This window comes from Alligator mississippiensis, chromosome 1 (assembly GCF_030867095.1).
Source record: "Alligator mississippiensis isolate rAllMis1 chromosome 1, rAllMis1, whole genome shotgun sequence".
NCBI lineage: Eukaryota > Metazoa > Chordata > Crocodylia > Alligatoridae > Alligator > Alligator mississippiensis.
In genome coordinates, this window is record NC_081824.1 from 469,822,534 (window position 1) to 469,894,622 (window position 72,089).

The 72,089-nt window shown below is 41.7% G+C and overlaps 2 protein-coding genes across 7 annotated transcripts; one reads left to right on the forward strand and one right to left on the reverse strand.

Moving 5' to 3' along the window:
* Positions 1–6,342: 6,342 nt before the first annotated feature.
* Positions 6,343–10,406, reverse strand: LOC109281111 (keratin-associated protein 10-4-like). 3 transcript variants are annotated; one of them, XM_059722595.1, is made up of 2 exons: positions 7,758–10,406; positions 6,343–7,632 (listed from the first exon to the last, which is right to left on the reverse strand). In XM_059722595.1, the coding sequence occupies exon 1, from the start codon at positions 10,220–10,222 to the stop codon at positions 8,315–8,317; it is 1,908 nt and encodes a 635-aa protein (XP_059578578.1). In that variant the 5' UTR covers positions 10,223–10,406; the 3' UTR covers positions 6,343–7,632; positions 7,758–8,314. The 3 variants fall into 3 exon arrangements, with proteins under 3 accessions (XP_059578578.1, XP_059578580.1, XP_059578573.1); XM_059722597.1 differs by having other exon boundaries at positions 6,343–7,329; positions 7,519–10,406; XM_059722590.1 differs by having other exon boundaries at positions 6,343–7,008; positions 7,166–10,406.
* A 104-nt stretch (positions 10,407–10,510) lies between these two features.
* EMSY (EMSY transcriptional repressor, BRCA2 interacting) lies at positions 10,511–54,937 on the forward strand. 4 transcript variants are annotated; one of them, XM_014601513.2, is made up of 20 exons: positions 10,511–10,620; positions 10,811–10,919; positions 15,344–15,443; positions 16,116–16,190; positions 18,177–18,352; positions 19,549–19,701; positions 23,615–23,874; positions 28,388–28,682; positions 32,234–32,485; positions 34,423–34,572; positions 36,287–36,460; positions 37,881–38,017; positions 40,788–40,961; positions 42,101–42,299; positions 43,333–43,497; positions 43,758–43,913; positions 47,524–47,678; positions 49,696–50,259; positions 51,120–51,632; positions 53,375–54,937. In XM_014601513.2, the coding sequence occupies exons 2-20, from the start codon at positions 10,850–10,852 to the stop codon at positions 53,567–53,569; spliced, it is 3,963 nt and encodes a 1,320-aa protein (XP_014456999.2). In that variant the 5' UTR covers positions 10,511–10,620; positions 10,811–10,849; the 3' UTR covers positions 53,570–54,937. The 4 variants fall into 4 exon arrangements, with proteins under 4 accessions (XP_014456999.2, XP_019334930.2, XP_019334931.1 ...); XM_019479385.2 differs by lacking the exon at positions 34,423–34,572; XM_019479386.2 differs by lacking the exon at positions 53,375–54,937 and having other exon boundaries at positions 50,552–51,209.
* Positions 54,938–72,089: the final 17,152 nt, after the last annotated feature.

Genomic DNA, 72,089 nt, shown 5'->3' on the forward strand with positions numbered 1-72,089 from the left:
TCATGCACCCCTTTCAGCATGCTGTTTGGGGCTTTGAGGGAACAAATCCAAGTCACGGAGCAACTTTTCCACTGCTTAATGGTGGCTGGTTTGGGGCCAGGGAGACTGGGTGTGAAAAGTCCTGAAAAGTCATATATCCTTTGAGGGTGCAGTGACATGGCGAGTACAGGTTGCCATTATAACAAGCCTAGCCAGCCCCCAACCATGGGTCTACAAGTGCTCCACGGCAGAGCAGATGGAAGAAGATATTAGACTCTCAATGGCTGCAAAGGCAAATAAAGGCTGCAGCAGGACGGGATCCCCAGATATCTTGGTCCCTTTGCCAGTGGATCAAGGTCCCGCTCTGTCAGGTCATGTGGAAGCCGATGTGCAGCAGCTTCTTCCCAATAAAAGCAGTCATGCACGGGCCTCTTCCATGAACACAGCTTTTGTAGCACATTCCTCAAGCCCTTTGGTGACTAGCTAATGGTGACGGGAGCAGGATTGTGAGGGCTGGAAGCTCCTAGTCGTGAACTGGCACGAAGGCAGCAGTTACAAGAAGGTTGTCTAGCACTTGGATGAGGCAGGAGTGTGATTCGGCAGCCGTAACTGCGACCGAGCAGCCCTCTTCAAGATCCGCTCTGCTCACCCCGCATGGGCTTGAAAAGATGCCCTAAACATAGCCTGTCTACCTGCCTCCTCATGAAAACCATGTACAGCGGGATCACTTTTACTGTGATAAACACATATCCGAGCTGCAGTAGAGTCTGTCAATCCTGGATAGGCCTCATTGTCAGTCATCTTCTGTCATATAGATAAGACAATCATAATCTATAAGACAGTCATCCTCATCTGGGAGTGATTGCCAAAGGAGATTCTTGCCCTTCCATTTCTCGCTCACTGCAAACTACTTGTTAGTCTAAATATACCTGCTCATTTCAGATGACATGCTGTGTTGATTGAACAGGTCATCCAAGGAGCCCTAAGTGCTGCATAAGCCCCCGTCCTGCCAGAGGAGCTCCCCAGCCATTTTCAGCCCTATGGGCAAAAGCAGCAGCAGCAGATCCAGCAATGCCTTGTCTCCCTGCCCCTGTTAGGAGACATTCAACTGCATCCTTGGCACTGCCCCATACACAGAGCTCACAGTACTACACAACATGGTCCTGATCTAGGACCATTTGACATGCAGACCGAAGAGAAAGGGGATGGACCAGACGTGGTGAAGAAAGAGGTGGTGTCGGAGAAAGTCTGTGGAACTAGGAATCGGGGTTTGAACCAGGTGGCAAGATGAGCCTGTGAGTCCTGGGTCTCTTTTCCAAAGATTTTTTTGAGGATGGGCCTGGGGAGCAGCACAAAAGCTGGGTCCTCAGCCTGCAAGCAGCAGTCATCGATTTAATATTTTCAGAAGGAAAATGATAGCTTAAGTGGAAGGAATTCCTGGGTAATGACTAACTATGGTTCTGGAGGCTATTGGACAAAGTGGGATGAATTCTGCTTCATTTGAGGGAAGAAGTCACAACATTTTTGAGATAGCAAGGAAATCCCTATGGCTCTGTGAAGCAGAAGGTCCTGCATTTGACCCTTTGGACCCATCTGTTTTGGGTTAGGGGAGGAGGGCAGGGAATGCTCTGCTGGCAGCAAGCCTCTGGATCCTAGTTCGGTAACCTGTTAATTATATCCCACAGTTTCCCCCAATCAAGGCAGTGGTGCTAGAGAACTATTCATGCAGCAGAACCTCAGGGCAGCCAGCAAGAGTCCTGGAAGTTTGCCCTACTTAACGATTGCTTATGTAGCTTCCAACCCCTTTTGGTTCCTTGGTAAGCCTGTTCAGTCCGGCAGCATCACAGTTTGTTCCCATTGCAGCAGCCGAGCAGCTGGGATGCTGTGCCTCTTTCTACTGGGTCCTGGACCGGCTGAAGCAGGTGCCATGTGCACTCGATCCAGCATGGGAGGGGTCTCTGGGCCTGATCTGGCCTCACACCCTTCATCTGGCATGTGGACCAGACCCTCACCCACTCATCCAGCCTGCAGGGACAAACAAGTTTGACACTCTTGGCAATTCATACATGATTCACTGAGCTTAAATGGAAAGACAGACCCTGTGCGTTTCGTCCCGTCCCATCTTATACGCTTGTGTAAAATCAAAGCAGCCTGTTCAGAAAGGGAAGCAGAGCAGGAAGTATTACCTTTCAGATATCCAGATCTGCACTCACAGAGACTTGTGGGGCTTGGATCTTGGTTCATGGCATCATCAATCTGTTTCGCTTTTAGTTTTCACATTTGTGAACAGTTATCTGTGGACAAACTGGTGGGATTGTCCACCAACTTGGCTATGAAAGTGTTAATATCTATTCATTAATAAAGTGGTCTGGTTATAAAGGAGGTTGGTGTGAGGTCTGAGAAAAGAGCCAGGAAGCTGCATGGAAAGCTTTTAATGAAGCCAAACTCTTAAAACACACAGCACTGACGTTAAATTCTCAGTCACCCACTATCAAAAACTGATAGCAGTCTTCAAATACCCAAAGTGTAGGCCTGGCAAGCCCCACTTGGCCAGAGTAATGCCATGATGGTGCAAGTGCACATGACCAAGTTAAGCAAGTATCAGGTTGGCAGGCAGGGCTTGTGTTTTGCAACCTAAAGGAAAGAAGAAAACAGGTGTTGATTGGATGCAGAATTAGGTTAGCCAAATATGAAATGGTGTATGTGACTAACCAGGTGTTGCCAGAAGCGTAAAAAAGTTGTGTAGCTGCAAGGAATCGGATCACTCAAGCCTCCTCTGAGCATTTTTGACCCTTATGAATCACCGAGGAAGTGGCGATGCTGGGCCAGCTGACCTGACTTCTCTCAACTCCAAGGCTATGCGAGTATTATAATTATTGTTGTAAATAAGTTAGTGCTTAAGCATATCCCAATAAGGCTTTTGATGTATGACTGGAATGGTCTCACTGATCATTAATCTCGCTCTCCACCCAAGCTAAATTTTAAAGTAACACAAGGGTGATTATAAAGAGGATAGAGATGGGTTTTTCTCTGTGGCTGTATGGGACAGGACTAGGAGCAATGGCCTCAAGCTGCAGCAGAGGAAATTGAGGTAGGAGATTAGGAGAAATTTCTGATTTTGAGGGTGGTCAAGAATTGGAACCGGGGACTTAGAGAAATTAATTGTGTTATCTCCATCTTCGGAAGTTCCCAAGAGTAGGTTGGACAGACACTTTGTCTGGGATGGTTTAATCAGGGATGATCCTGCTTGAACAGGGGGCTGGACTAGATGATCTTATGAGGTTCCTTGCAGTCCTATTTTCCTATGATACTATGGTGCTGCATGCCACAATAACATAGGTTTAAGCTGTCCAGACTAGCATCCAAATGCTTTTGCAGGCAGTTCCATTTTGCTTTCAGCCCACCGCATCTTGAAACCACTGTGTGTATGTAATTAAGTCTTCGCTTGACAGTTGTTATGAGATCAGAGTACAGTATCATAAGATATAAAATAATAATGGGCGTAGACCCCTGCTAATAATCAAATCATTAGGAAGGAATAAGGATCTTACTTGTCCAAATGGATCAATGCCAGATCTATTCAGCACCTTGGTGCCATGACCCTTCCCCGTAGACTTCATGTTGAGCTTTGTGACCATTGTAGCCTTGCAGAGCTGTGGAGCAGTACAACTTTGTAGCTGGCATAGTCACCGTCTTCTGGCAGGCAAACGATGGCCTCATCTATCCTGGCAAAAACCCCACCCATGTGGATTGATTCAATGGCTTGGCACAGAAATGGATGGCCAGAAGCCCTAGACAAGCTCTCCCACAATACACCATGAACCAGTTCCTAGAGCAGCCCATGTTACGGAGGTGAGGTTATGCTCCCAAGAAACCTATAGTGTAACCTGAGCAAATGCAGTGCCAAGGTAAATATGAGAACAGGTGGGGTGGGTTGAGTGTGACTTGCAGGTAGGCTCAGCAGGTGCATGTATGAGTGTGACATGGGACTTAGGTTGCACACTGTAGGATAGGCGTACCTTTAGGGCCAGACCCTAATCCCCTGCTAAGACACATTTGTTGAGCCTTTAGGTATCTACCTCAATAAACACCGTCTTTGATCACAGGAGGTGGACAGTCCCCTGGCTTTTAGCTCAGGAGCTTGCCTAGTGGTTAGACCACGTGGCTAGGAGTGGGAGACCCAGGTTTCAGACCTTCTCAGGTGGGGAGGGATTTGAATATATGTCTCCTACTTCCCAACAAAGCACCCTAACCACCAACTGCGAGCTAACCAGGACCAAGAGCACCCTCCATGCCTTTGCTGAAGCTGGGCAGCCACGGGACAGTCAGGGAGCCAGAAGGAGAACACACAAAGGCAGAGTGATTGTGTCCCAATGAGGAGGGGCCTGGCCTGGAAGACAGATGTGGTTTCTAGCTGTACATGCATTTTAACCAATGACTATTAAATGCAAAATGCAGAAACAGCTTCTGGAGCTGCAAGTAGTACCCTGGTGCCCCCCTCCACTTCTCAGGACAGTGCCCTCCTCACCGGGCCACAGAATCTGCAGTTGTTAGTTTTGTGCTCCCATTGGGTCTACTAAGGGATCCAACTGGTGACTCGAAGACATATCCACAAATAATCCTAACCTTCGGTGTGAACTGATATACAAAAGACAGGATAAAGAAGGCGGGGGGAGGAAAAAAAGAGTTCTCTGCTCTATGCCAAAAATGCTCCTGCTTCCATACAGAGCCTCGTGAAACCACTGAACAAGCGGTTCCAACTCTGGCAGTCGTAGGAAATGGAGGGGAAAAAGCCATACACTTTGTGGATTTGATTCCAGAATCCTTGCATATGCTCTTATTTTATTGATTTTCATCTATATATTTCATTAGCAGGAATCTGGGTTTTCTGTTTCTTGAGGAAATACACAGGTTTCCTCCCTTTAAAGGAGAAAAATGCTGATTTTCATAGATTTCATCTATTTCTAGGGTCAGAAGGGACCTAGTAAATCATTGAGTCCAACCCCCTGCTCTGGGCAGGAAAAAGCGCTGGGGTCAAGTAACCCCAGTCAGATGCTTGTCTAATCTCCTTTTGGAAAATGTGGATTTTCCTTTTTGAAGCAGGGAACTGTGTTTCCCCTTTTGCAAACAGCTTTCTGCAGAGGTCTAGCCTGCAATGAGCTCTTTGCAAAAAGGACATGAAACCCTAAGACCTGTTTGGAGCAGGAGAGGGAGGGGGCAGGATCTGATGAAGAGGGCTGGCTCAGATTCACTTTGCCTCCTGCAGCCTTTGGGATGTGTAGGGGGGCTGGGGGTCTCCTCTGGCAGGGCAGAGGGGGCAAGGGGCTATGGGTTGGGAATGAGGACCAGTGATTTCCTAGTCCCTGCACAGCTCTTGGGCCTGATTTTGTGCGTTTCAGGGTCTGCTGGTTGGCCCTGCAGGGAAGGGAAGCCTGGTGGCAGGCAGGGCAAATGGGATGGTGAAGAGGAGGGAAAGCAGGAGGAAGAGGGGAAGTGGGAAGGGGGTGCAACAGGGGCCACCCACGAGGCCAGGTGGGGTCTGCCTCAGCTGCCTTTAGCCCCCGCCAAGCAGGGACCACTGCTCCCCACTGGATGCCCCCATGCCAGTCCCCAGTTTGCTGTAGTCCCTGCCCCACAACCCCTGTCCTGCTGCTCCTGGGCACTCATCACCCAGATGGTAGCAGCGGGCACATCAAAGTGCTTGGGGCTGGTATTGCACGAGCTGGGCTGGGCTAGTGCAGTGCATCCCAGCAGAGCAGCTCAGGGATCTGCAGTGGGGACAGGTGGCAGCAGCCCTAGCCAGCGTGCGGGGACCAACTGGAGCTTGCAATGAACCTAATACTGCCAGGGACAGGCCCACTCCTCTGGGATGCACCCGCTGCTGCTATCTGAAACTATTTGGGCAGTGTGCTCTTGGGAGCAGTAGGGAAGGGGTAAGGGGGCAGGGACTATGGTGGACTGCAGACCAGAGTGAGGGCAGTGGGTGGGCAGCAGTGATCCCCACTTGGTAGAGCTAAAAGGCAGCAGAGGCAGACCCCACTTAGCCCTGTGGGTTGCCCTTGCGGTGTCCCCATCCTCCTCCCCCTCCCTCTTGGCCTCCTAACCCTTCCCTCCTTCCTCCCACCTGCTACCAGGCTCCCCTTGGCAGGGGGATGGCAAAACATGGGACACACAGGGGCACTGGCAGGGTTGGGGGGCTGTGCTTTGGGAGTGAGGGGCAATGGGATGAGCAGGGGCAGAGCACCGAGTGCCACAAAGCAGCATGGGGGGGAGTCGCAACTGAATCTGCACCCTGGTGAGCAAAGGGGGCAGGAGGAGCTCTGACTTTCCACGATAAAAAAACCAAAATCAAACACCAAAATATATAGGTATTTAGAATTTGTTTTATTATAATGATTGAGGATTCCCGAAAGCTTGCTTAATAATTGTTTTCCAACTATTTGGGTTGGTCTAATCAAAGATATCAGACTCACCCAAAGACCCTTGTTTGCCTATGTCCTTAGACCAACACGGCTACAACCTATACCCCTATTAAGAATAGAAGCATTCTTGAAATTGGTCACATGCTGTATTTTTTCCAGTCCTTTTGTCCACGGTGAATTATATATGAATTGACCTAGAGAATGGTCAGGAATTTCAGCTCCTGTAATCATACAGGACTGTTTCTGTACCAGAGACATTACGTCAAAATAAAGTCAAACACCTATGTAAGCCTAGGCTCTTCCTTTTTTAATGTAATTGGAACACATTGGGTATTGTATCAATGAATGTTAAAACACTGTCCAGCACATAAAGAAATAGCCCGTTTAAATTAGACTGAAGTCAGTGACGTACTCATGTGCGTATAACTAAAAGCGTTTGGATTTGTAGGATTTCTCTTGGAAGCTCCAAATCCTCATGAATGGAAATGATTTTTCTCAGAGATCATATTACAACATCCGCACAAAGACGGATGCCAGCTGCAGCTTCCCGCAGTCCAGCACGTAGCTGACTCAGTGCTTCGGGATCTTCCTTTATTGTAGAGCAAATCTTTCAAGAGAACATGACAAATGCATTTTCATTATACCCTTACTGAGCATTGCAGCTCCCACTTCAAAGCATCACAGCTCCTCCCACTGGCAATCTGAGAGTCTGATTCTGCCAACCATTAAAAAATAATTGCACCGAAAGCATACATGAGGGTTACCTGGGTTGATTTTCTGGTGGAAGGTATCCCTGCCAAAGGAAACTGCTATTCACTCCTCCCTGGATGTGTTTTGTTGTACTTAGCTCAATTTGTAAAGTGTTTAAGGTGAAAGTCTTAATACCGGTAACCTTCACACATGACTCCACTTGCCTTTAAATTTGGTTCTTGATGAAGGGGACATTAAAAAAAGAGTGAGCATGAAAAGGAAAAAAATGCAGTTAGATCGTACTGTATTGTCCAGTATAATTCTCTATAAGGCTCTGACAGGTTCATAAAACCATGGGGGGACAGCAGGAAATAGCAGGTGAGAAAAAGGTAATAAATAATGACTTCTGGAGGTGAGATTCAAGTACCTCTGCTGCCATTAAGTGACAATAATGGCAATACCAGAATGGAAATAGGGGGTAGGAGTCTCAACACACCCTCCATGGTCTGTGCCTTAGACAATTCCAGCTGTTTGTGACATTCTGCAAGAATATGAAATGAGAATTTTTTTTAACTGTTTTGCTACACACCACGCTACAGCCCCCTCTCCTAGAGGCCTCTCCCTGCCCTGCCCTTTTCCTAACAAAACGTAGTTATTTTTTCTTACAGACAATGTCTGTCTTTTGGCCCTTCCTGCTGAGTTCCTGCAGCACTGCGAAGCAGCTCTGTTCACCCTCGATAGCTTCTCGATCGATTTGCACCACGTTGCACTCTTTCTTAATTACAAACGGGAAAGGAAAGCCTTTTCAAGAAGTGTTTCAGGGAGTTGAAGCACAGGCAACAATGGTCTGTTGTCTTTTTCCTGGATGAGGCAAGTGTCCTCTGCCCAGCCCCATTTTCCTTAGATGGCTCCTTCTGGGACCACTTGTGTGGTTTGCTGTCCCCACCTCACGCCCCCAGCCGGACAAGCGGAGACGCCAGCAGAGATCAGCTCATTTTGCTTCTGAAAGGTGAGCCCCCTCTTACCATGCATTTCTAAAAGTCTGCAAAGCAGATCCAAGGAGGGTGGGGGGGAACAGCTTACTCACTCCCTGCCACCTGGGGTTGGTCGGGTCATCCAGGAGCATCTCACACAGAGAGACTATCCCACTATGCAAAGCAAATGAAGGCGCTGTGGGGCAGGGAGGCTGCACGCAGAGACGACCCGGTGGCAGTGTGACAAGACTAGCCCTGGGCTGGGCTTGGAGGTGTGTAGCAGGAGGAGAGTGGGGTTAGCCCCTCCACCAGGGCAGCCTGCAGAAAGCCACACACACAGGGAAGTGTGCAGTGCGTGTAGACACACATGTATATGTATACATACACATGCACACACACGTGCCTGCAAACACAGACATATGCACATGCACACACACGTGCCCGCAGACATATGCACATGCACACACACGTGCCCGCACACAGACATGCACACACACGTGCCCGCACACAGACATATGCACATGCACACACATGTGCCCGCACACAGACATATGCACATGCACACACACGTGCCTGCACAGACAGATGCACATACACACACGTGCCTGCAAACAGACAGATGCACACGCATGTGCCTGCAAAGACATATGCACATGCACACACGTGCCTGCACAGACATGCACACACATGTGCCTGCAAACAGACATATGCACATACACACACGTGCCTGCAAACAGACATATGCACATGCACACACATGTGCCCGCACAGACATGCACATGCACACACGTGCCTGCACACAGACATGCCCACAGACATATGCACATACAAACACATGTGCCCGCACAGACATGCACATGCACACACACGTGCCTGCAGACATATGCACATGCGCACACACGTGCCTGCAAACATACATATGCACATGCGCACACACATGCCCACAGACATATGCACATGCTCACACATGTGCCTGCAAACAGACATATGCACATGCACACGTGCCCACAGACATATGCACATACACACACGCCTGCAAACAGACACATGCACATACACAGACAGACATGCGCACATGCACACACATGTGCCTGCAGACATGCACACACACGTGCCCACACACAGCCATATGCACATGCACACACACGCCTGCAAACACAGACATATGCACATGCACACACACGTGCCCGCAGACATATGCACATGCACACACACGTGCCCGCACAGACATGCACATGCACACACACATGCCCGCACAGACATGCACATGCACACACACGTGCCCGCACACAGACATATGCACATGCACACACACACGTGCCTGCACAGACAGATGCACATACACACACGTGCCTGCAAACAGACAGATGCACACGCATGTGCCTGCAAAGACATATGCACATGCACACACGTGCCTGCACAGACATGCACACATGTGCCTGCAAACAGACATATGCACATGCACACACACGTGCCTGCAAACAGACATATGCACATGCACACACACGTGCCCGCACAGACATGCACATGCACACACGTGCCTGCACACAGACATGCCCACAGACATATGCACATACAAACACGTGCCCGCACAGACATGCACATGCACACACACGTGCCTGCAGACATATGCACATGCTCACACGTGCCCGCAAACATACATATGCACATGCGCACACACGTGCCCGCAGACATATGCACATGCACACACATGTGCCTGCAAACAGACATATGCACATGCACACATGTGCCTGCAGACATATGCACATACACACACGCCTGCAAACAGACACATGCACATACACAGACAGACATGCGCACATGCACACACACGTGCCTGCAGACATGCACACACACGTGCCCACACACAGCCATATGCACATGCACACACACGCCTGCAAACAAACATGCGCATACACGCACACGTGCCCACACACAGACATGCGCACATGCACACACACGTGCCCGAACAGACACACACACACACACACACACACACACACACACACACACACGTGCCTGCAAACACAGACACATGCACATACACACACACGTGCCTGCACACAGACACATATATACACGCACATTCATGCACACACGCAGGCATATACATATACATACACATGCAGCCGCACATACACATACATAGATACACATGCGCGCGCGCACACGTGTTCAGACCCACCACCAGGGTCAGGACGGGAGGTAGCCGGCGCGCCCCCTCAAAGCGCCCTTTGAGGGTTTTGTCCCCTTGCTCTCCCCGTAGTGTCTACCTCCCGCCCCGCACCCGTGCGCCTGCGCGTTACCCGCTCGTGCCGCCATCTTGAAGAGGAGGGCCGTTCGATGTCCGGGGGCGGGTTGACGTCGGGATGAGCGAGAGAAGCCGCGGAAGGGGGTGGGGGGCGTGACAGAACTACACTTCCCGTCGCACCCCGCGCGCGCCTGCGCCTGCGCTCCGCCGCTCTCGCCATCTTGGCTCTGTGGAGCTGCTGCCGCCGCCGCCGCCAAACAAACCCGCCGGTCCCTCCGCCGATGTACCGGGCGCGGCCGGGCAGGTGGGTCCGCCCCCGCAGTCTTCTCCCTTCCTTTCCTCCCGCCAGCGGCCTCCAGTCCTTCCCAGGCAGGAGCGGGAAGCTCCCCGCCCCTCCCCCATCCCCCCTCCCCCATCCCCCCACATCAGCTAGCTTCTTGCAGGGGTGCCGCAGAGGCGGTGATTGCCCTGACCGTGTTTGCATTGTTTTCCAGGGAGGCCGAGCCCTGTGGGAGCACGAGGACGGAGGAAGGATGCCTGTGGTGTGGCCAACCCTTCTGGATCTCAGCAGGGATGAATGCAAGAGGATCCTTCGCAAATTGGGTACAGTAAGATGCGATGTATAAGGCCCCCCCCCGCCTTCTTCCTTCTCACTTGGGGCTGCTGTTTTGAGTCAATCTCTGTTGAAAGGATTATCCCCCCCCTTAAACTTAATCATATTAATCAAGGCAATCAGTTGAAACATACAGGAAGCCATCATTATCTTCCTGTTGGATGTACTCGATCTTTCAAGGTGCCTTAAATTTCTACGATACGATTACGGCTACAACCCACGCCCCTACGATATGATTAGGTGCCCTTGTCTGTATGTAGTGTCAAATAATTTGAATGAAATGAATGGACCTCATCAGGGAAGTGTTTTGGTGGGATGGGACGTCTGGTGGGTATTCGAGTCTTATCTTTTTGCTCCTATCTGTCCATAACGCGTTGTTTTTCAATATGCAGTAATGTTAATAGGACACGGCTTGAAGTAAGAATAGAGTCGTACTTTTCGGTATCTCCGTGTAAAAGGTCCGATTGATTTCATCGATTTGTTGGTTCATAGACTGGTTTCTTCTCTTTTTTTTTTTTCATTTTGTCTGTTGAAAATATACATTTTTCTCTTGACTTTTGTACCCCATAATGCAACCCCTGTTGAGTTGTTGCTGTGATTCGAGTGCCGTCAGTTGAGCAGGGGTGTAGGTTGTAGCTGTGTCGGTCTAAGGACATAGGTAGACAAGGTTCCTTGGGTGAATTGGATATCTTTTATTAGACCAACCCAGATAGTTGGAGAATAGTTATTAAGCAAGCTTTGCGGTTCAAAAACCCTTCGTCAGGCTAAGGAGGTTTCAGCACTTGGTTTGCGCTCTTCCTGGATGGAGCGAAGTTGAGCAAACACTAAGTCCAGATTATAGTGTCATTTGTAGTCTTCGTTACAGGGCCTGGCAGCATATTGCGAATACTGTTTCACTTGACTTTCCTTCCACAGCAGTGGGAGTTCACTGTATTGCTTTAAACATATTTCAATTTTGCACAGTCTGCTCAAAGAAAGGGGATTTGTATTGGGAGATTTATGGGTGCTATGACCATATTAACCTGCCTGTGCAGGGGGTCGGACTCGATGATCTGTTGAGGTCCCTTCCGACCCGAACATCTATGAATCTATGAACCTTTTATGTGAAGAAAGACCCATACACCTGCTAGTTGTATGCATATCTTTTTTTTCTAATTCAACGATGACCAACCTACCTACCTACAAAAATTGTACGAGTGAATTTTAATATGGGGAGGGAAAAAAACATAGTTTGTCTATTCAGACTTTCATTCAGGCAACATTATCTTGTGGTTGAGCACAGTACAGAGAGTCAAGAGACTAGACACCTAAGACTTTGTGACTGACTTCCTGTACAACCGTTGGCAAGGCACTTAACTTTTCCGTGCCTTCTGCTTGACTTCAGATTAACCCAGTTAACTACCTCTTTCATGCCTCGTATTATCCACCTCTGAAAAAAAAAAATGCACACTGTGCCACTTTGCAGAGAGTGGAAGGTAGTGTTTAAAGCATGCTTTTTGGTCCTCATGTGATGATAAACTATTACTAATATTTTTTTTCATGATCTTGTGCTTTGTGCCCAGGGCAGTTTTTGTTTTTTCTTTTTTAAAGGGACAGCACATTGCATCTAGACACTGAATGAGCATTTGTATCATTTTAAAAAGTACATCACACTAGTTACATTTTAGTTGTTATGTATGGTACACTAACAGAGACACATTTGTATAATCCCGAAGAATTTGGGCTATGTCTTTACAGTAGCGTTTTGCTGGCATAGTTCTTTTGGCTAGGAGCAAAGAAAAAAATCACACCTTCAGGCAACAGAGCCATGGTAATAAAACCGCTGCTGTAGACCCAGTTATGCTATCAAGAGTGCATTGTTTGAGTTAATTTGTTATTCTACCAGGTAATAATACCCAGAGCAGCAGATTTTCTTTTTCCATGGCATATAAGATTTCCCCACTAGGGGGCTCTGCCAGTTTAGCAGTGCCTCATTCCTATAGTGGCGCAGACTCTTCTAGCCCTTAGACAAGACAGACAGAAGCCAAGAGAGGAAATGAAGGTATGTCGAGGTGAAGCGATCTGCTCTTTTCACAAGGGCATAAAAGAAGTCAGTGACAAAAGTCAGGCATAGAGCCCAGGCCTTTTGACAATGAGGCCAGTGCCCCAATCACAGAACCACTCTTCAATATCCGGATCCTCTATTAAATTAAATGCAACAGATTTCAGAGCAATGTTGATACAGAAATCACATCTGACACCAAAGCGTGTCCGAAGGCCTGTAATATCTAGCACTGCTCCAAGACCTATGCAGTTCATAGCTGCAGAAACATGAAATACTGGGTGAAGCAGAAGTCTCATATCTGGAAATACTTAATTTGTGAAACCTTATTTTCTGTTTTATTTTTGACCATTTGACAGGGCTTCCCTTGATACTGTACAGAGAGTACACCAGATAGGTTGTGATGGCTTCCCGAGCATGGGGTCGATTAAACTGGTTACACCCGTTCCACCAAGTCCAAACAAAACCTTGGAAGGTGCCTCCGTAAAGAAGAAAAAAAATCAACCTTTACCTTGTAATCATACAGTATTGTCTGAGAGAGAGTGAGTTCAAGTTCTAGACCAGAAAAAATAATGTGGTGCCTGCCCAAATGTTGACTCCAATGGCAACCATTGTGGCTTTTATATGAAACACTTTATGATCACAACCTTAACCCAGAATCCCTGCATAGGAGTCGCAGCTAACCAATCTGTGTTTACTTTGTTTTCCCCTAGCTTTAGTTAGGGTAGGGCAGGACTTGTTTTGGGTATGATTCCTTGGCTGTGTAAGCTGAGGCCCTTTTTGGAGGCATTAGAGAACAACGCAGATGCTGTTTGGCAGATAACTTCTGATGGCAGCTTGTGCTTTTGTCAGGTTTTTTTGCTTGTTCCTTTCAACTCTTACTGTTGCTTTAAATCAAATCCTACTTAGCTCTTTTGTGTAGCTGATGTATGATGGTGAAAGACAGGGACCTTTGGGGTTTACATTTAGATTGTTAATTTTACAGTAAGGTTCTTAGCCTGGTTCATTAAAAATGAGTTGCTCATATTAGAGCAATAAGTCATCCTTTGATGCACTATTTAAATCGTCAGCACAAGTTCCAAACTGCTTCATATTAAAATAACAGATTTATCAACTCGTGGAGCAAAAAACAGAGTTGTATATAGAAATGTCATTTGACTCCTAGGTAAGGCATTTTCTGTATAAAGATAGAATGTTAAGTACATGAAAGAGAAATTGTTGGTATTAAGATTGTATCATTTTGACCAAGTGGTATTTCCATGCATCATTCCTCTTGACTGCTGCTCAGACTTGAATGTCGTCAATAGCGTTTTCCAAGGTTTAACTAGCTTATTTTCTCTGATATATTGGTTGCATGCTAGCAAGCATCACATTGCTTGGGTTATCCTTTCCCATCTGATCAGCTGTATGTCATAAACATTATGCAAGAAATGTTGATTACAAATTTTGACAAACAATAATCTAGAGAGAGAGCTACGTTTTTAAGATGGAAGCAACCTTTCTTGAACCAAGCTTTTCCATGGAACTTGTTAAGTGCTCTTTATCATAGTTCTTAATATCGCTCTCATTCTGGAAAATTCAAGAGTACTTGAAAAATCAGCATCTAAATTTATAAAGAACCCTGCATATGGAACTCTTGCTACAAGTATATATTCTACAATTACTGTTTTGTGTGTGTGTGTGGTTATTTGTGTGTGATGCTGTATTTGCCTGAATCCAAGATGACTATGAATTGAAGATGACCCCACCCCCATGGAGCACATAGTAGCTCCAGCCCCAACCCAGCCTAGCAGCAGTGGTTGCAGTGGCAGGAGCTCTGTCCCTGGATGGGCCAGAGCCAGAGTTACCATGTGATCTATCTCCCGTGCTCAAAAGGGATGGAGCTATGACTAATAGTAAGTGATGGTGGATATGCCAGGGGTAGTGGGGAGGTGTCTGGGGAGGGCAGAAGTGGGGGGAACAGTGGCTGCGGCTCCAACTCTGACCTCAACCCCAGGTCAGGGCCAGGTGGAGCCACAGAAGCCACCTGACCTCCATGCTGCTTTGTACTCAAATCCAAGATGACTGGTCCCTCCCATGTTAAACCGGGGAAAAACCCTTGCCTTCAGTTCGAGTAAATGTAGTGCGTATGTGTACTGGCAGCAAGTATATACTGCGCATAACACTTGAACATGGGTGCATTGAAGAGGACTTGATCGAAATAATTCTAATCCATGAATTTTATAAAATGTACTGAATTATAAGAGTCGATTCCTTTTTATGACTGTGGAAATAGTAATAGAGTCACTATATTGAAAAAGCTCTGTGATATTTTTAATTTTTTGCTTCTGTAGTTGATACGTAAGAGTAAATGATAATTCTGTTTTTCCTTAGAACTGGAGGCATATGCAGGAGTTATTAGTGCCTTGCGTGCTCAGGGTGACCTTACTAAGGAAAAGAAAGAGCTCCTTGGAGAACTTTCCAAAGTACTTAGGTAAACCTCCTCATTCTTGCGGCAAATGTGTTGGGTGCGTAATGAATTATGGCCTGTTTTATTTCAAAAGAATTATACTTTCTGTCATTGGCAACTTTTCTGACCCTAAATTCACGTTAGGAGCAAAAGGGATTCTGGACATGGTGGGAAATTTAATTTTTACATTGCTTGCTTGTCACACTTATTCATCTTGCAAGTAAAAAGATATTTTTTCTAATCTCCACCCTTTAGGTATTTAATCTGGAATCAGTAATCCATATGCTCAGTCAGTAACACTGCCCCTCATAATGATGATTCTCTACCTGGGATGCAGCTGACAATTTTTTCTGATATTCTGAGAGGCAGAAACATCCCAGTTAACCACGGAAGCTATATAAGGTCTTGAGATTTCTCAAGTGATGTGTATAAATAGAATTTCAAGACCTTCTGCCACAATTACATTGATTGAAAGGTCCTACTTTCTTTACATGCTATTTTTTTGGCCCCTGCCTATTTGTTAATTTGTTAGCTCTTATTAAGAGGGAACTGACAATCTCTTAAATAAAAATACTTATTCCTTTCCTCCTTCAGAGTGTAGCTATTTGTTTAAAAAAATGCTGTAGCTAAATATATCAGATACATGCATTTGTCTCTTTCATCTGAAATATACCAGGTGCTTTCTTTTTTTGACAGCATTTCAACAGAACGCCATCGTGCTGAAGTTCGGAGAGCAGTAAATGATGAACGGCTAACAACGATTGCGCATAAGTAAGCTATAATTCATATGGTACATAGGCCCCATAAGGTATCATTAAAATAGTCTCTGCCTTGGGCATCCCATTATCCCTTAACCTTGAAGATCCCTAGCAGTTACTTTACTGTTGGTTTAGGGAGCAGACTTTTGGGGACAGTAACTGTAACTATAATCTCTACTAATCGTCTACTATAGAAAAAAATAAGGGAATGTAAAATTTTGGATTTAATTATTAATTTATTGTAGTAGCGCTTAGGAGCTAACTGAGAACAAGTACTCTGTTCTCAGAGACCTTGTTCAAATATAAAATAGGAGAATCTCTGCCCTGAAGACGTTACAGTCAAATAGGCTTAAAAGACAAAGCATAGAGGAAAGGTATGTAAAATACAAGAAGAGTGAATGGTGTCATGGCTGCAGATTTCACGTAACTTGGGTTTAATTTTGTTTAAATCCTTTCGGTGACATTGTGTTAAGAGAGAATTAACCGGACAAAGACAAAGGTGGGTGAGAAAAGTTGAAGCATAACAGAATATCAGCGCAGAGAGATGACTGTTCAGAGTGAAACCTGCAGGCATCAGTGCCTGGTGCTCTGTGTAGCTGCTAGTCTGGTCTCACTCTCCTCTGATTGTCTTTCTCAAACCCCACGTGATTCGAGGGAGAAAAACTAGCGCTCGCTTGCCTTAGTTAAATGTTTTGTATTCTTAATCGTACCTGAAAAGAGTTTTTCACAATTGGACCTTTTTTTAAGGGGAAACACTTTTCGGTTCAGTTAGATTATAGAAATGCTTCATGTTTCTCTTAATTTTTACATGTTAATACCAGAAATAATGCATTTAGGTAGGAATCCTGACTCAGGTACAGCCTCAAGCAAAATATGGTATTTCCTAGCAAAATAAATGGCATAGTGTTTCTGATTTCTTTTCAAAAAGAATATATGTAGTGAAAAGTAGTAGTTTATGTATTAAAAGTATTCAGGATTATTTCCATAAATTGAGTTTAGCACTGATTGTTTGTAACATTTTGTAGAATATGTGCACTGTTTCTGTCTGAAGGGCCTATTAAAAATAAAGCGATAAGGCAGACTAGAAAATCCAAAAGAGATGCAACTACCTTATGACAGGTCACTTCTTCTTTTTTTCCAGTCCTTTACTTTTTCTAAACAATAATATGACAAAGAGATCTTTTAACTGCTCAGGATGAATTCTTCAAATAATTAGGACAGTTCCATATGGCCATTAGATATGGTGGATGTAGCATCAGTACATTATCATCTCAGCTAATACAAATCTGCATGTGTTGGAAGAAATTTCGTGGAAGCTGCTGAAATACATATGGATTCAACTGGAAAACTAGTTCTTTACATTATATGGACTGATTGATGGCAACTTTTTATGTGAGTTCCTCCATACCATTAGCCAGAGTTAGAAGGAGTTCTTCAGCCTGTAGTAATATTCTTTAAAATAATAATAATAATAAAAAAAACCCTTTGAAAATTGTAAGTTGAACTCGAGTCAATCAGCAATGTAAAACCATCGAATAAAGACAAAAATCTCTGCTCAACAGAGGAGAGGATGATGTTGCCGAAGCCTTCTGTTATGCCTTTAAACAATGAAGTCAATTAGTACTACAGCCAGGTGGCTGGCTTCTGCAAAGAGATGAGGTCTGATTTGTTTAACATGTTGCTATCGTATTTAGGACCATTGCGATTAGGCTAAGATTATTTTTAATTAAGTAGATCACGATGTACTTTGGAAACAATTATTTTTACAACACAGTTAGCTTGAAGGATGCTTTGGTGATTTTATTTTGCTCAGTATAACACACACACATTTATATGACTACTTATAAAGTTATAATTTACTGAGTATATTCTAGACTGTCATTAAAATTAATCCCATTATTTAGGAACCTCTCTCTGGAAAGGTATGTTTCATCATCAGTAAATATGCTGGATTTTTTTGTGGCAACAGAACATTTACAAAATATCTATTTCTGTTTAGTATGTCTGGACCAAATAGCTCTTCAGAATGGTCAATAGAAGGTCGTCGCCTGGTGCCATTGATGCCACGGCTTGTTCCACAGACAGCCTTTACTGTAACAGCTAATGCTGTTGCCAATGCAGCTGTTCAGCACAATGCATCGCTTCCAGTTCCTGCAGAAACTGGGAACAAAGAAGGTGAGGGGATGCCAGTATTTTACTGCTACCTGTGGGGTTATGAGAATAACAGCTTCACATGTTAAAGGGACACTGTCTGGTAGCTTAGATACAAGACGGAGGTAATCTTAAAATGCATTAATAATATAGCTGACCCTCTGTCTTTGCACAGTGTTAACAAAAATATTTATATGAAATTTCTTTGGATTTAAAGTCGCCTCTGACCTTCCTGAAATCTAACGTTATGCTAGAATATTAGGAATTGGAATATGAACTTGACTGCGAAAGTCAAGGAAATCAAATAGTTAAATAGAATAAAGTGGAAAAAAGTTTTAACCAGTGGTCTGTTTTATGTTTTTAAAATACTGTACATGTTAAATGGTGAAATTAAAAGAAAAATCTAAGTTCTTACAGGGTCCCTTTAAGTTAGAACGATAGTAAAAAAAAAAAAAAAAAAAGTGACTTAACAAAAATGATGCTGTGAGGTTTTCATTCTCATTTTATCACTCCAGATCAACGGTGTTGAGTTAACAGGTCAAAAGATGACTCCTGCTTTCTCCTTACTTCCTAATTGCCATCACTTTTAAACTACATCTTGGCTGCAAAGTTTTATAAACTTCAGCAACAGAATAAAGTTGCAACACATTCATGCAATTAGAGAGAACATAACACTTGTCAAATTAAGTGTTTTTTTCCTTGGCAGATGTGGGAAAGTTGACACTAGCTCTTTACCATTCTTTGTAAATCTTACTGCTGCAAGGGTTTACCAAGAAAACTGTTTGGCAAAGACGCTGTTCTGTTTTAAGTTTAAAGGATGTTTCAGATTCATTCTGGGGCTAATATGCAATTAAACCTGTGCAATAACTCATTTATATCACTGATCCACATAAATATCTTAGGTCCTTTTACAGTAAGATAAAAACTAATTAAGATACCAGGTTATAATTTAAAATATACGGCTGGTAGAGAAGAGGAGCTAAACTCAGGGTTACAAAGGTTTTATGAAATGAAAAGTCTTTCAGATCTGGTTTGAAAATAGCTAACTCCACGATCATGCTCAGGTCGAGTGCAGAGGGCTCCACAGTTATAGGAGGCAAAGATGTGACTAGTGACCTGATAATCCCATGGCCTTTACTTTGACAATTTAGGTTAAGTAGTGTTAGGATAATGGAATTCTGCACATCAGTTATGTGGAAGGTGTCTTTTCTCCTCTTTAGTGGTGGTTTGCTATTCCTACACAAGTACCACTTCAACCCCAACATCTACCCCTGTTCCAAGTGGCAGTGTAGCAACAGTGAAGTCCCCCAGACCTGCCAGTCCAGCCTCCAATGTAGTCGTCTTGCCAAGTGGAAGTACTGTTTACGTCAAAAGTAAGTGATATTAGTAACTTTGATTAACAAAAAAAGAAAGGAAGGGATGGTCTTGTGGCTAAAGCGCAAGACTGTAAATTTGGCAGTCTGGGTTCCATACCCAGCTCTGCCTGAAATTTACTGTGTGACCTTGGGCAAATCGCTTAACTTCTTTGTTAGTTTATTCATCTGTGAAAAGGGAGTACTGCTTTCCTTTTTCAGAGATTTGTGTTAAAGATAACATTTTTCCTGTAAAATGCTCCATAGTGTTTTGAGGCAGGGATAAAAGAAAAGCAGGATATTTTGAAGAATAAAGCCAAAAACTGTTGTGCCTGGTCCATCTCTCTCTCTTTTTTTTTTTTTTTTTTTTTTAACCTATGATATGGGCACTCTTGATGCTTCTGAGGAACAATTCTGTTCCTCCCCTTTTTTGCCCATATAATGAACATGGATAACAGGCAGTCATTTATCACTTGGTGGAGTGGAAAGGAAGAAACCCTTTTTTTCCTGAAACGAGCAGAAGTTTTGCAAAATATTATGTTCTGAGAAGAGTTTGGTTGCTATAGATAAATGAGTTGGTCATAGCTTTAGCCTATTTCAATTGGTTTCAAACCAACTAAGGATCTGGGCCACTGGAAATGTAGATTTAAAAGAATATAGGAATTTTCCTGCTGCCTATAAGTGGCAGAGCTTTTAAACAGACTATACCACTAACCACACCTGGGGGTTCTGTAATTAATCTGGTTTCACTGGGAGTTAAGTGCTTACCCTTCTGAGGTACGTATGAAAATTGTATGTACCCCTTTTTCATCTTTAAACACTTAGACTGTTTTTTCTGTTTTAGACCAGATTTTTCAATTGGTCAGTTCCATTGGCTACAGTTAATTTTACTTTTTAAGTCAAGTTTTAATGCAACTTTGTTTTGTTAAATGTAGTTATCCGGTACATTTAAAGTACTTCTTGTTAACTGATAACAACTAAAAGGCTTTTTTGTCATTTTTAATTGAATCTCAACTTCCATTCAAATGCATCTAGACACAAAACATATGTAGGCAAACAATAGACAATTAGTGCCTCATTTTCTAAAAGGAATTTTAACTTGTGTAAGATTGCTTATAAAATACACAGATAAACTATATGCCAGTGGTTGGCAACTCCTCAGGGCTGTGGGCCAGATCAAGCAAGCTGTGAGTCTCAAGCAAGTATGCGTTTTGATGTAGTAGCAACTGTTCCTTGCCACCACTTCATTCTTCCCCCTAGCTGCTGAATCAGTGCAGCTTCTCCCTGCCCAGCCCCAATGTGGATGAGGCCCTTTGGCTCTGTGAGCCAGGTCCAGTGGCTCTGCAAAGTGGATTCAGTTCATGAGCCATATGTTGCCAATCCCTGCACTATGCCCTTTATTAGGAAAAAGTATCACATTTTGTGTGAAGTGGAATATTTGGTTTGTAGATTATCCCTTTTTTATTGATTATTCCAACCAAAAGAATGAACATCTGTTTAGGAAAATCACTAAAGTGCAAATGCAAGGTGCAAATGAAATACAGTTTTTAAATTAAGGTTTCCAAGGTGCTCTTTTAAATTTTGATGGATAACTCATGTGATTTAAATCCCATTTTCCCTATATAGAAGAATTTACAGTGATTTGGAAGTGAGATCCCAAAAACCAATGTTCTCAACCTCTTCTTCTTTTTTTTTTTTTTTTTTTTTACTTGGCTTTATTTTTAGAATAGAGTTGATTGCATGATTATGACCACAAAATTGGTCTGGATTCAAATGAGTAAGCAAGGGATTTAAAGCTCTTATTTTCATGCCCTGAGCCATTCAGTTCCCCTCCTCTTTCTTTTTTTGCTTCAGTTCAATATATTTCATTTTTACTTGGGTAGGAATTGTATAAACATTTAGTCTTGAAATGTAACAGTGGTTCACTTTCAAATAATACTAATATTAACAATGGCAATGTTTGTATTTGAGTCAGAGCAAGGGATGAAGATTCAAAGCAACAGAGTTATAATCCTGACTCTGCCTTTGACTTATTGAGTGATCTTCTCAAGTCATGGTCTCTTTGGACCATTCACCTCTCCATGTCTCTGCTTCCTGCCTCGTAAAGCTTGATAACATCCACATTTTCATTTGTGATACCCAGCTACAACTCTTATTTTATATGAAAAACTCCATATATGTGCAAATAACTATAAAAATGAAAACCACAATAATAGGGTTCTCACAGAACCCACACATGAAATGATAAAACTGTTTCATGTAAAGTACCCATATTAATAATGTGTCCCTTCCAAATAAACTTGTTTTTCTCTTATGGAAAGAGACAATATATGGTTGACCATAGGACTGTGACCAGTTCTTTACTTTGCACTTTTCTTTACCACCAAAATATCAGGATGTACTGTATCACCCAGACTACATATAAATTGTGTGCTGTGGGGAATCCTGTATCCTCAAAGTGCTCAGAAATATCTCCTTACTTTAATTTGTTGATTAATGATCCCACAACTGAGTTTGTTTAGCATGCATACACGATACACTCTAATAAAGCTTATAAGACAGAGCTTATTTACTGTACATCTCTAAAGACCCGTACAAAGCCATATAAGCCTTATCTCAATTTATGGATAGGAAAACGCAGAGAGAGAGACTTGCTCAAGGTCATGAAGTAAATTGGTCAGAACTAGGATTAAAATGCAGATTTTCTAACTTCTAAACCCTTACTTAATCCTTGATACTACTGCATCCAAAACTAATAGACCACTACGACAAATATGCAGTTTCAAAGAGATAATGTATTTAAGTTTGTTTCTCAATCAAGAACTTTAAAAAGAGACTTTAGTTCCCTAGCAGTCTTTGCTTCCATTCATAGCTCAGTTTCTTGAGTTCACTTATCAGATTCTTTCATTGCCCAGAAACTTAAATGCAAATGGGCTAGATACATAATAAGAGCAAATCCCATCTCCTGGAATTTATTTAACAAGCCATATAGCTCCTCCAACAGTCTGCAATTATTGTCTTTTTTCATTAGAGTCTCACAAACAATGAAGTTTGTCTTGGGTTCCCTGAAAGATTGCATTTTGCTGCATGAGATTTTTTTTCTGAGAGCACATTTAACTTTTCTTTGCAAGGTGAGGGCCTGAGAATAAGTATCTTCTGCCACCCTGTATAAAGATGGATTTCATCCACTCTGTTTTCCAGTTCCTCAACTTTATGGCTAATTTGTTTGTCCATTTGGCTGCATGAGGTATATTTATACATACAACCAAGTGTATAATTCGTGTTACCCTTTGAACCTTTTGGCTGTTTATATTAAGGGAATTCTGGACATAGTCTTGTGTTTTATAAAAGTAATTCTGATTTTCAGGTCCACAGTCCTTGTTACAGAAAACATTGTTGGTGGTTTAGCTGAGTTAGTTATAGCAGATTGACTTCCTGTGTCGAGTGGGTGGTTGTGGGTGCGAAGGAAATTCTTTGAAATCCAAGGAAGAGTAGACATTTTAGCCAGGTGTTGTAATTTCCAGAGAGTGGTATACAGACCAAAAGCTAAATATGAACTGGAATATTCTTGAAGATGTCTTCCCACGTCTCTCACCCATGACCAGTCTCATTTGTGTAACTTCTGACTTCTTTACATAGCAGGGCAAAACCCCCACATTTTATCTACTTATTTTTAAATTTGGCCAGAATTAACATACTAGCGACCAGTGGTTTTTGGTTTTGAAAAAAAACCATGGTATTATAGAAGAAATGCGGTCTATAGCAAAGAGTCAGGACCTCAGGTTTTCCATGGACTTGTGCCTTAAGAAATATTTAGTGGTTTTTCCCATTTTGAAAAGGGATGTGTAGGACATAAGTCTTGCTGTTTTTAGAAAGCAGAGAGAAGACCCACAGATGAAGAGCACTATATAAATAGAAAATGTTGTTATTGCAGGTGTCAGCTGCTCGGATGATGATGAAAAGCCACGTAAAAGACGGCGAACTAATTCTTCTAGTTCCTCCCCCGTTCTTCTGAAAGAAGTCCCAAAGGCTGTCACTCCTGTCACTAAAACTATCACAGTGCCTGTAAGTGGCAGCCCCAAAATGAGTAATATCATGCAGAGCATTGCCAACTCCTTGCCGCCGCACATGTCTCCTGTGAAAATAACCTTCACTAAGCCCTCAACACAGACGACAAACACGACAACACAGAAGGTATGTGGGGGAAGCTGTCAAATGTTACTTGATTCTGTTTCTGTTAGCGAATAAGATGTGCTATTTAACTTTTTTCTCTCTACAAAAATGTCTAGCTGTGTTTTAAGGAATGTACTTTGGATAAGGTTATCCCTCTTAAAACAGAAATCGTATGTGAATTTAGTGCACCTTTGTGTGACAGGACCTGGATTGACAGCCCTGGAGACTGAAGCCCTCTTTTTATCCACAGAACAGGTACAGCACAGGCAGCGGGAGTGCAGGCTTCCTCCACACTGCCCCACCAATGTGCATCAACCCTGACCTGAAGGGACCACTTCTAGGGATGAGAGGGGATTCAGTCTCCATGCTCATTCAATTCTTGGCCTCTCTGGTGAGACTGCCAACAAGGTTGCCAATTAGTACCATATGTGGTGTTGGGTTTTGTGATGTGGACACTAGTTCACTGAGAACTGGATCACATAGGCCACTGAACAGCCATCAGATGGTAACAACTTTTGGTCAAAGGTAATCTTTCTTATTTCTCTTTTCCTTGTTTATAACTATTCTAATTCTGCCGTAATAGGCATCAAGAAATTAGGTGTGGGCTCTCGGTTGTCACCAGGCATGGCCATTTTTAAGGGGCCTAGGCCAAGCTACAGAAGTGTGGCTAAGTAGAAGGCCCCATAGCCTGTTTTTGAGTGACCACACAGCAGACCTTTGCAGACCTGACAGCCGGCTTGGTGAGCAAAGGTGAAGGAAGCAATCAACATGTCCAGCTGAACCAAGAATGAGATCCAGTGAAACAGAGCGCAGGGCCTGAAAGGAGACATTTAAGGGAAGACCATACATTACATGATAATAGTAGTGATTGGTGCAACTGCAAATATATTAGATGCTGTTTTGCTATAATACATTTTTTTGGTTAAGGTTCTTAGATTGGTTGTAAAAAGAAGGTACTGTCGTTTATAGAAAACTGTAAAGTTTGGGAAACAAAAATAGGATGGTGGTAGGCAATATTCCACAATGGCGAAGGAAGGAGATAAGGATTCCTTCCTTCCGGAGGTGTAACTTTCACAAGAGACATAAATCTCGAACAAACTGACATCTTCCACATCTACAAAAGAAACTGGTTCAGTCCAGTTCCAGAAGTTTCAGTGAAATGAAAAAATGTAAATAAAACCAATCAGTGATCATTTATTAGAACAAGCCATCTATTGGAGATCGGATCCGAGTGTTGTGCAGCTGTTTGCCACCCAGTGATTGGGAGGAACTCCGAGACACAGTTAAACAGGCGCAACACCGCCCATCCTATCCTGTGTAAAGATTTTGGTTAGAGGACAATGACCTCACTCCAGAGCTAGCAGAACTTGCTGTTAGATGTGACCAGGAATTATGGGAGTTGTATTCTCCTTTTTCTCGTGTGCTATTTCTCGCCCTTGCCTAGTATTGTAGCGCTAAAGATCAACTCGGGTATTCAGGTAATGTGATAGTGCCCAAATTTTAGTTCTGGGCATTGGATAGGAGTGTTTTTATAAACAATGACCAAATTTATTGTTGGCGTGTAAGCCCATTGAAATCACTGAATACGCAGAGATGAATTTGCGGGTTGCTCTGACTGCCTACTCGAAAGCATTTTTTCTCAGCGAGAGCTTCTTGAGGTCAAGCCCCCATGGCAGCTCTCCACTTCCCACCCCCAGTTTAGACCAGTGAATTGACTTTTCTTTTTGCTTTTTTTATGCGCAGATTGTGAGTTTACTTTGGGCCTTTCATACTATCTGTTCAGTTATTAAAAATGGGTGACGCATACTTACATTTAATTCCCTGATCTCAGATAGTGTCATTGCTCAGAAATATGAGCTCCAAAAGGATTCTGGGTGGTATGCTAATGAATGCTAACCCATCTGATACGAGGTTTTGCTTACACTGCAGCAGATACTTGGCTTGTAGTAGAGTTTAACTTGGGGCAGCACATTTGTTTGGATAAAAATGCTTTTTTGCACCAGAATATTTGTGTCTGCATTTATGTAATACATTTTAAGGTTGGTGTGACCCTCTGCATTTGTGATTAAGCTCAAATGGGCATGCAGTTCAATGAACATTAAGAGTGCCATTCACAAATTCTGTGTACATGGTTTTTAGGATTGTGACATTTTTGTAGGTTGAAGGAAAATTCATAGTTCCTGATGGTAGAGATTATTGTTCCGGTATTCAGCTGTATTATTACATAAAGCTGTTTGCACAAAAGTGATAACTGCTACTGGTAGTCAAGGGACTTGGCAGTTGTTTCGCTTGGATCTTTATTTGATACCTCTTTACACAGCGAATCTGTGACCAAGCTTTTGGCACTTCTCAAAACAGACTGTCACAACAACATTCTCAGTGTTTAGCAATTGTTATAGTTGAACAAAATAGCCTGTTTGCTAGCAGACATGTTTCACTTTGTGTAAGTCACTAGTTAAATGACTGTTCAGCAGTGGAAGGTGGCTATATACTTTCAGCATTCACCACTGAATCCACAAAAAACTAGTATTCAAATACAGTAGTCTTGATACTTCCACTTAAGACTTGTACTCTCTTCAGAGTGCTTTCTGTATGTATTACACAATTAGAAATTAGACAGGCAAACATTCTGTGTGCTAATTTTGATGAAATAAGTGGACCCACAGAGCTAATGGTATAAACAGGAACCTGTCTGTGCATACTACTAAACAATACATTAAACAAGTTCTGGCTTTTAGTATAGATATCTTGGCCTGCTTATTTCCCTGACAGCAATCACTATTTGAAAAAAAGTTGGGGGGAGGGCTAGGGGAAGAAGGAAAACACTGAAAGTATTTGGAGTGTAAAGTATCATGGAAGGCTTTCATTGTAATGGTACCCTTCTTTCCTTTCTGTATAATTATATACAGTTCTTGCAAGGAAAAGTGCTTTGAGGGCCTATGAGATGGTACTAGCTTCTTTCTTATAACAAAAGAAAAAGCTTGTTGAGATGGCTGCAAGCTCCTTGCTGTTCCTGATGATCCTGTTTCACAAAAGAAGAAATACACAAACAGGGACAGAAAAAAATGGGAAAAATAGAAAACACTCTTCCTGTCTCTGATACTGACTGACTTATAGCCTTGCTGTTGGAGAAACAGAGGCGCAACATGTCATCTTACTAGCCACCCTGAGACTTGACAAACTTGTACTGGCATCAGGCTGCCTGTGCTTTTGATTTGAGTCACTTTTCTTATCACAGGCTCACAGCAGCATTGTAGAAGAGACTTTTGCCAACTATTAGGCAGAAGGCAAAAGGAGATAAATAAGAAAGAAGAAATAAGTTGGGAAAGACACAAGGGAGAGAGGTAGGAACAGGCATAAAAGTCTCACCTTTCAACTAGTGATCAGGATTTAGCGCACGCTGGTGGAGGTAGCGATGTCCTTGGTTCTTGCACTTTTTAGCCAGGATGTATTTGAGGGTCACAGCAATGAAGACTCAGTTATATCATACCAACTGAATTTATGGCTGGAGTAGACCTACTAGACCACAATTGTTATACTTTTCTTTGTGACTTTTTATGATATGTATATATTATATCAGTACATAATTGATTTTTGTATGTTTCTGTTTTAAGGGAATGTACATATGTAATAGATTATATATTGTCAAGACACACCACAAGGTCAAAACAAAACAGAATGATTAGACCATTAAACAACTAACTTTCCAAGTTAAGTGATTGCTAAATGGTAAAACTGACCTTTTGCAAGGTCAGAATGAATTTTAAGTCTTTCAATGTCGAAGTAGATCACTGAGACTGGAAATCACTCTCATTAGATGTAGCATTTATTATCTGCAGACAAATGGTGCCAAGAGAAGAAAGAACTTCCCATCTTTTTGAAAACTTTATCAAAAGCTGCTTCTGAACCTAACACTTGGTTCTTCACTGATATTTATTGGAAATAAAGTTCCCTTGTGGTGATGGGGAAATGTGACAATAATCTTTTTGATCCATAAAGTGAAATGATCAGTTGTTCCCTAATTGTTTTTTTTTTCTCTGTGATGCTGTATTTCTCCTTTCCATTGTCAACCCTTGAAGTGTATGCAGGATTTAGGATAGTGATACTCAAAGCCTTTCTAAAATACAAGACATACAACAGTTCTTTTTGAGAAAAACGGGCTCCAGGCTTTTGGGTGCTGTCAAATGAACTGAGGTGGTTTACACCTGTCTCTCTTGTTTCAGTTTGTCTGCAGACATAACAATCTTTATGCAACAGGAGTAGTTTTTTGTCCAGAATCAAAAAAGCTACCCACTTACCCTTTTTGATGAAGGTGCATTCCCTTTAGAAATTGTGGGGCTAGTTATTCCTTCCCCGGCGAAGGGAAATGTCTCATTTTCTGCTAGCAAGTGCATGTGTTAAGGTCTGCAAGTGATCTTCCTAACCCAAGACCATTTAAATGAAATAGAACTGTGTGAGTCTGTGTAGTTTAATGTAAGAAGTCCACAGCACTTGTAAATCAATATGAAGAATGAATGGATTTTTGTTTTTCCAGGTGATCATTGTAACCACTTCTCCAAGTTCAACGTTTGTGCCCAACATTCTCTCCAAGTCCCACAACTACGCAGCAGTCACCAAACTTGTCCCAACGTCTGTCATTGCCTCAACTACTCAGAAGCAGCCAGTGGTTATAACTGCTTCTCAGTCTTCTTTGGTCAGCAGCAGCAGTAGTAGTAACAGCACTACCACCACCACCACTTGTTCCACTCCCTCCTCCACTGCAAATACTATTGCTGTGACTGCCGTAGTATCATCAACGCCATCGGTGGTCATGTCAACAGTAGCACAAGGTACAGCAGTACTGTTATTTGTATAAAAGCTTTCTGACTGGTAGAGTATATTTAGTTTTGAGAAGATGGTATACGTAGGCTTCACCCTTTCTATGTACTTTGTAAACACCTTGGAACTCAAAACATAGTTTAAAAGCATCTGGTTCTTGATGCTACTAAACCAGTGTATTCTAAAAACCCTCAGTTAACCTGGGTTTCTTATTCCCCTTCCCTTAAATTGTTATATGCAAGTCTTTTTTTTCAAGAGAATCTTGCCAAAAGGTGTTCCAAGCAGAGTTTGCCTGAAGTATTTAAAAAAAAAAAAATCCAACTCCTCAAAATGTTGTACACTAACTCGAGAACACACTTTCACCTCCCATTCTGTGGCAATCATTTGGGATGGTTCCTTGTTAAAACATGATCCACAAAAACTAAGAAAATGAACTCCAAAATAGATTAGTCATAGTGGTTGATGTATGTAATCCTTAGAGTATTTTGATTATGAACTAATCTTAAGTTTTCATTGTATCATAGTACTTGGAGTCGGAAGGGACCTAAACAGATCATCAGGTCCGACCCCTTGCCCCAGGCAGGAATGGGTGCCGGGATCATATCACCCCAGCCAAATACATGTCCAAATATCTGTTTTGTGAGGTAGAGAAGTATTTATAAGTTTTATCCCTGTTTTAGAGATCAGAGATACTGTGGTAGTAGTAAAGTGAAGCACCTAAAAGATGCATTTCACAGCCTAGATTAAAATTTATGAGTTGTTGAGTCTTAATTCCAATTTAGCATGCTAGGTCACAGTAATGTCATAAAATGATTCTTCTAGGCCCATGTTGTTCATAATCTTCCCCTTCCCATTCTCTTCTTGGCACAAAAGGATGTTTTGCAGAAGAACTGGGTGGCCTTTAGGATTTGAGTACCAGAATGGTGTGAAATGTAATAGTACAAAATGAAAGGAGCCAGTAACAAAAATCTGTGAGATAAGGTAGGGGCTCTCCATTTGGAAATGACAGGAGGAGACACCTGGATGTGATCCTGCCTCAAGTAGGGGGTTAGACTGGAGGCTCCACTGAGGTCCCTTCCAGCCCTACAATTCTGTGATTCTGTCCTGTGTGAGTGTGAATGTGATGTTGGCAAATGTAACTGTGAAGTGCAACTATAGTTGTTGCCTGCGTTCAAGACAGAAAGTTGACTTGGAACAGATAAAGGGGTTGACCAGGAGAATGGAGAGCCATTTTACAAGAGGAAACTGAAAGAGCCTGGCTGCTTTAGACCAACAAAATGATGGCTGAGAAAGGGGATCCAATTATATTACACTCTTTAAATACATTCCAGGGTACAAACCAGGAAGAAAAAAAAAGTTCTTTACCCTAAAGGACTATGGCACAAGAATAAATGGTTATAAATTGGCTTTGACTAAACTGAGCCTCAAAGTTAAGAGTCTTTCAAGACCTGGAGGTGTAAGCTGTTGAATAGCCTTGGAGCTGGAATAGCCTTCCAAATGGAAAAACAGCTGGAAGCAAACACCCTAATTAGTTTTAAGGTGAAGCTTGTTCCATTTACCTAAGGGGATTATTTCATGAGATTTCCTATTGCAACAAAGGACAGGACTAGATGATACAAGAGTTCCCGTCTAGGTCTGTGTTACTATAGTCTCCTAAGAGTTCATGGACCCTTTTAGAACTGTATATTATTTCTTACATTGTTTCCAAGCCTGTTTTTTCTGGTAGCTCTGTGTCTTTTTCCTTTTGGTATGGGATGACTGATATGGTGTCTCGTAGTTGTCTGGGTTTTAATTTTTGTCAGAGGGATTCAGTAGAGAGCAATGAGAGACATTCTTCTTTAAATAATATGAGGAAACCTTCCTATTGTTTATTTTCCTGCTTCAGGTTGTTTAAATTTGAATTCTGTGGCTGCAGAGCACATTAAAACTCCTTGGATGACCTCCCAAAGGCCTGTTACCTAGCTGATGGGCTCCTTAGAATAACAGATTGAACCAGATTCTGTTAAAAGGCGGATGGTATTACACGGTTGCTTAAGATGGGAAGCTGGGGTTCTTATTGTAGGTTTTATGCCAATTGCTTCTGTCACTGAACAGAATTTTAAAAATTTAACTACAAGACTTTGGTTTGATTACCTTGTTCCAAAGTGTTCCTAATTCCAAGAGTTACATATTTCATAAGTACTACAAAATATAGTCATATTTTCTGGTATACACCATACCCCATGCATATAAGACACCATGGTTTTTGAAAAGCAGAATGAAGAGAAAAAGATATACCCAGAGTTATGACTGCATAGAGCCTAGTCTTGAGCTGACTCGCTCTCCCTTTCCTGCTTAAATAAAACTGAAACCCTTGCTGTTTGCTTAAGGCTGGTCTCCATGGGTGACTATGCTTTTAAAAAGAGCTAAGAAGCCTCCAAAACTGTGCAGTAGGAAAGGAGGGATCAGGAGCAGCTAGCAGATAGCAAAATTGCCCTAGGAAAGATTAGCTTGATTAGTGGAACATCAGAACTATTAAAAAGGAGAGACTATCATTAACAACCATGGACTGAAGAACAGCGGTCCATTAAGTCAATTGACTCCGTCAGATGCCTGAAATAGTCATGCAACAGCTGCTGCATTTTGAAGCAGGAATCAAAGTACAGTACTTCTATGCCTCTCAGAAACTCTGCCTCCCCACTTCATATACGCACCCCAGTTTTGGGTGGAAAGGTTCTTGTTGTATGCAAGATAATACAGCATTTTATTCACCTCTCTTGGAATATCACATATGTTGGCAAGCATTCTTATTCAGTGGTGATAGTCTTAATGTTTACCTCTACACCTCTATATTGCCTTTCAGCCTTCTGCTGTCTTGATTTCAATGTAAATTATCTTTGTTTCTCTACTGCTTACAAAACTGTCACGCTTGGACAGATCTTTTATACTTATACTACAAAAAGTGCAAAGCATAGATCATAAGCTTTTTGCCACGATCTTTATATTGGCTGTTTTCTTGTGTTTCCTGTCATTGGTAGTCTGGCTCTGGGCACACAACATGTTTACACAGTATGAAAAAAGTACTTCTACAACATACCATCCTCCACCAGTGTAACTCACGTCTGGTATAGAATTAGCCTGAAAAAATAAGGGTAAAAGGACTGGTGTATGTGTCATTTAACCACAGCTTATCCCAGGGCATCCATTTACCCAGGGGAAAAAAGCTCTTATTTGCTCCTCTGCCACCTAGTGACCAGGCACAGCTGTCACACCTGTTACATATGGCAACCCCATGATAACTGGTCATCTGTCCACCCCAGATCTTGGTGTAACTTATTTGTCTACAAAACTTGTGTAAATTAACCAGTGCAAGCTTGTGCATGCAGATTCTGTGTAAACTTTCCTTTATCTTCGAATAGAGTGCTTTGGAATTAAGGTCTGTCATTGCATCTTGCCAATTCATATGTGACTTGGGTTTGTTTTGATCAATAGTAAAGACAATAGAAAAGTATTTATTTAAAAACACAAAAATGTGTCCTCTTGTTTTGCAGAGTTAAATCCTCATTTGTTTGCTTTTTCACAGGTGTGTCCACATCAGCAATTAAAGTTGCATCTACCAGACTACCTTCCCCCAAAAGCTTGGTGGGAAACCCAACTCAGATTTTAGCACAGTTTCCCAAACAGCATCAACAGTCCCCAAAACAGCCCGTGCATCAAATACAACAGGCCCAGCAGCAGCAGCTGACACAATCTTCTCCCATACCTCAACAGCAACCACAGCAATCTCAGTTGCCACCTGGCATCAAGCCCACCATTCAGATCAAACAGGAATCAGGTAGTTGGAATTTCTCTTGGATGATTTTACTAATTAGGGAAGTCTTATGTCTGCTTTGAATAAAGGGCTTTAATTCTGTCCTCACATGTGCATAGGCAGCTCTACTGACTTCAGAAAGAGCTGTCTGAAGGCAAGATTTGGCCTGGAAACTCGAAAAGACTGTTATAGAGGATGTCTAGGCAGCATTTTTCATTGGACTTAATGGAAAGTCTTCTGTTTTTTGTCTTTGCCTTGGGTAGAAAAAGTTTTCCTGCCTCTTGATGTTGCAAAGGTACGCACATTTTGGTAAACAAGCGCGGTTGACTACTTGAAAGATGCTGGTTCCTTGAACATCAAATAGCTTTTCAGTAATACCGCTCACACAAAAATTAACCCTTCCTCCTATCTCTTATAGCTTGCTCTGGGTCCACCCCCACCCCCATGTAATTTGGTCTTTTGTCGTATTGAATGCTGTTAGAACTGAGGCTAGATTCTCTTTTAGAACCAATTCATTCAGTTGACTTTGGGCTGGTCACTTTCTCTGCCTCAGTTGTTCCCATCTATAATATAGGCATAATACCCATCTTATTGGGGTGCTGTGAGAATTCATGTTTATATAGTTTCCAATTCTGAGTAAAAAGTGCTATAGAAGTGCAAACTATTCTGTCCATGTGTTATAATAATGCATGTAAAATCAGTAGTAAGGCTCTGGTACTTAGGTCAGGGTAACTCAGATGAGTTTAGAGGGGAAAATAAAGATAGTTCTAGTCCTATAATCCTTGTCTTTATTTAATCATTGCTTAAATAAATACTGCCTATCCCAAATAAAATGCCCTCTGCCAGTCATTGAACACCGTACAATTAACAGCTATTGTTCTTGCATGTCTGTTGCACATACAAAAAATAATACTAAAGTCCTCTAAATTTTAAACTAGCAGCACTGTCTTTTGGTCTTGTACTGTGCTTGTTGATTTTCCACAGTAGATTGAACAATTTGCAGATTTTCCATGGTTTAAAAAAAAAAATCTACTTGTAGCATACCATATACTACTTACTTTGAAAGGCTTAGGTGAGAGAGTTTACACTGAGATTCTACTTTGTATCAAGTTTTTCACTTGGATTTTTGAGAGGAAGTCTATGCAACTTTCCCACCGTAATACATAATGACTCAGCATGGAATAGAACTACACTGCCAGTATATCCTACACAGATCTGGATATAGTTTTGTGCTAGTTGGATCATGACTTCTCACATCCTTTGCAACTGAAAAGTGAATGCTAAGGACAATTCATGGGTTGGTTGTAGGAAGGAGAAAGTAAAATCCCACAAACATTGGAGGGGAATGGAGATGTGTGCTCCCTACCTCTAATTTGATGCCTCTTTCCAGTCCCTGTGCTAGCTCAGTTCCTCTCCAGCACAAGGCTGTAGGCTGGACAGAAAGAGCATCTCATGCCCAGTTCCCCTATTCAGTGCCATATTTGTTCCTTCTACCAGCAATCCAATTTTTTTGCTTTATGTAACTTGATAAAATGAAATTTGTCCTTTGTAATTAAATTTAAATTGAAGTAACTTAATTGAAAAAAAATATGGATTACATCTTTAGATATTTCATTGCTTTTGGACTAGTTTGTTACTGATTGAAATGGTGGGTCTTGGAGACATTACTTCATTTTTTAGTCATGGGCCAAAAAGGTTAAAACCTACTGCAGTGGATCACATGACTTACTGGCATCCCATGTTTTAGTTAAGAGTAGCTAGGAAGTGGCAAAAGGCACGTGAAAGACGGTGCTGATTTTTCTTGATTATTGGCAAAAAGTCCAAATATTCTTTTATGATGAAGAATACACGGGCTCAGAAGTAAAGACCTCAGAAGACCCATTAGGGCTTGGTCTGGGGAAGCATTTCAGAAAGTAACTTTTTGTGCCTGTATGTTAACAGTGACCTTTCTCCTTTCCTAGGTGTTAAAATAATCACTCAACAGGTGCAGCCCAGTAAAATCCTACCCAAACCAGTTACAGCGACTTTGCCCAGCAGTAGCAATTCACCTATTATGGTGGTTAGCAGTAATGGGACTATCATGACAACTAAACTGGTTACTACTCCCACTGGTAAGTTACTACTTCTAGAAGGGAAGGGAGGGTAAACCCAGAAATACAGGTGATGAACTCCATATAACAGGGTTAAATAACATCTTGTTCATTGCTTATGAAAAGGTATAATAGTAGATTCATAAGCCTGTTGGGTAGTCATGGTAGGTTAGGGCTCTTACCCTTGCCGTACTCTAAAATTGCTATACTGTGACCTCAGGTTAACATGAAGTGGTCTTTTAATCCTCTTTTGGTCTATCTAACTTGACACCCACTAGCATAATCATAGCTTCTGAAACCCGTCACGATACTTTGCACTTCTGTAGCACTTTGTATTAGGGAATATCAGACAAATGAGTTAAGCCTTCAGCATTCCTTGAAGGTAGGTAAACATCGTCATTCCTGTTTTACAGATGGAGAAATCGAGAGATGACTTGCCCAGTTCTCACAGTAGGTGTATAGAGGAGAGAGGAAATAGAAATTAGATCTCCCTACTTTTTCCTGTGTTGTTTGCTGATAGATGTGTGTGCCTTCTGTATCGTATCATCAATGATCCAGACTGATGCGGTACAGGGTATTGTTTGCAAACTTGGAAGCATGAGGAGAATTTGGGGGAGGTTACTTTTTTTTAAAACTTGGTTAATTTTTTTTTTTTTTTTGCTAAGTGTTCAATATTGGCTGGAAGTGATGGTTTAAATTTGTGCCTTCTATGCCTCACTTAATTTTTAGTTTAGCTTTTCAGGTTACTTTTAAACATTATAAACACATCAAATAGTCTCCTAATCCATTATAAACAAGTACAAATGACTTGTTCTTGCATTTTTTTTAATTTGTATTAATTGGTAGACGTCATAGAGGTAATTTATTTTCTCTTTGATCTGGTTTTGAATGTTTGGCTTCCTAGGTATCTGGCTAGCAGTTTTTTAATTAAAATCTTCAGCAAATGACTAGTCTGCAGCTCAGCGCTTGCAGAAGTGCAAGCAAAGTAGAAATCTCCTTTCCTAAGCTATTTTCCGCAAGCTAATACTGGTAATCAGGAATGTATTTCTAATTTTTGCTGTACAGTTGTGTCCAACATGTGATTTTGGGGAAGTCTTAACTTCTGCAGGCCCAGCACTGCTCCAGTTGTGGTCACTGGGAGACAAATTCAGTACCTCATTACTACCTGTTTGGTTTGAGAAGATTAGTTTTGTGTGTGTGAGCACTTCAGAAATTTAACTTTACATCTTTAATTGTAATTCATAAGCAGTATCTTTTTTGTAAAGGGAACTTTAAACCTTAATGAAAGCTTTGTTGTGTTAGATGAAGGGAAAAGCAAATATATTACCCTTTTTCTTAAGGAAAGAAGGGAACAGTTCTGGCAGTGCCATCCAGTAAACTTTGGCTTCTGATAAGATAAAGGGAAATACTGAGGCATGTTTTAAAGACCATATGAGCAAAAGAACCAGGAGCCTAATGGACATGGGCTTTGAAAAATTATGGATACATCACAGTGGGGTAAACAGAAAGCAGTTGACAGCATGTCTTATGAAAGCATATTTAAGTTTAAATTAAATTGCATAAATATTGATATGCAGCCTGAGAACTAGCTGTGGGTTTGTAAAACAGTATCATGGCCCATCTTGGCATGGAGCCTTAATGCTTCCTTTGAAGTAAAACGCCTTTCACATTTTGCAGTACTGGTAGTGTTTCATGTTTTAACAATAAGTTTGTTTCTTGTTTTCCTTTGAAATAGGGACTCAAGCAACATACACACGTCCAACTGTAAGTCCCTCTATAGGGGCTCGGATGGCTGGAACTCCAGGCGCCGCCACTTACGTGAAAACCACCAGCGGAAGCATCATAACAGTAGTACCAAAATCGCTGGCTACGTTGGGAGGCAAGATTATCAGCAGTAATATTGTTTCTGGTAGGCCTATGGGTGTCTTTGTATAAACCTTTATTTGAGAAACAAAATTGAGACATGCTCTGATTGTTCAGAACTCAGTATTTGACTTTTCACTGAGTACACAGCCCAATAATTATTTGGGCCAGTTGAAGAAGACATTTCATTGTACGTGTCAAAAATAGCTGAATGGGAAGGGGAAGGATAAGGTAAGGAGGGAGTATGTGGGGGATGAAAGAAACCAAAAGGTTATATTATAATAACAGAATTCTGTATTCCCATGCAACAAAAAATTGGTGTCCTTCTATGGAAAAGAATTGGAACAGATATATACTAAGGATACCCTTGGTATCCGAATTGTTTTCTATGAAATAGGAAACCTTTCTTCAAGGTGTAAACTACTAGATAATTTTTTCTTTCAAAGTGTTACAGATTAAATTGTAGAGCAAGCAAATACATATTCACTCTCATCTGAAGGTAACTCTTTATAAAGACAACTTCCTTTTGGCACAGGGATGCCCAGAATTTACCAGAGGCTTGTAATATAATATGAGAAAGATGAATGTATTTAACTATAGTACCTTTTAACTATAATCACTAACTTTGAATTTAAGACAACACTCCCTTCTCCCCTCCTTCTCTCTCCCAAGAATTAGATTCTATACATGGAAAATTTATACATTTGTTATCATTTTCCACGTATAGAATATTATTTTTGGGGGGGTCATCTGAAGTTCATGTCCCCCATTGCTGCAGAGGGAAAGCAGCAGAAGGTGGCAGGGGCAAGTGGCTGGGGGCCAGGTAATATGAGGATCAAATGGTGGGGGGTCAGGCACCGAGGAGGGACACAGGACAGGGATCACTGCCTTTCCACCTCCCCCTCCCCCACCCCCTTCCTGGTGCCTGTCTCCCCTGCCACTTTTGTCCCTCTGCCCAGTATAGTGGCTTGGTCCAGGCCACAGAGCATGCAGTAGCTCCAGGCCTGGCCCTGGCCAAGCAGCAGTGGTGGCACGTCCAGCCCCAGCTATAGGTCAAGGCTGGACTTTGACTAAAAGCAGCTGTCTGCCCCAGCATAGTATTCAAATCCAAGATAAGGCTCCCTTCCCTCCGCTTGGATTTGAGTAAATATGTTATTAACTTGTACCTGCATCTTCTATGATGACCACTGAGAGTTTTCCTTTGATTTACACCAACCAAAGAACGTGGAGCTGCCCGACTTTGCTGATGCCATGCACGGTCTGTAAGAATGGTTATTGTACATCCTGCACACCTGACCTTGAACCCACCTTAGTTTAAAGTTTGGTCATGTTTTAAGACTACTAGGACGGTAGAATTATCATCCTTATTGTGCTCTGAGGGAGTGTCTAGAGTTATATGACATGTAACAAAAACTGAATGTCATCGCTTTTGACTCAGGCCTGTCTTTCTTTCTATATTCTTTAAGGAACGACAACCAAAATCACTACAATTCCAATGACATCTAAGCCCAACGTGATTGTTGTGCAAAAGACTACTGGAAAAGGAACAACTATTCAAGGTCTTCCAGGGAAGAATGTAGTCACAACATTGTTAAATGCTGGGGTAAGGAGCGGTTTGAAATCTAGAATCTCAAATCCAGCAGGTGCAGTGCTATATGTCTTTTGGGGTGGCCATTATTAGTAGAATTTCCAAGAGCTCTCAAACAGAGCATGAGTCTAGCTGAAAAGTAAGCGTGAAAAACTCTTAGTCAAAACAGGGGCTTGAAGATTTCTCCTGCTCAAGTTGGGTTAAAGTCCCATATTTCCTATTAGTTGTCCATTTGTCCCTGGCTTATGGAGATCTTGGAATCCAAAAAGTGGAGCCAGGAAAAGTGACACGGTTTTTATATTATAGTTTCCTCTTAAAGTGAGGAGGATGTGTCCTCTTTTTCAGACACTGCAGATGTCTGGTTGTGTGCCTGTCAGAAGGAAAGGGTAATCATCTTTTCAGGAGACTGACTGTTTCCATGTTCTGTTTGGTGCCTAATATGATGAAGCCCTGCTACTGAGTGATGCTTCTGGGTGCTACTGCAACATTACTTAGTGAGGGGAAATTTTGATTGGGAGGGTTAAAAGATGTTTCTGATACAACCTTAGTTGCTACTCTGCTTTGCAACTGTAAGGAATCGAATGTTTCTTTAAGCTAAGCAAGGTCACAGGTAAGCAAAGTTAAAATAAAGCATAACATCATGCTTTGGGGATGGAGAAGGAAGTGTTCTTCCCCAGGGAGTACTTATTCCAACCACTGGGTGTTAAATATTTGTTTTCTGGCCCCTTTTATCTATACTTCTAGCATAACTCCTGAATCTTGGTTCCCTGGTTGAACTACAGTGAGTTCTTTTGGCAGATAGACTAGCTGACGTGTATTTATTATTGTCTACTCTCACGATTTTGCTAGATCACTGTAAATGATGTGAGTTCCTCGATATGCTGTAGTTACTCAAATCCAAGAAGTTTTTTTCCCCCTATTTAACATGAGGGAGGGAGGTAGATGCCCCTTTTCTTGGATTCAAGTATGAGGTGGGGTGGAGGGGGCAGGCAGCGGTCAGAATACCTTTAAAACCAATACTCGGACACTGGAACCAGGTGGGAAAGGGTTTATGTATTATAAGATTTTTTTTTGAGCTTGTAAAAGCTTTTTTCCATTTTGTTAGGACAGAAATGCAAACCCAGATTTTCACAGTTCTGAAATCCCACAGTATTTTGTTGTTTTGAAATTGGCACTGTGGTATTTCTGAAACCAGATACGCTGTCCAAGGCCCCCAGCTGCCATCTAGTCAGGATTAGGGCCCTGAGAATGTGAAAGGTGCTGACAAATGAGATTCTTATCAGTTTCACTGCTGCTCATTACTGAATAAGTGCTAGATTTTAATGGTTGGGGTCTAGCAGAAGCTGGTTGAAATTGGACTATTCCTACAGAACAGCTATAACTCAGCATTTTCCAAAGACAATCCATTTTATTGAAAAAAAATGTGCACCAGGCACATCAAATACCTAGAGACAGGTATAATATTAAAGCCTATGACAGATGAAAGGAACATACTTTCAAGAATTTTTAAACCGTAATTTAGAGTTTGTAAAGTCACTTAATAAAAAATGGTATGTGGTTTTTAATTTCCACTGATAAGAACGTTTACAAAAGACTTGGGGGAATTCTGTCTTTAGTAAATGATCTGAAACAGACAGTCTTACTTGAGCAAGAGGCACCTGCCAGCTTTAGTACTTAACATAAAAGCAAACATTCATTCCCTTGTACTGCTGGAAACCCCCTTCACCTCTCCAACAAGCCCTCCAGAAATTACTTGAGAACCAGAAATAAAATTGGCCAAGCTGATTAAATGTAGAAGCTGAAATGCATTAAAAAAGCAAGCTAACAGTGAACACAGAGAGGAGAATTTTTTTTTTCTTGAGTGTTTTCATCTTTGATAATCGAAGCTGTTGCTGTTATCAAATGACAGTTTTTCAAAGTTTTACATTTCCCTTTAAATTGTCCTCGAACATTTCTACCCACTCAGAGAGCAGCAGTTTTGCTTAAGGCCAGTTAAATGTTCTAGTTCAGCGGTGCTCAATCTTGCCTTGCAGGGCTGGGTCAGTGGTGTGGGACCAGTTCGCAGGACAGATCCTGCATGTGGGGTTGGGCCTGCAGGTACAAGCCCGGTGTGCAGGACCTGGTCATGGGCCAGTGCCATCTAGCCTGCTATGCCACATCATCTGGTCTGTGGGGCTCCCAATGGTTAAGGAAATTTGGCAGCAGGAGAATGACTGTTAACGCTTCCCCTGGTCCTCTGCCACCAAATTTCCAGCTGTGGCGATGCACAGACAGATTGACCACCTCAGCTCTAGTCCTTTTGATCTCCAACCTCATTCTTCCAGCAGAATTTAAAGTGTAAATCTCTATTCCTGATTTTTTTTTTTTTTTTTTTTTTTTTTTTAAATTCACTTTCACTTCAATGCATCTGTTCCTTGAAATCAGCCTGGTGATGAAAGAAATTAGTTGACATGTTACATGCAGCCACTACATTGCTTCATACATGACTATATGTATCTTAGACAAGAGGCTATTCCAGTGGTTCCCAACCTTATTAGACTCGAGGCATCCCTTGGAAAATGCCAGTTCTAAGCTTTCACTCTTTTTGACTACAGAAAAATAATAGACCAATTCTTCTGTTGGAAAAATTCAAAGACCACAACAGATCAGAATGATTTTGACACTCTGGAATCCTATTTGAAATGTCTGGGTTTATTTTGGCACCCTGGTTGAGAATCACTGGGCTATTCTCTCTCACTGAAGAATAATTTTTTGAGGTAACATGTATACTTTGCCTTCATTACAGGGGGAGAAAACTATTCAGGCAGTGCCAGCAGGAGCAAAACCTGCCATCATCACTGCAACGAGACCCATCACAAAAATGATTGTCACACAGCCAAAAGGAATAGGGTCCACTGTTCAGCCAGCCACCAAAATCATCCCAACCAAAATTGTTTATGGGCAGCAAGGCAAAACACAGGTACAGTGAGACCTTCTTCCTGTTTCATGAAAAACACCCCCGGATTTGTGTTAGAGAAGCACACCTTCATGGTATTTACAGTACTTTACGTTTCAAAGTCTTTAATGACTCCCAACATATTTGAAATGCTGCAGAGGGGTATAGTATGTTTCCTGTCTCCCAGTTAATCAGTACAACATCTGGAGCAGGGATATATAATCCTCTGCTGTGAGACTTAAGCTTTCAGACATCTGTTGAGCCTGATCCTATAAATGCTAAAGTGCTAAGTACATACCATATCTTATTTGCATACCACGTGCACCTTTCCCTCTGAACTTGGGTTGCCTGTCTTAAACAGGGAAGCTGATTTTTCTTCTCTGGAATAGAAATGGGGAGGAATATTAGAACACAACATCTTTTTGCTTCTGGCTGTCTAGATGTCTGCCACTTCTTTTTGGCTCAGCAAGCAGCAGGAGCAGAGTCCAGTGGTAATCCTCTCAGCTGTGGCTATTGCCTGAGCACTGTGGCTTATGCCTGAAGGAGCAATTGAGTTGGCTTAGGGCAGGTGAGCTGCTGCATGCAGTCTGCAATAGCTTGATGAGGCTTGTGTGGAACGCTTTACTATTTTCAGGAACTTATGTAAAGAACTATTTACAGTAAGGAAGTAAGTCTTGCTACAGCCCTTTGCAAGGGTCTGGGGCCTAAATTTGCCGCTGTCCTACTATGCCAGGAAGTTTCTGCTGCCTTACCCAGACCATCTAGGATGTCACACTTCCTGGACACCCTGTGTTTCTAGGAGGACTTACTTTGTCAAACTCTTATGCCAAACAGTCAGTCATGACTCTTGGTACTTGTCTTATTTTGGGTGTGTGGTATGTGAGAATATATATAGTGTTTTTTTTTTTAACATGAAGCATAAATACAACCCAGTAACTTGTGCACTTAATTTTAAATGGACTATAACTAGAATCCTACACAACACAGCCAGCATCTGTAGATACCGTCATGGATGGTAATGGAAAAAGTGGATTACGTAGATCTTCCCATACACTGTCCTAATGTCCTGTTAGAGAAGAGTATGCAAAGGAGCTCAACAAAGTGAAAATGTCTGTTACTCTTGAGTGTTCTTGCTGTAAGTAAAGAAATTGTTTTTTTATTAGGTGCTTATAAAACCAAAGCCAGTGACGTTTCAAGCTACGGTTGTGAGTGAACAGACTAGGCAGTTGGTAACTGAAACATTGCAGCAGGCATCCCGGGTGGCAGAGGCAGGAAATTCTTCTCTCCCGGAGGTGAAGGAAGAACCACAGAGCTACACTGATAGCAGTTCTTCCTCTACAGAGTCGTCCCAGAGCTCCCAAGGTAAAGATCATTCATGACTTTGTTGCTAATTAAAATGGTTTTCCTCCCTCTCTTGAGGATGGCAACTAGTTTTGTACAACTTGATGCATCTCCTTTATTACCTTTTAAAAACAAGATCACCTGGCCTGTTAGGACGCGGAACATCAGAAGTTTGCTACTGACTTGTGAGTCACTTTACTATGTGCCTCATTTCCCCAGATAAAGTAGTGGGGCTAATATCTTCTTGTACAGCTGTTGAGGTTAAGTTCTGAAAAGCATTTTGAGATTATTTTTTTTAGATTCTAGAGAAGTATGAAATTGTAGCTCTAAATATCAAGTGAAGTATATAATAGTAGTTCTAAAATAGACTTCACTTCACCTGAACATCATTAGTTCCCTTAATATTAAATTTCCATGTATATAAAAAAAGAAAGTCTGGCTCAGTTATTCCTTTGATCCTAGCTCGCCTGGGCAATGGCATGCATTTTAATACTGGGAGTTCTAAATGCATATGGAGAATATGGGAACCTCTTCATTGGAGGGTTTCAAAAAGAGTCTGAGTAGGCATCTATATGCATGGTTTTGGAATATATCTCTGCAGAAGGTGGAACTAGAGAAAAAAAGGAAAAGTGATTCATTCAGTTATCAGTAAAATCTTAAAAAGAAATTTTTTATATACATATCCCTCCTTCCACTCCTCATCTATTGTATATTTTTTTTTGTAAAATTTTACATGGCTTTATTTTTGTAGCAGACAGTGTCAGCAGACTTAAAGGAATTAAGATTTATTTTCTGTTAAATAGATGTAGAGGTCAGATTTTGAATAAGCAGCTGAAACTTTTCAGCCCAAGGTGGATACCCAGCACTAGCTGTTCAAACTGAAGATTTTTAAGTTCAGCAAAGTTTTTTATAAGCCATTGAAAACAGGGTTTTTCAAATAGAAAGCATTAGGAAACCCTGTCTGCAAGCATTGCTGCTGGGTCCAACTATAAGAAAGCCTAAACTGAAAGGTTGCAACAAGTTGATTTGATATCCTTGTTCTTTTGTATAACAGATTCCCAGCCTGTTGTTCATGTAATCGCTTCCAGAAGTCAGGATTGGTCAGAACATGAAATTGCTGTGGATACCAGCCCTACAATAATTTACCAGGATGTATCCAGTGAATCTCAATCAGCTACTTCTACAATAAAAGCCTTGTTGGAACTCCAGCAAACAACAGGTGTGCATTTGGAATCACTTTAAAGCATATAGCCGTCAACTGCGTTGTTAAAATAACAATCTGACACTTTCTTAGTTGAATATGCACGTTTTTTGGATCCCTTTCCATTTCTTTATTCTTGCCTTTATGAGAGATCAGTTTGAAAGTACTGTAGTATTTTCCTGCGGCTTTGACATTTTATAACAAATTGACTTCCTGTATATTTAACCTCAGTTGGAGTTTATTTTACTAAAAGATGCATTTCCAATATTTTTAATCAGTGAAAGAGAAGTTAGAATCAAAACCACGACAACCTACCATTGACCTGAGCCAAATGGCAGTTCCAATTCAGATGACCCAGGAAAAGAGGCATTCTCCTGAAAGCCCTTCAATTGCTGTGGTAGAGTCTGAATTAGTTGCTGAATATATCACAACTGGTAAGTGACTTTAAAAAAGAAAAGAAAAAAGGCTATGCTGTAAAAAGTGTGTGTGTAAAGGTGGGGGATGAGGATGACTGGTTTTCAGTTTAAAAAAAAAAATAAAGCTTTTATTTTTGAGGTGTGGACAAGGGGTGGTGCTCATTTTCCTTTGTAATAATATTTTTGGAGAGAAAATTCATGCTTGTCCTCATCTAGAGGGTGGACGCTGCTGCCTCTGTTCTGCGGTATATTGGAGATTGCATGTCCAGTTCCAGTATAACTGAAGCAAAAGATCATTGGTTCAGCACAAACCACTTAAACATATATGCTTTATTCCAATCTGGTGGGAAAATGTCAAGATGACCCTATTGCCACCCCCTGTGGAGGATTCATAGGAAAAAAAATGCAAAATGTAACTCGAGCATTATGTGGACTTGGTACGTAAGAGAGGCAAGACCTCCTGGGGAATTTAGTTTGCAAAATTTTACTTGCCCATCAGTGTTGAGTAGGCGTTTTGGGCAGTATAATTACCACCCCCACCTGCCTCATGAGAATGGACAAATAGTTTTTGTGTTTGGTTTGATAAATTTTCATATCATCTTTTCAGTGCCAAGTTAACTCTGAACTAATGCTTCAAACTTGTGATTGAGATTTGACTTTCACTAATGAACCTCCTGTATGCCTAAGACATTAGGCATGCTTGGATGCTAATGCACTCTGAACCCTCTTTTCTATTCCTCTGGACATGCCTACCTATACTGTGTCTCCCAAAAAATGGAATAATCACTTTCTGTCCTCAGGCCTTTTCTCTGAGCCACCTTTTAGTATATTCTGGTGTGAAGGGATCAAGGTAGTTCATATATGAAGCATTTTTAAATTTCTTAATTAATGTGAGTGAACACTCTCTATGCTTGTTTTCTTTTTTCTATGTGCCGATTAAGATTTGTGCAGCTGAAAATGGGATTGAAGTGTGCCTATATTTAAATATATTCAAATACTATTTCAGTGTCTTTCATTAAATGTTTAACCTGGTATTTCCATTATTTTCATTTTCCCCTTCTGTTCCTCTCCCTTCCACATCCATCGCCTGTACCTCTGATTTAAGGTGTGCAGAATTTTTATTCTTACATCACTTACTGTATCTGGCTTCAATTTTGACTGAGTTGCTCTTTTGTGGATCCCTGCTAAGAAAGCCTTGGCTAAATGTTTTATTAGTGAGCATAAAAAATACTTGATAACAGGTATGTCCTCTGCCACAGTGCTGCTCCACCTTCTGGTCCCGCAGGCTGGATGAGAGGCGCATGGCTGCTCTGTGGACCTGATCCAGTACAGGGTTATATCTAGCACATGGGTCCATGTCATCGAGCCTGCAGGGCTCCGTCGTGGGTCCTTAAATTTGGCAGGAGGGGAGCTGTGGCAGAATAAATTGTTGTGACACTGGGTGCTGTGGGATTTAACACTGCCACTGCTCCCCCATCACCATGGCTGAAATCGTGCCACTGCTCCCCCGTTGTAAAATTGCAGGACCTGCTGGCCAGATGACATGTCTCCACAGGCTGGAGGTTGAACGCCACTGTTCTGTAGCCCTGTCAAAATGATCTCCAATTAACTGAAAACCAGTCATTCCCTGACATGACCAAACACAATACACTGTGCATGTATTTAAGTTTCTGCTTTCAGATTTCTCTGAGTCGTACTGGAAAAATCCATTTAAAATAATGTTTTTCTGAAAAAACAAAAATCCACTCAGCATGTGAAAGATGACAGAAATGAAAGCTTCTGTAACATTTCTGTCATCAGTAACTGAAAATAGTATTTTTCACAAACCACATAGTGGTTTACAGAATTACAGGCAATGTGCATGATAGGGGTCCATCTACTTTTCCCACTAATGAAATGCAGTAAGCTATGGATTGAAGAAGGCGGCCTTCATTATAGCATGCAGCTGTGGTTACTTCTCTAACTTACCTCTCATCCAAGTTTAAGTGATCACCTATCTAGAAGTAGGGGCCATTGAGGCTTGCTGCTTTTTTTTCCCTCTTTAATGTACAATCCTCAAACTTCAACAGTAATCCTGACTGGGTTTTCTGCTAAAATGATTGGCGGTGAAATAATGAACAATATTGACCTATGTTAACTTCGTTACACTTTGCCTAGACCAAAGGATTAGGCACATTTTAATTGCATCTAAATAGGTATCAGGCTTCAGTGTTAACACCCCACTGGGATAAGTGGGGCAGTTCACACCCCTTAGTGTTATCATTTTTTTTCTGTCTGCAGACTCAGGATTACAACACTGTATAGGTTCACATTCAGAAGAATATCTACACAACCATGTAGGTTAGAAACTTTATTTTTAAATTAAGTTTTAAATTCTGCAGAAACTGTTGAGGTCCCCCAGGAAGATCTGGTACAGCATGCAGGCCAGTACTTATTTGATTCAAGTCCCTGCCTAGAGCTGACAAGTCAAGTCCTTGTGCTCATTTGAACTTTGGCCTTTCTTTTGAATCCAGCAAAACCACCGGTGACTTCTTGTCACTGTCAGGTCCTAACGTAAACTGGTTTTCATCATATTCTCCTGAGCTTTCCAGTGCTTTGCCATGTTTTCCAGGATTTGAAAATTTTAATTACATATTAGTTTAAAGCAGATATTTTATATTTTGTTACTAGCAGGTCTAAGTTAATTGGAGTTCTCCATCAATGCAGTAACTTTTATTTTAATGGGATTAATTATACTTTGAACTAAGGATCACTCTGCCTGCCCTACTCTGTCATTATGGAGCCATTACTCTAATTCCAGTGGCTAGCGTTGCCTCTATTCTGAAAAGTTATTGGAAAAATAGTATTGTGGGTTCTGTGCTTGTCTCAGTGATTTCTGAACTCCTTTACAAAATTGACATTTTGACTGCCAGCCTTGCAAACTTAACTTTGGCTCTTGGGCGTTAATTAAGGTTCTCTTTGTGCATTTTTGCCAGTAATTATTCTGTAGCCAAGTCTTACTGTTCTCAGTTATATCTTTACAACCCCATTGCTTCTAGTAGTGTTGTAAAGATAGGAGGGGCAACGGATTTTTGTTTTTGCAGTATTATTTACTGTATGATTGGGAGAGATGATGGGCAATCTTCTTCCAGTGGTCTGTGCCCAGAAGCTTGTTGTCATCTCTTCCAGCTATACAGGTGATCCAGTAAAAGGTATCCCAAAAAACCTTTGCTTTTCTTACATTTCCTTGACCATCATGTCTATAATAGCATGGCAACACTTTTTCAAAGATAAAAGTGTAAGGCAGACGCCAGAATTTCTTATTGAATATGTATGCAGCTTCACATTGGATTCTTTCATGCAAGTTCAGTTTGCAGGACTACAATTTAGGAAGCATCTTTTCCTTTAAAACTGAGCTTTTGTGCATTGAAGTTGTTAGGAAAAAACAGGGCCCTGTGATGTCATTTTTAAAGTGCTTCTCAGAATAGAGCTGCATTTTAAAGTTGAAGCTAGCATACAGTAAAGGACTTCATACTCAGATTTTTATTTCATCTGTATTTACTTCCACTTGAAGGTAAAACAGCAAAACGGGTAGCTTCAGCTACTGCAGTTAGTTCTGGAGAAGTCACATTAACCTCTTTACTTTCAGTCAGTCATCGCTCACAGCCCCACCAGCAGTCATCCCAGCCCCAGAGGACTCTGCTGCAGCACGTGGCTCAATCACAGACAGCAACGCAGACTTCTGTTGTGGTGAAATCTATCCCCGCATCTTCCACTGGCGCAATTACCCATCTCATGCAGCAGGTTGTACCCTTTCTTTTCCAAACAGTCTGTAAATATTACTAGGCTCTATGAATAATGTAGGGTCCATTTTTATTTGAGTTAAAGCACATCTCTTAGTGATCGGTGTCTGTGGAAACCCTAAATGTGAGGGGCAGAATTTAGCCTGTTTGCTCATGTCCATTCTGAAAAAAAATGTTGCTTCCTAGGTGAGCTCTTCATGTTTGCCTGGGATCTTCCTGGTAGCAGTAGGAGTTGCCTGTCTGGTATTCAGTAATACAAATATGAAGGGGCCCAGATGATACTGTGTAAGACTTAAGTAGGGGGAAAGGAATGGAGCAGAACTAGGGACAGCACATCATAGAGCAGAGGCAATTTCATCATTATTGGGCATTATTGTATGGTGGCAAACTCCATGCCTGATCACTAATATGCAACACTCTGTAATGGAAGATGAATGCCCCCAAAAGTGGAAAGCTTAGTAATAAGCAGAAGTAACATGGGGTAACATGTCCTACAAGTAAGATGAGGAATTAACATGTTTAAATCACACTTCTTTTGTTTGTCAGCATTAGTGAGTGTGAGGTTATCCTAGGATGGCGACAGGCTTAGGTACAGGTTTCCCTCGCTTCATGCTGTAAAATAGCGCATAACTCAAATTCACATAAAAGGAACCTACTTTACAGTGTAACAAATAGGGATACGTTCCAAGACCTCGACTGTACTGATGTGGCGTTGTGCCGCTCCCGGAACAGCTGCAGCTCAAGAAGCACGTGCATCAGCTGCCCGGAGCGGCAGCCACGGGTGCTGCTGCCCTGCAGCTTCATGGCTCTCAGCTCCCAGGGCACTGCGCTGATGGGGCCGCACTGGGCTGGGCTGCAGGGGTCGCTGCTGTAGCCCAGCCTGGGCACCATCACCCAGCTCAGCTCCACCCCCCACACCCTCCCCAAAATCATTTTTTCTTTCTCCACCTATGGCATGATTTCCACCACACTGATCCCATTAGAGTGAATTTCTCTCGCATATAACGAATTTTTGGTATGAAAAGGGTCATCACATAAGAGCAAATTTGCACATACGCAACCTGCATAAAGGGAGGGACACCTGTAAACATATTCTGCAATCTCTTGTATAACCATCATAGCCATGATCCCCAGCTAGGAATACAGACCTACCAGTGTGATAGGCCTATGAAGTTTCTACAGGGAGTATCCATAGAATTAGAATTTCCTCTGAATGAGGCCAGTTAATCTAATTATTAAAGAGATAAGTGTTGTATGAAGCATATTATTAGTCAAAGCTTTTGCCCCAAGGAAGTCTTAATTCAAACATAGGATTGTAGGAAGCTAGACATGGAAGGGAACGATGAGGTCCTCTAGTCTGGCCCCTCCTCAAGGCAGGATCATCCCTAGCTAAACCGTCCCAGCCAGCCAATGTGATACATGCGGTTAACAGTTTTGGTAGGAAGGTAGAGACTCAGTCTTGGTAGGGAGTTGCAGGAAAAATTGACTTAGAGAGGTGGGAGAAGCAGTGGTTTGATGCATGGGAAATGAGGTGGGTCCCAAATATAAGGAGAATTGTGGAGGATGTCACAAAGTCAACTCAGCACAGATAAAGCTACCTGTTAGTGAATTGTTAGCTGCCTGTTTAAGCTAGAAGCTGCCACCTTGAGAGATTCCCCGAAGTTAAGCTATCTGTTAAATTTGCCAGCACCTGTCACTTCCCATTCACCTATCATGGAACTGGAAGTGATCCAAATCGTAGTCTTCCAAGTCTGGTTTTCTTGGTTTTTCATTTGGAGGTGGTACATCGGGGTGGTACATCACGGTCTACCTCAAGAACCATTGAGTGATAAAGGCTTTGAGAGTGCACCATATTAAGACATTTTTGCTTTTATGTACAAGTTGATTGCCTGAAACCTTTAAGTTGTTTTGTGTTAAGCAGTTCAGTTTAAGTATTCTGTAATGTCATTAGATTGTGTATTTAGTAGTAATTCAGATCGTTTCTCATTACTTAAGTCATGTGTAACTTTTCTGTTAAGGCTTTAAGCAGCCACACTGCGTTTACCAAGCACAGTGAGCAGCTTGGAACTGAGGAAGGCGAAGTGGAAGAGATGGACACCTTAGATCCTCAGACTGGCCTGTTTTACCGATCTGCCCTGACACAGTCACAGGCACTGAAACAGCAGAAACTGAGTCAGCCGCAGCTGGAACAGACTCAACTGCAAGTGAAAACTCTGCAGTGCTTCCAGACTAAACAGAAGCAAACCATCCATCTGCAAGCAGATCAGATCCAGCACAAACTCCCACAAATGCCCCAGCTTTCTATAAGGCATCAAAAGCTAAACCCGCTGCAGCAGGAGCAGGTGCAGAGCAAACCAGATGCACAGCCCACCCCTCACCACATGATGGCCAAAGAAAGGCAACTCCCTACCTTAGTGGCACAGCCACAGCAAACTGTAGTACAGGTGCTTGCAGTAAAAACCACGCAACAGCTACCCAAACTGCAACAGGCACCAACGGCACAAAAAATCTACGTACAGCCCCAACCCCCCCAGAGTCAAATGCAGCTACCTGCCTCTTCAGAGAAACAGCCAGCGAGTCAGGTAACGGAATATTGATAGCATGCAAAAAATAAAACCGTCACTATTCAAGGAAAAATCAAAACACCAAGTCTGTCACTGTAGCAGTGTGTTTCTCCTGGCAAGAGATAACTCCTCCTTATGCTGGTATTAATTTCCCCATCCAAAGGTTGACACTAGGGAAGAGAAGCACATGTTTATAATATAGGGGAAAATTACATAGAGCTCACAAGTCTATTTTCTTGGACAGTTTCTATAAATTTCTGCCACCAGTGGTGCATGGAATTTGTCCCTAATTATTTCTTTTATTTTTTAGGTATGACGTATTATTGATTTCCGTTCCCGTAGCACTCTCTTTAATCTTTATGGAAATAAAGATGAATACACTGCAGTCTCCTAAGGATCTCCATTGTTCGTCTTCCTTTGTATTTACATCTCCCTTAAGTTAACTATTATTAGAGGAGCAATCTTATTTTCCTTGGGAGGTGAACATGTAAAGACTGAGAAAAATGAAATTCTCTGAGTATTTAACCAACTGCAAAAAAAAATCCCTACAACTCCCAAGCCCCTTGAGGCTTTAAAAAAAAAAGGTGACTAAATGCACCAGATGGGGATGTAAATCCCAAAGGAAAACGAGGCTGCTGTGACATACTGCTAGGAACGTGTCTAGCAGTCCAAAGAGCCTTTCCCCTTGCTTCAATTAAATGTTACCATATCACTGCTGAATCCTTTGTTAAAACACTGAGCTTCAACTGTCTTCCTAGTAGCAAGTATGTTGTTTGTGCCATATTGTCCAGGTAAATATTGATTAGGATTAAATAAATAATAATTAAACAAACAAACAAACCCAGCTGTAACATGCACAACAAAAATTTGATTTTCAGGTGCAGCAGCCAATTATAACGCAAGGATCCACTGTTACAAAGATAACTTTTGAGGGGCATCAGCCTCCTTCTGTTTCAAAGGTAGCAGGTGGCAATTCTCTGCCCAAACTGGCATTGCCAGTTACAAGCCTATTTCCCATGCAGGCATCCGTGAAGACAGCAGTAGCAGACATTTTGAAAATGTCTATGATGGAAGCTCAGATTGACACAAACATAGAACATATGGTAGTGGATCCCCCAAACAAGGCTTTGTCCACTAGTAAACTCGCTAGCGAAGCAGAACCGTCACCTTGTACCCAGGTGCCGAGGGTGATTGCAGTAGGGATGACGGCAACTTCCATCCCCCAGCAACAGAAATATAAAGAATCCTGTTCAAGTCCTCCTGCTGTTGGTCCTACTTTAACAGAGAGGAAACCGGATGCACAAGGAGTGCCTACAACAAACCAGTTTATTCACATTCAGAATATATCACAAAAGAAAGCTGAAGAGATTTCATCTGAAATTATTATCCAGGTAAGAGGAGACCAGAGCAAGTAAAAGTTAAAGTTTGAGCTGCGACCTCTGCACTAACTTGGTCTAAAGCATTAAAAGCAATTGAACAATGTTCAAGGATTCCCCCCCCCCCCCCCCCCCCCCCCCCCGCTTATTTATTTTTTTTGGTGTTCTCCCTTTAACGTTAAGCTCTTTACCACGAGAAAAACATCTGGCCCTTTTTGATGCTGGTTACTGCATTCTGCTTTACTTTCCTGTTAAGGAAACAAGACCGCTCACTAGGTTTGCAAACCACCTTCTAGCCAAAATGTTTGAACATATACATTTTGCTGTAGCCATTAGAGAAATGATTTGCCTTTTTCACGGTGTTTTAAGTTTTATCTCTGTAAGACAACCTTTTGCAAATTGGAAAATAAGATCCAATTTCAGTAAAGGATATTAAAAACATATTCTTAATGAGATGTGTGTTAAACAGGTTTGTTTTGTTACTTAACAGAACTGTGTCCCATGTAAAAAATTAAGCAGATGCTTACATCCTTTGCTGAGTTAGTCTATGGAAATGAGTGAGAACATTATTTTTTTTCCCATTTTTAAATTGCTTTTTATTTTGATACTGCATTATGCAATAGTATATGTTCCAGTGTAGAGACGACAAAAATGTTGAAATCTTAGTCATCTGAGATCTCACTCGGAGCTTCATGTTGTTGGATCTTTGCAGAGAAGTGGACAGGGTGTCTGTGTTTGTATACAAGTAAACTGTGTGTGGATTAGAGAGGTTTTGCTATACAGGTGTCTCAGGAAGAAATCTTACATTTATCATTTTTATACACGGATTACAACTAAACTAACTTTTGTAGACACAGTCAAAGCTTTGATCCTTGTATTAAAATGTCTTGAAGAGATTGAGGACCAAAAGGTAGATTATATTTACTCTGGTGCATCTGTATTTTTAGATACTTTATATTATGCTAATCCCTGTGCTCAGCGTGGTACAGTGTGGGCTGCCTGAAAATCAGAATACCGTTCTGGCTATCAGTTTTTATTAATAAAAAGTCAGGGCAGGGTAGCACCTTAAAGTAACTTGTTCAGAAAGGTATGAGCTACAACATTTTTTTTGTCGCATGTAAATATAGTTTTACAGCATCTAATAAAAATTAGGACTCGGTGATGACTGTCACCTATTCTGTTTTCCTTTTAGTGCAGCATTTTCCCTTGGCAAAGATTTTTCCAGTCCTTTGGGCAGTCTAGCTTTATTCTTTTCAACTAAAATCGGACTCCTAGTTGACTATGAATTGTAGATACAGCATCATATTGGAAGCCTTTTCCACAGCGTACTTAGTCTAAATAAATGAGACACAAAAGGGTGGATTTTTTTCACCCCATCTTTTAACATACAGTAAAAGCAAGGCAGAGATATTGTGACTTGCTTGTGGTTACATAGGAAGTTAGCGGCAGTTGGCAAATTAATCCACGTCTTTTGTGTCTCAGCCAGTGCCTTAACCACAAGGCTGTTTTGTTGTTGTTGTTAATTCCATTTATTTCAATTTATCTTCCTAAAATCCTGGAGAATGACCATTTGATGTTGTAATCAACTTAATTTGTTTTGACCTTATTGTTGCAAAGTTGATTACTGAGCAAAATAAAACTTTCTAGGACTTGTAGAGTTGACCAGGAATCTCTCTCTTCAGCTTGCATACAAAACTGCCTCTTACTTTACCTGTGAAAATAATTCATAATAAAACTAATTTTTTTCTTTCTTTCAGACTATCCCTCAGTATTCCATCCCTTGTCACTCCAGCTCCAACGTGGTAGTGGAACCCAGCGGGCTTTTGGAGCTTAACAACTTCACAAGTCAGCGTCTTGCTGATGAAGAGACAGCAATGGAACAAGATGTGGACAGTAGTACTGAGGACGGCACTGGGCCCAGTCCCTCTCAAAGTTCTGCTGAACAATCCTAGTGATGCGGGAGACTGGAGTGCACTTTAAAATATCTTGGGAATTGAGTGTCCAAGATGCCCTTGTATTGTGATGTATTAGAGCACTTTGCCTGTTAGAGTTGTTCAATGGACCCTTGAAGCATCAGTGTGTTTTAACGAGGTAGTATTGCAGAAACCACATCTTAACTGTTTCCAAAAACATGTAATTACCAAGGTGCGTCTGTGACAGTAGAATGTACTCCTTTAAAAGCAAATCTCCAGTGAATTGAAAAGATGAATACACTATGAAGCCCTTGATTAGGTATTGAAACCTCTCTCAGTCTAAAGGGCCCTTTGTTTTGTTGCGTTGTTTTTCGTAGCTATTGAGCAAAATGCCATCACAAAAAGAATATTTAGATATTTGTATTTTTAAAGAGCATGTGAGAGGAAAGGTCTTCCTGACAGTGCTGGAAGAGCCCTGGAAATTTCAGACTTGTTTAGCTTTCTTGCACTTGAGCTCAGTTGGAGTTCAGATTTTTAATAAGCCTAAAAATGTAGTTTATTTTTTTAAATACTTGTTGGTGAATGTTCGGAAATAAGCAGAATTGCTAACAGGTAGCAGCGAAGTTTGCTGGTGAAGTTTTGTTTTTGTATTTTACAATAAATACGCTAATTTAATGTAAAAGCATTTCCTCTTGTGCCATGAGCACAAGAAATGCTCATTTTAGTTTAATTAGTTAACTTTGATTATTTATTTAAATGTAAAAATTTAAAACAAGGCCAAGTTAATTAACAAGTTCCTGTTAAACAGGCAAATGGTTTCATTCTAATGCTGTAGGATGGGAGAAATATTCTCGTTCAAAGCAAATTTTCAAAACCAGAGGGAGGGAGTAGGAAGTGGGGAACAAGATGTTGGTTCAATGTCTAAAGGTTGAAACTGGGTATTCAGATGTGTGTTGAGGCTTTTAAAAATCTGTATTTTACTCTTACATGCTGTTTCTAAAATTGCCTTTTTGAGAATTTAAAAGTTTAAATCATTTACCGTTGTAGGTTTCTGAGGTTATCATGAGCCCCATGATTTGAATTGTTCATGCAATATGTTGGTGTTTTGTGATTGTTACAAGCCAGAGAGAGAGAGAGAGTTGGGTGCAGATTGGATGTTAAGAACCAGTTTTAATATATTCTGGTAATGAAGACAATATCTTTTCTTTTTTTTTTTTAATGTACATAGAAACAAGTTTTTAACTGTTTTGTATAGATTTCATTATAAATAACAAAGCATTTTAAGACTTAGACGTATCATTCAATTGTATATACATCTATCATTCTAACTGCCCATTTTTTTGGTGCTGAAGTACTACTGTAAGTAGAATTCATCCAAAGTCTAATACAGTTTTTGCGTCAATCTTTTTTTTTTTTTTATTGTGTTTTTACTGTTGATATTGTAGTTAAGGTCCCAACTAGAGTTAAGAGTCTAAAATACAGAACCTAAAATGATGAACTTGTCGGGAATATCCATGTATATAAGAATAATGCAGTATCCTCTAGAGGGTGCTGTTGGTTCTTCTTTTAGCTTCTGGTTACTTCCTTTTATAAAGTCTTCTTGACTTTTTTTTTTTAAACTCCTGGCTTTTCTTTTCACTGCAATCCCAAATGCCACACTTGTAGGGTGAAGAAAAGCATTCAACTTTAACATTAGGGAACACTAGTAAATGAGTTAAGAGTTAGTCGGACTGTTGTCTGCAGTAATTGTCTTAGCACACCGAATTGACAGATACTTGTTCCTTTGTTCTTTGCATAAAAGGTTAGAGCGACTTTGGATGAAGAGAGGAGAGGGAGTATCTGCAACGGAATATACTTTATGCCCTTTAAAAAATGTATATAGGAATATTGCCAGATTGTTTTGAAGTTTTAGTTTTCAGTAGCTGTATTACATTAGTAGGAGAAGATATCTCAAGTATGACCCAAGGTAGCTGTCCTTGCCCTGCAATTGCTGGGTCTTACAAAGCTCAACAACAGGAGATTTCCTTGCTGGTAGACTCAGGCAAAGAATCATTTTTTATTCATTTGTCATAGACTAGTTTTCAATATTTATTGAAATGGAGGCCTGGATGACAAACCTTATGAAGAAAGACTAAGGGACATAGCTCCCCCCTCCCCCCCCACTTCCACTGTCTAACAGGTCTCAGCCCCCCAAAAAACAGGGCAGCAGCAGGCATTACCTTAGGGCAACCCAGCTGTCAGGTCCTGCAGCGGGGTTGGAGGGGTGGGCATGCTGAACTACCCTGCGCACTCGCATCCAGGATTGCAGCCGGCAGGTAAGTTTCTTTTCATCTTATTTTTATTTCCATGGACTTGGGGGGAGGACAGATCGAGACCCCCACAGTGCAGGGGAGAGTGGGGTCGGGGAAGGGTGAATCATTCACTCCTAGCCTTGGCTCCCTTCTGCACTGTGGGGATTGTCCCACAACCTGACCTGGGCTTTGGGATGACACGGGGCAGGGTGGGCGCGGAGATCCCGGGGGCTCCATGTGCAGCGCTGTGCAGTGCCACTCTTCCCACCCCACCCCCTGCCCTTTCCCCTTCCCCCTCAGACCTCACATGTGTGCACACACGCTTAGCCCCCTCCCCCCCCCCCCATTTTGTTTTTCTTCCTCTGCCTATGCTAAGGGATCTGGGACTGTTCAGCCTGGGGAAGAGAAGACTGGGGGGGCTTGGTGGCCATCTCTAAGTATGTAAGTGATGAATATTGGGAGCTGGGAGAAAAACATCACTAGGGTGACGAGGAGCAATGGCCATAAATTGTTAAAGGATGGCTTCAGGTTGGATGTAAGGAAGAACTTTATGGTAATGGTGACCAGAATCTGGAACAGACTTGCCAAGGAGGTGGTGCAATCCCCAATCTTAGAAGTCTTCGACAGACACCTCTTTGGGATCATTCAGTCTCAGCAGTTTTCCTCCCCAGAGCAGGGGGGTTGGACTTGATGTTCTTTTGAGGTCCCTTCCAGGCCTTAATTTCTACGGTTGATTTCTATGATATTCATAAAAATATGTCTCTTGCAGATGAGATGCAGTCCTGTGGCTTGTGCCACATTGTCGCTGTCAGCAGTGGTCTTATATTTTGGGATGTCCCTGTGACTTAAGGAGCGAAGAGTGCTGGGAGAGGGAAGGGTTTATTGTTTTTCTTTGTAAAGTGCCCCAGAAGTTTACAGGTTTTCTCTTAAAATAGAACTCTAGGCTCAAATTTGTGCATGCCATTTTAGAAGAAGCGTAAGTCGCACGTGATTCTTTCCTATCCAAAACAGATCAGAAAAAAAAGTTATCACTTATGACATACTGCATACATACACATGTGAAGTTATGGCCCAGCTTGGCTTCTCAGAACACACATTTGTATCGTGCTGCTTTTGTGAAGAGGTGCACTGGATATGCAGTGAACCATCTTGAATTGCATAGTGTCCTTAGCAGATTAACATAGAGGCTTGTAACACTGCTGTAGAAGAGGTAGGTGTTCATCCAGATGGATGACTTGGGTATGTGTTAAATGACTTGGCTAGCCAGCAGAAGCCCTGCATGTCAGGAGGAGAACTGATATCTTGGCTTCTTTTTCTGTACTAAGTTGAAACTTCTCTCGTGATGTTTTCTCTAAGCAGTTATGAATGATTGTTTTGAATTATTTTAGCTATTCTAAATATATGTTGCCATAATCTGTTTTCACTAGTCACAAATCTACAAAATGGGATAGACTTTGAACCTTAGATCCAGAGCATACTTCTGTTTTTATGCAACAAATAGTTGAAAGTACAGTATAAGCAATTTTCTCTTCCCTTTGCAGTTTCTCTTCACATCCTTGCAAATACTACGGGTACACACAAAGAAAATATCCCCTTTAAGTTACCATGTCCAATAAGCAGCTCTCACTACCTACCATAATTCACTGTTGCCTGATAAAGGCCATCTTCCTTAAATGGAAGAATTTATTTCCTCCCCCTCCTTTCAGACTGAATAAGCTGAAAGTAAGCTCTGTATAGTTCTGTACCTCTTGTTAATATTCATAGTTGCATAGTTGTAAGAAATTATAATTTAATAGGCAACTAATGGTGAATTAGAAAATCAGTGGTGTTTAGTATTGGTGACTTTTTTTGTTGAGCTCTTTGAATTCAGACTTTGAGGTGGATTAATAGGCTGCAACGTGATACAGTGATGCTATCAAGAAAACAAATTTAAAGATACATAGTCAAACATAGAGTGGTAGGAAGCAATAAAATGTATTAATGTGGCAGAGGGCTTGGAGAGTTTAAAGACACCATAATCTAGCCACAGCAGCCTGCACTTCCTTTGGGGGAGGAAGATTGTCATGCTTGTGGCTACTTTAAAATGAAGTGAAAGTATTTTGAAAGGGACTGAAACTTGGTGGGGAAGGAAGATGGAGAATTAAAACCAAAGTACACTGTTGGTTCAGATTTCTAGCAAAGCGTAGGAGTTACCTGGAGAAGGTAGGGATTTTCACAAACTCTATGGGATAGGAATAAAACAAACACTCATTACATGAGCAGGGAAGGAGGCATACATGTAATGACTAAATTGATGGAGGCAGGGCTTGCTGTATAAGAATAAAGTTTGGTCAGTTAAGATCATGTTAAAAAAGTCATATTATGAAATAGTAAGAAAACTTCAGGACATATGCTCTGTTTGTCTAAGGGTGAGGGTGTAAACAATGACTGAAGTAGCAGTGGTATACTTAAACCACTGCCCAATATGAAAATGCCGCGGTTGTCTGTCCTGATGAACATACATCATAAATACAGAGTGTACCAAATAAGTATAGTGTTGTGGAAGATGCAGAGGGTATTTATAGCCAAAGCTAGTCAACTACTGGGAAAATATTGTTCAATACATGCCTCCCATATTGGGGAAATTGAGTGATTAGTTCTGTTTGGCCGCTCTAATACACATATGAATTTACTGAATAGCATGCTCACAGTATAGTGTCCAGGCAGCTTTACTTCAATCTTCAGATGAACATTTTTATTGCTGGGTAGATTTATAGCATTTATTCTAATGTGGTAAGGGACCTCCATGGAAGCCACTAGGTTAATTTTCTCACTGATTTAAGTCCTAGAGAAGGAAGAAAGCACTAAGGCTGGAAAAAAGCTAGCTCTGATTTGTCTGTTGCTGTTGTCAAGTTTAACTCCAGTCCTTCAAATGAAAAACCTGCTTTGCAATAAGAGATGCAAGAAGCTCAAATATTTACATATTGAAGAGGAGGTTCAGAAAGGGAATTTGATCAAAGTCTGTAAGTACGTATCCAGGGAGAAGATAACTAACAGTCAAGAGCCCTTTAGCAGATAGACATAAAGGCTGGAAATTCAAGTAGGAAAATACAAGAAGGGAATAAAACTAAGGCATTCCCTTTCAGGTCTGTTTTCCATGGCTAGGTTTTGGTCTTACTACTTCCTCATGTTCCCTTTTCTTTTCTCTTTCCCTACTGATAGTTTGAGGCTGCCCAGGGGTTCCTTAGCCATGGTACCAACCAGGGCCCTCCCATCAAACCCTCCTGTTAAATATGGCTTTAGAAATCCTGCTGTCCAGGCAGGCTCAGTCTGCTTATTAAATTGGACACCTTCATTTTTCATCCTTTCATAGACATGTAGCCCCTGCCTCACATTTGCTTGCCAGCTGCTATCTTTCCCCATAACTCTCATTGCATGCCCAACCCCTCTTTTCCTACATATAGCAATTCTCTTGGTCTGAACCTGGTCAGATCAGACTCCTATCCCAGGCTAATCCTTCGTACCTCAATACTTGGGCTGCAATTTTTTTTTTAATGTTCCAGGTACAGCCCCGTTAGAGAACCCTTTGTTACCGCTGCAGGTTTTGTCTTTCTTTCTAGCATCCTTTGGCTATGGTTAGCTACTTCCTTAAACTGCTGCACCAGTTCTTCCCAGTTTCTTGTTATGCCCTCACTGAGCTTTTCATAGTTTCCAGCTAAAGCAAAATGACTTTCCTGCAACAGGCTTTTTCCAAAGGGTTTCCCAAGCCCTTTCCCTGTTGGTCAGGACAGGAACCACCTACTCTGGAAGTTGTCTGCCCAATTTGGCGCATGCTGGTGCTTCCCTCTGTATCCCCTGGCCTCCATAAGTCCTGTACATCCGGTATAATCTTAGGTCTTCTACTTGCCTGAGCATCCTGCATGTTCTGGTTCCTGTACTGTATAACTAAACCATTTTAAGAATGATTTAGCTGCAAGAAAGTACGGGAAACAGCTCCTGCTTTGAGATTTGAATAACTTGATCCATTTATGGATGTGCCCCATGTTCTTCAAAACACACAGCTACAAAACTGGTTACCCTCATTACTTTTTTTTTTGGTACTCCCTGCTTCTCTAAAATGTTCTCATGGGTTGTTTTGTTGTTTTTTTTACTTCACCTCCAAGACATTTGTAAGGAAACATAGCAACAAGATGTACCATTTAATTCTTCTGAAACATTTGTGGCTTATGTTTTAGGTTCAGTTCCTATTTTTATCTGAACAAGTTCATGGATTCCTGTTCTGTGCGTCTGTGTGTACACACAGGTCCTAAGCACATATCTATACTGTAGTTATATTGTGTGCTCTTCCAAATATTTTGGCCCAACCCTGCCCTTAACTCAATGAAGGCTCATGGAGGGACATATAAACATTGTGTATAAATCCAAATGTGAATGCCAGAGCCGGAGTGTCTGCAGTCTCTCACTTCTTGAGCACATGCTGATCTGTGCTTTGAATCCATGCTTGCAGTCATATCAAAGGCCAAGATGGCTGGAACCTGCCCAATTTGCAGTGAGGATGCAGACAAGATCATTTGAGTCCTAGTACTCTTCCAGTGCCTTCCCACAATTCACCTTGAGGGATAAGCTCCTGTAACTGATTGGGTTAAGAAGTCTTTGAGTGTCTTATGCTAGAGGTTGCACAGGTACACCCAGCTGAGTGGTGCAGAGATGTTGAGGATGCAGTAATGTAGCTAGGAATTTATTGAGGAACATATACTCAAGCTAGACTGACATGAATGCGTCGGACCCAAGGGGAAATCCCTTGGGTTGACTAGTGTAGGCTTACCACTAAGCACTGAGTTTTTACTTACCAGCTTTCTTTCAATCGCCTGGAAGAAGTGTTTATGGTATGTATGTGAGGAATTAATTCATGGAAGGCTAATATAATGTTTGGAAATAAACCAAGTTGAGAGCTACAATAAAATGAGAGAGAGGGAGCTCTGTTAAGTGAATTGGAGGCTTGTATTCGATCTGTTCCAGCAAGTGTGGCCTTGCAGGTAACCACCCAGCTAAAACCTCCTACCCAACGTACACAGGGACAAGAAAACAATTCAAGTTTGGACGAGTCAGTACTGAATTAAACGGCCTTTTTCTGTTGCAGGTGGTAGAGCAGAATAAATGACCAAGGCAACCTTGCAACTCTGATGTCTGCTACGGATGCTAACTGGTTGATTTAGATACAAGTCCTTTACAGTCAAATAATATGCAGACCTCAATTTTTCTGCATTAACAGCAGAATCGGAATTGAGTTGCTAGGCCCAGTTTTCACATGTACATGTCAATGCTCTGATAACTTCCTCATTCGTGGCAACTTAAGAAGAAATCCTAGAAATTAAGGGCTGGAAGGGGACCTCAACAGATCATCGTGTTGACCTCACCCCTTTCCTACTTGCACCATTGCATGCACTCTTTCTCCCTTCCTTGCTTCCCTCCCCCATACCCTGCCTTCCCAGACCCTGTGCCCATGCCCTAAGTGTGAAGACTCCCTTTGGAGCCCTAAAACAGCTTCTTAACCTGTCAGAAGGGTCTCTGTAGAACAATTAGAGGTCACATCTCCATCTAGGAGATGAGAGCTCTACTTCTGCAGAAATCCCAGACCTTGTAGTGTAGGGTACAAGGGTGCACAAAGGCAGTGTGGCACTGGGCTGGCTGAATAGCAGCCTCCTTGATTAATGCTTACTAGAAAAAACTCTACTTTTTCTGTACAACTCAGAGCATGCAGATGCAATAAAGAACAAACATGACAGGATGAAACGGGGAAGGGAATTAGATTTTGGAGTTGTGTGTTGGATAGGTATTTTTAATCCTCAGGAAGTGATACCGTTCACAAGTGTCGAGAGAGAAGCTTTGTTGGAGTCAATTAACTCACATCAGTTAAAGTTACATGACTGTAGTCTGTATACATTATAAAATGCACAGGTAAAAGTAGTGGGTAAAAGCCCTGGGCATTGTTTAGCTAGGAGGCATGTTGGGTGTGCATGTGTGACATCTTACTGGAGTCACTGGATGGAAGAACAGCATGTACATCCCAAGAAGACCCTGCCCCACTCCCCCCAAAATCAAGGTAAGTTGCCTTCAATGGTTGCAACTGTTCTGCTTGCTTTATAAACAGAGCTTTCTTGTGTTTTACGTTAATAAAATTAATTTGAAAAATGAAATTGGGAGCTAGTCACCTGGGTGACCATGCTGACTATGCCTGTGGGTAGTTTCCAGCAACAACCACTGTGAAAACAGGAATTTTGAGCAATGCTAATGTGCCAACACTAATCTATCCCAGAAATTCTTCTAGATACAGAAAATATTGGATGGCAGCCCTTGCTTTGTGGGGATGCCACAAATGGATCTGGAGGAAGAATCCAGAGGTGGCTAGAGGAACAGGAGAAAGCAGAAGCAAATGACCCATATGAAATATGCCTGAACATAAAAAGTTGAGTGAGATTTGTAGCATATCTGGGGTTTGTGTTCCAGCACTCTGATGGAAGGCATGCAAGAGGCTTGAGAAGATTTGGGTTGAGTTTCTTGCTCCAACACAGATGTCCTTTGTGACCTTGGACACTCACCTTCTCTGTGCCCAGAGGGCCAGACTACTTCCTGAAATCAAAGGAGTTATGAAGACAACACGCCAGAGCTTGAAGGTCTGGGGTATTTTGGATAATAAGTAAGTATTACCTTTCTGTAATAAGTAAGTATACAGAAGGTCAGTCTCCATGCCTGTGAATGATCTTCTCTGAGTGTCTGGTTGATATGAGTGACAGCGTGGCTAAATGTTAGAGGTGTGCAATAGGGGTCCAGGAGATGGTAATGTTTCAGGATCATCTAGATGACTACTAATTAGGTCTTCTCTAGTTTTAATTTATGTGAGCCTATCAATTCATCCCAATCAAATGTTCGTCTCCTACCAGCACCTGTGTCAAGTAATTACCAAATGGCTTTTAGAAGGAGACTGTGTATAAAGCTAGGACATGGCAAGATGAGAAGATCTGTTTAATTCTAGTACCAATATGGAGGCTTAGAGGACTCAAGACATTTAATGATGAAGATACAATCTCTGCAGTTGGGGGCAGTGATATATTTCAGGATACCTTTGCTACCAGTCTTCATTTGCTTATTTTCAGTTCCTCTGTGTTTGCTGCTCAAAGATTCTTCAATCCAAAAACCAAAAAAATTCTCTGCTACCCTTGAGCAGATGAGTGAGCCACATCACATACGTAATCATCCTTGCTGGGAAAGCTTATGTGCCACCAGGGTAAACCCCACATTTCTCCTTTAGATCTTCTCACCGCATAAGTCATCTGATTTTTTCATTGGGAAAGTTTTATTATAAAAATGTAAATGGCTCAAACAGAGGTTTTACCCTAGACATTCTGATTGAATTGGCTTAGATTTGGGCTCAGATGCATTTTGACACCATGCTTCACAGTCCCAATTATATTCTAAGGTGTCCTGCTTGATCTCTGTTCCCAAAGTGCTGCTGCATTCCCTCACAGTGAAACTGCAGACACCCCAGCTCTGGCATTCATTGGATTCATGTGCTTGGATTTAAGCAAGTCTTTCCATGAGACCGTCATTGAAAAAAACTTCTCAATCTTCTCCAGCTCCGAGAACCACCACCATGGAGAGCTAACATGGTAGGGTCATTCCTAGTCCCTTCTGCTATGCTGCCCCAGTACAGAAAAGAAGCGAGAATTGCAGTTTTCAATGCAAGGGAGTGGACTGTCAACTTTCTGGAAGATTGGTTGTAACCTTTATATAAATTAACATGCATACGTACATACATACACGAATGTTTGTAGAAACTTCAGTGCTTTTGGGGGGGAAGGGGGGAGGTTAATAACATGCACTATACAGCTACGCCTCGTTTAATGTCGTTATGTTCTTGAAAAATGCAACTTTAAGCGAAACGATGTTAAGCGAATCCAATTGTGTCACAGTAGTTACCTACTAGCAGGCGATGGCCAAACAACGTTATAACTGAACGTTGCATGACTTTAAACGAGTACGTTCTCTAATAGATCAGCAACATAATAATGAAACAAAGTTAACCGGGATGACGTTAAGTGAGGAGTACCTGTATTTATATGCTTAATTTTGTCAGTTGTGGTGTTAAAGCTTGGGACAAGGCATCCAGTCTAGACTTGGACTGAGGTCACCAGCTCAACTACTTGATGCTACAATGCTGGCATGGAAGATGCCTGTACATGACTTCTTTTATTGTGGAAAAGCTGCTGCACATTAGCTTCCACGTGGCTCTTGACAGAACGGGACCTTGATCCAATGGCAAGGAGACCAAGATGACTGGGGATGTCATTCTGCTGCAGCCTCTATCCGCCTTCAGCCTTTGAGATGAACATCTTCCACCTGCTCCGCTGTTGAGGACTTGTAGACTCAAAGCTGGTGGCTGGGCAGACTTATCACAGTGGTGACCTGTATTTACCATGTCACAACACCATCAAAGAATACATGTTGATTTTTAGGAGGGAAACCATTGGTATCTGCTGTCCTCATTACATCCTGGTGGTGTTGCTGCTGCTTGGTCCACAACTGCTTATTCATCAGAGTTACCCTCGATGGTTTCACAGCTAACCTTCCCTGAAGGTCATTCCACTATCCACCACCTGTGGGCGTGCTGGGTAGCAGTACAGCTCTGCCCCCCTGCCCCATTTTACCGATGTACAGTAATAATAAAGATACAGATTATTTTCCCTAGGCCAGCAATCACAGGTGGCACAGATCCTTACTACAATTGACCTAGGACATTCTGCCAGAGATTACAGGATCTGAAAATCTCTAATCTGTGACCAGTTCTCTTCCTTTAAAAAAAAAAAAAAAATTTGGCTGTACTTGTTGAATTGCAAGTTGAAACCCTAATAATCATTTCATTATTAAAGAAACAAATCTGTTTGTGAAAAAAGTAGGTGGTTTCAGTCTGGTTCCTCATGTCAGCATAGTTGAATTAGGCCTTGGAGGCTGAAATTGGCTCACTTCTAGAGCTGGTCTTATCTAGCTAGGATTGAAGTACGTCAGTGGTTTAATGTGGGAGAAACTGCCCTCCTATTTCTTGTGCTGTCACTGTCCTGTGAATAAATACATGACTTCATTTTCTCTTTTTTTTTTTCTTTTAAATTTTATTTATTAACAAATCCAACTTATCAAATAACAGATTTAACATTTAAAGAGATGCATCCAGTCCTCTAAAACACACAAGATGGCAGGTATCTATCTTCCATCAACAGTGCTTGCTTAACCCAAGCCAATGTTCACAGGAGTCTTTTGTTCTTTTCTTCTCTTCCTTTCAGTTTCTGACAGTTCCTTTATGTTTCTGTCAATGTTAAGCTTAAGATTTCATTTTCTGTTGCTATCCCTCTGGCACTGGTCCAAAATTCACTTTTGAAAATTTTTCTTTCCATCTTCTGGTCTTGTTCTCACCTTTATTTGCAGACCTGCCTATTTTAAGTCTCAAGACTAGAACAATCAGACTATTGGAGAAGAACAACATAAAGTAGAACAAAAAAAAAATCTATACTAGTGCTCTCTCTTTCTTGCCTTCATACCTGAATATATATATATATATATATATATATATATATATATTTTATCAATGCTGAGACAGCAGTATTGCGTAGGGAACAGCCTCAGAAGTAACTGCATTTATCTCAACTAAAGAACTCATAAATGTGGCCAAGCAGGTGTTTCTCTTGGGGTGGATCATACTAACAGATAATACCTTCCCTTCACTCCCTACAAAGTGAATTGCTGGTTTCTTTCCTCTTTTCCTCAATTCAGTCCAGCATGAGGAATGTGGTGGAGCTTGAAGTCTTCACTCCCCTCCTCCATAAGGGAGGATGGGAGAGGCTTATCTTTGTGACTTAAAAATTGTTTCATCTTTGAGTAAGTAAACTGATTTCAATCCATTTCTGCTGCCTGTCCATGCTCTTTGGTTTAAGATAACTGGACAAGTTGAAAAACCTGAGAAGAGTCGGTTTGTTCATCCCTGAGATTAGGGAATAACCCTCCTTGTAATTCATTCTATATATCTGCTCATGAAAAAAAATGCCTATCTGCCTCATTTACTGGTAGCTCTTGCAACATGCCAATCCAGTTGCCCAGATCAGGCCTCAGTGATCAGCTCTGTAGATGTGCCCCAGTAGACCTTGAGGATTGAGGAAGATATAAAGGAGCCACCCTTATGGTCTGTATTATCCTCTATTCCAGGCAATGGCAGGTGAATAAAACAACTGTGTTAGGGACCTGTTGTTAGTGATACCTAAATGATACAGAGGAGAAGATGGCTATAGGGACCAGATAGCAGTAGAGATCAGAAATAAATGATATTTAGGCTGCAAGGATACATGACATTTTGTGGATAAATGCTAATGAGGGAGCCTAGAATATCAATATTGGTGGCTGTGTTTACACATGGCCTTGTGGTGCCATTGTTACTGTGCCATCATTTAGCCTTTTGGAAGTTCTAAATGATGGCACAGTAACAGCCCATACTGCGCTATGCTGGCCATATATATATATATATATTTTTTTTTTATTTTTTTTTGCCAGGACATCACTAGTGATGTGACATCACTGTATAACAGGACTGCATCGCTATGGCGACATACCTGTGGTGTCATGGTTCATGACTGCTGATGCTACGTTATCATAGTGCGCTGCTACTGCAACATAGCATCTTGTATAGATGAGTCCAGTGACATAAATGTTTTGGCATATCAAAACAAGAGAAGCTTTGGACATTTCTTGGACTATGTGCTATGGCCGACCCAAGCTTCAGTTTTTCTGTCAGCCATTGACTGTATTACCTGTTTACCGAATAAAAAAATAACCATTACAGAACCTGAATATAACAAAAAGACGACATGCCAAAAACTTGGATATTTCAGAAAAACAGAGATGACCTGATTGGATGTTTCAAAACTGAAACGCGAATGCATTAATTTATCGCATGCTTGCTTTTTTATTTTTTATTATAGTCTTGTATGTAGGTCATTGAAGAACTGTGGACAAAATAAATTAGGTTGGGAAATTTTAAATGAAATATAATGAAACCATAGTGGTTCTTAAGAAAAAAAAAGAAGTGTAGATATTCATAGAATAGACTAATAAAAGAGTATACAGGCAGTCCTTGGACTTACGATGCTATTGGTTCCTGACAACCGCGTCTTAAGTCGAAACATTTCGTAGTTTCATAGTAGTTAGGGGTCAGAAGGGACCTGAATAAATCATCTAGTCTGACCCCCCCGCCACTGGCAGGAGCACACGCTGGGATCACACGACCCCAGACAGGTGTTCATTCAACCTCTTTTTGAATTTACCCAAGGTAGGAGCAAGGACCACTTCCCTAGGAAGTTGGTTCCAGATCCTAGCTACCCTGACAGTGAAATAGTGCCTCCTAATCTCTAACCTGAACCTATTGTCCAGCAGCTTCTGGCCATTGTTCCTTGTCATCCCAGGTACTGCTGGGGGGAATAGGGCCCTTCCTATTTGCTGCTGATCTCCCCTAACAAGTTTGTAGGCAGCCACCAAATCCCCCCTCAGCCTCCGCTTGCTGAGGCTGAACAGGTTCAGGTCCTTCAGCCTCTTCTCATGGGGCCTGCCCTGTTGCCCTCCAACCAAGCGTAACGTAACTCGGAACCAATTTTCTCATAAGAAACAATGTTATAAATGGGGGATTGGTTCCTGAACCAGGGCCCGGTATCCTATTTTCACCAAAGATACCCCAGAATTTTGTACTTGATCATTTATAGATGAGTAATATAGTAAAGAATACAATTTTACAAATGTTTTTAATATATTTTTATTGTAAATAGCAATCATATTGATTTGAAAAGACTTATTTGAGGTGACTTTGCTGGACTTTTTGAAAGGCTCTTGGTTGGACTTTTTGAAGGGTTCTTGGCTGGAGTCTTCTCAGGAGTCTCGGCTGCAGGTTTTTCTGGAGTCTTGTCGGCTTTCTTAAAGAAAGTGTCCAAGGACAGTTTGGACAGATGTTCTCCAGGGAGATGAGCAACGCAGCAAACTTGTTCATTGTCATGGCGTTGCATCGGATCAAGCGTTGTAAGTCGAAACTGGCATTGTAAAGTTGACACGGTGTCAGTTTATAAACGTTGTAAGTACAAAACGTAACTCGAAACGTTGAAAGTCGAGGACTGCCTGTATTAACTCTGAATCATGTATAACCTACACAAAGTTAGTTAGAAATCATTTCACTTTTCTGCAAGCTTCTACATGCATTTTTGTTGCACAAAAATTATAAACAGTTCTACACAAATGTTCTTCGTGTAACTCAATAATTGGTAAAAATAACATTACATCCCAAGCCATAAGAAAACATACCACATCCTCTTTTAAACAAATTTCCATGTGAAGAACAATAACATTTGATCACTACTCTGTTAGAGTTTGGGACAACATGACATTTGACCTCTTTTAAGATATCTTGTAAAAGAAAACATCAGAGCATCAAATAACAACAAAAATATTTCCAAGTTTATTTATACTGGGGCAAAATGAACATACTCCCAGAAACTCTGCAGTTCTTTCTCAGCAAAACAAAACCCTAGGAGAGTAGAAGACCTCTTTAAAGCTTAATCTCTAGCTAAAAAGTGGAAGCAATAATGATGATCATGTCATATGGATACTGAGACAGCTTAGAAACTTCAAAGACATGATGTTATCACAACCTACCTTTAGGTTCTTATTCTGGTGCCCATTTTAACAGCCTGCGACAAGCGAATAAATGAGGCGTTGGTTAAGAGGCAGCCTTTATGCAAAGGCTCAATGGTAAAGAATACAATTTTACAAATGTTTTTAATATGAGAGTTCAAAAATGTGTTTGAAAAGGTAGAAAAAAATGGTCAGGAAAATCACAGAGACAATTTAGTGGAATTTCTAGAAATTATTTTTCCATCATTATTTCAAACCAACTTCTGGTGTGAGCTGAAGGCTGGGAGGAGGGTAGTTTGGTGTCATGAAATAGTGAACTTGTTTTAAGTAAATAAGGCAACATGGAAAATGCAGAAAGATAGAAGGGCAAGAGAGAAACAAATGAAGTAATAAGGCAGCATCGCTAGTGGAGCAGAGGGAATGAGGGTGCCTAAAGAAAGCTAGGTTTTATTTGAATATATAGAAAAGATTACATCAGCAGAACATAATTTCCCAAGATCACTTTGATGGGGATGCCCCTTCCCTTGTAAAAAGTGTTAGTGGGCCTTGGAGGAATTATTTTAACCCAAAGAAAATTTACCAGACAAATATTGCAAATCATGAAATTAACTTGTCTGAGAAGTGATGGAAGTCCTATTGCTTAGGTAAAAATGCGCCCCAAGTGGCATGGGCAGCCCTTGTCTGGGGCGCGCGGCAGATCCAGGAGGGAGCATAGCAGTAAATAGGGTTGAGACCAGAAAGCAAAGTAGCAGATTAGGCAGGTATCACTGGAAGAAAGCAGAGTAACAGATCGGGCAGTGTAAGGGGATCAGAGTGGCACTCAGGGAGGGTGGAAGCTAATGTGGCATGTCTGCCTCTAATGGTTTAGGATGGTTAAAATTGCCTTGGCTAAAGCTTTTGGAGCAGATGAAGAGAACAAACCAGTCTTGCTCTGGGCCTATCTATGAGGTCAGTGCCCTTTTAGGTTATTTCCATCTCTAATTGCTAGGATTCTGAGATTCTGATTTCATTTGGAAGGGAAAACAATTAAGCAGATCCTTCTGGAAACGCATGAATTTTGCAGGAGCAAAGATGACCACCCACAAGGGAGGAAAAGGGATTGCTGACACATACAGAAATTATATTTAACCCAGGGTTTGTTTCCTGTACCATATAAGGAGACTTGCAGAGGCTCCTGCTGTATAGAGCCAGCAGTTGTTTATTTCATGCAGTAAAAAACTTATTAGTTTAAAATGAGACGTCTTGTATTAATTCCAGCAAAGGGTCAAACTATGAGATGACCTGCAAGTATTAAGCAAGCAGCCTGCCCAAAGCTGCGGTGGCTGGCAACAATGGAGCTGTTCTCGTGGTGCAATGCTTAGGAATTGGATCACTTTCCAGACATCCTCTCCTTTATTGCATTGCCACTGGAACTTAACAGAGCAGCACTGCATATATGTAGCTAGGTCTTACAGTTTTATATATATTTAGGTAGTAAATATGGCTATTTTGGACCCAAATTCATTTATCTCTATTTCTTATATTTCCTAATGTTTTGTAGAGAATGAAGAAACCGATGGGGACAAGGAAGATACGCATGGTAAGTTTGATAGGTAAATATAATCACAATCTATGCCATAGGCTGCAATATCTACCATCTCTCACAGGCAAAAGGATGCCAATTGTAATCATTCTTCCTACCAGTGCCTGCTAGCCAGGATTTTCCCTTAACGTGTACACACTGCCTTCTGTTCCCAATAGACATGGCACCTTGGGTTGTTATCATCACTCACTATTTTACAGCTAATCTTTGTAGTAGAAACATGAAACTGATGCTTTTATCCATATTCCAAACCACTACCTTTATCTTTCCAAATGCCAAAAGTCCCAGCTGCCCCAGCTTATAGCAATAACATTTTATAATATGCTAAAATTAAGAACGTAGGTATACAGCAAATGAGGTCTAATATTAAAAGGAAATAATTCAAGGAATACTGTGGCTATTTTAAATTTGCATATGTAAATCAATAAAGCACCCAAAGCTAATTTCCAGCCTGTTTTGCTGGATCACTGTGGAATTCAGGCCTTTTTTTTTACTTAAACTCTCCATGGCTAACATAGTCTTGCTCATGCTTAATCCCTTCTCCATTTACAGTAAGATTAGAGTCAGGGGTACATTTTTCTTCTTGAAGGAAGTGAAGGATTAACAGTTTTTATTAGTTTAGAATTTACAGAGGCTAAATACAGCGAGTTTTAATAACTTGGTTCATATTCTTATAATTGTACATTGTCCTGAGGACATCCTGAAGGTCCCTGGAAGTAAAGTAACACAGGTTATTAACCACCTAAAGACACACAAGCCATTGGAATTTTTTGTTGTCTGGCCTGTATTCTTTGGCCTGGATAACTACTCCTGGTCACAAGTTCCCATGATGTTTCATCACATTAGATACCGAGTGAAACTTTGTAGGTATTAGGACCCCCGTGTCACTTATGTCTAGGGTTACCATATGTCCAGGTTTTCCTAGACACGTCCTCCTTTTGGATCCTTCGATCTCTGTCTAGGTTGTTTTTTGAAATCTGAACAAATGCCCGGGATTTTGCTTCACTCCACTGGTGGGAGCTGGGGAGGGTGATTGGAGGCTGGGGCACCACATGCCTCTGTGTGTATGTGTGCGCGTCGGCATGCACTTGCACATATACACACACATGTGGCTAACATGCAGCCAGGCAGGGGGGTGGGAGTGGTCCTGACAGCTGGATGCAGATAAATCTATGGGGGGCAGGGGTTGGAGGGGATGGGGTGCAAGGGGGGCAGGTGCCTGCTGGCACTGGGGAATGGCGTCTAGGTGAAAGAGCTGTGGCAGGGCACATGGGCAGGAGGGAGGTGCCTGCCCCTCCAGTGGGGGAAAGGGGGGGGGGGGGCTTTGGGGGCAGTGGGGAGCTGCACATCTGGGCTGGTGGCACCAAGGCCAGTACCTGTGTTCGCAGGGGTGGGGCAGCTGGGAGATGCTGCCTGGGGTGGGTGGGGGGCATAGCTAGGTTGGTGGCACAGCACAGGAGCCCCAGCCCAGGGCAGGAGGTGCTTTAGGCCTCCCTTCCTCCTCCCTCCAGCCTGTGCTGGGGCTGGACTCGCTCCATTGCTGTTCACAGGAGCTGGAGCCGCCACGCTTCAACCTGGTTGGGATGGGGGCAGATGGAGGCCCCCTCTCGCAGGGCTGGGGGGGAGCAGGGGGACTGCGGGTCAGGAGCGAGGGGCACCGGCAGGACTGGGGGAGCCTGTTGTAGGTGGGGAGTGAGGGGCACTGGGAAGGTGGGAGGTTGTGGACTGGGAGTGCGGGGCACTGGCACTGCCAGGGGGTGGCAGGTTGGGAGTGAGGGGCACCAGCTTGGCTCGGGGTCTACAGGTCAGGAGTAAGGGGCAGCTGCAGGGACGGAGGGCTGCAGGGTGGGAGTGAGGAGCACTGGCAGGGCCAGGGGGCTGTGGGTTGGGAGTGAGATGCAACGAGTGTCCTCTTTTTTGGCAGTGAAAATATGGTAACCCTACTTCTGGCCTCAGGACAGTATCAGCATTGACTGCTTCCCAGTCTGGCTGC

Coding starts and splice junctions, on each gene's coding strand:
- LOC109281111 (XM_059722595.1), bottom strand. CDS start 10,222: ATGTGTATCTATGTATGTGTATGTGCGGCTGCATGTGTATGTATATGT.
- EMSY (XM_014601513.2), top strand. CDS start 10,850: ATGCCTGTGGTGTGGCCAACCCTTCTGGATCTCAGCAGGGATGAATGC. Junction 15,444..16,115: donor GAACTTTCCAAAGTACTTAG/GTAAACCTCCTC, acceptor TTTTTTTGACAG/CATTTCAACAGAACGCCATC. Junction 47,679..49,695: donor TTACCCATCTCATGCAGCAG/GTTGTACCCTTT, acceptor TTTTCTGTTAAG/GCTTTAAGCAGCCACACTGC.